The 72,089-nt window shown below is 44.0% G+C and overlaps 1 protein-coding gene across 3 annotated transcripts; it reads right to left on the minus strand.

Annotated features, from left to right (window-relative positions):
- Positions 1-10,959: 10,959 nt before the first annotated feature.
- gprc5c (G protein-coupled receptor, class C, group 5, member C) lies at positions 10,960-44,319 on the minus strand. 3 transcript variants are annotated; one of them, XM_073026275.1, is made up of 5 exons: positions 44,254-44,319; positions 33,914-34,976; positions 26,101-26,204; positions 19,432-19,623; positions 10,960-16,451 (listed from the first exon to the last, which is right to left on the minus strand). In XM_073026275.1, the coding sequence occupies exons 2-4, from the start codon at positions 34,923-34,925 to the stop codon at positions 19,468-19,470; spliced, it is 1,272 nt and encodes a 423-aa protein (XP_072882376.1). In that variant the 5' UTR covers positions 34,926-34,976; positions 44,254-44,319; the 3' UTR covers positions 10,960-16,451; positions 19,432-19,467. The 3 variants fall into 3 exon arrangements, with proteins under 3 accessions (XP_072882376.1, XP_072882377.1, XP_072882375.1); XM_073026276.1 differs by lacking the exon at positions 44,254-44,319 and adding an exon at positions 44,107-44,242; XM_073026274.1 differs by lacking the exon at positions 44,254-44,319 and adding an exon at positions 43,773-44,242.
- Between the last annotated feature and the right edge of the window lie 27,770 nt (positions 44,320-72,089).

Raw genomic sequence — 72,089 nt, forward strand, 5'->3', positions numbered from 1 at the left:
GCTTCTCTACTCCTCACCTGCCCATCACCTTCTTCTGGTACCTCTCATCCTTCCCTTTCTCTCATGGTCCGCTCCTCTCCCATCGAGTTCCTTCTTCAGCCCTTTCACTTTTCCACCTATCACCTCCCAGATTCTCACTTCATCCCCCTCCCCCACCCACCTACCCCCCCTCCTCACTTGGTCTCACCTATCACCTGACAGCTTGTACTCCTTTTCTCCTCTCCCCTCCTCCTTCCCTTCCAGTCCTGATGAAGAGTCTTGGCTTGGAAGTTCAACTGTTTATTCCCTTCCATAGATGCTGCCTGACCTGGTGAGTTCCTCCAGCATCTGCAGAATGCCTTGCGTTTATAGTTCCAAATCAGTCTGGGTTGAATGCAGCTCTCAAGAAGCTTGACACCATCTGTTGTGATCAAACAAAGTCACCGGGGAGAGGCATTGGTGGATATAGAAATCTTAAATCAGCAAGACAAGCAGGCATCATAGTGGAGACACCCTTACAAGAAGAGGCTCCCTGATCCAATATTATATGACATTTTTATATGCTAAAGATCAAAGGTACTGGCAGGACAGTTCTATAGTTACAACGTACCTATTCTGCTTCCTTTGAATTACATATAATTTTTCAACAACCTAGATCTTCACACCAACATTCCAGACACCCAAAATGAATGCTAATCACCATTGTCTCTTAGCTGCTTCATGCATATGCAGAACTCTCAAGTCAATGAGTGTTTCTTGGTTTGCAATCGACCCCAGTCTGCACCACTGTTCTGAGCTGCAATCCACATTCAGATCCGAAGACTGGTTGCTGTTGAAATTAATATAATTTCCAGAATACGCCCGAACAGTCATTCCAAGACAAAACAGCCATCTTGATTGACACCCCATCCACCAACCAAAATCTCACTCACTCCAATACTAGTACACAGTGGCTGCAGTCTGTACGATCTACGAAGTACACTGCAATTGCTCACCCAACTTGGCCACGGCAGCGGCTGCCAAGCGCACAATCTCCACTAGCAAGAAGGGCATGTCCAGCAGGGCATCCTCATCGAGGGATCGAAGTGGAAAGGGTGAGTTCCTGGGTGTCGACATCTCTGGAGATCTATCTTGCCCAGCGTATCGATCCAGTTACAAAGGAATGACAGCGGCTATATTACATTAGGAGCTTGAGGAGATTTGATATGTCACCAAAGATACTTGCAAATTTCTACAGATGTACCATGGAGAGCTTTCTAACTGGCTGCCGTTTATTGGGGGTGGGGGGTGGGGGAACACTACACAGGATTGAAATAAGCTTCAGAAGGTTGTAAACTCAATCAACTCCGTCATTTGCACTAGCCTCCCCAGCATCCAGGACATCCATCATTAAGGACCCCCATCACCCAGGACATACCCTCCTCGTATTGCTACCATCAGAGACGAGGTACAGGAGCCTGAAGGCACACACTCAACAATTCAGGAATAGCTTCTTCCCCTCTGCCATCAGATTTCCGAATGGACATTGAACCCATGAACACAACCGCCTACCTTCTTTTTCAATACTTATTTAATATTTCACTACTTTTTGCACTATTTAATTAATTTAACTTTTTAAGTATATGTACATATACTTACTGTAATTTACAGTTTTTGTTATTATGTATTGTAATGTGCTGCTGCCCCATAACAACAGATTTCACGACATATGCCAGTGATATTAAGCCTGATTCTGAATATGAAATTAGCGAGGATACGTCTCAATGAATAGAATATTCGCTTGGTTCAATTCCTGCTGCTGTCTGTGGAGAGTTTGTACGTTCTCCCTGTTATTGCATGAGTTTCCTTTGGGTGCTCCGGTTTCCTTCCCACATTCCAAAGGCTGCTAGGTTAATTGGTCCCATAGGTGTAAATAGTCCGCACAAGCTCACTGGGGCTTGTTAGACTATTAGACTATGTCTAATTGAAATAAAATAAAATAAATCAGTATAACCTCACCTAGAGTATTCTGTACAGTATTGGTCTCCTTATAAGATCATAGCTTGAGGAGTAGGAGCAGGAGTCAGCCATCTGGTCCACTGAGCCTGCTCCAGCACTCAATAAACCCATGGACTCAGCTCCACTACCTGCCTCTCCCATTAATTCCCCTGCTAGGCAAAAATATATCTAACTGTGCCTTAAATATATTTAATGAGGTAACCTCTACCGCTTCCATAGGCAGAGAATTCCACAGATACATTACTCTCTAGGAAAAAGTTTCTCCTAATCTCTGTCCTAAATCTACAGTATTTTCCCAAATCATGAAGTTATGTCCTCTAGTTCTCGTCTCACTTAACAGTGAAAACAACTTTCCTGCCCCTAGCAACACACACAAATTGCTGGAGGAACTCAGCAGGTCAAGCAGAATCTATGGGAATGAATAAGCATTGGGCGCTTTGGGCAGGGTGCTTCTATCTTATCTATCTCTTTCACAATTTTATGAGTTTCTGTAAGATCCTCTCACATTCTTCTGAATTGCAGTAAGGTTTGTCCCAGGCAACTCAATCTCTCCTCCTTCACCTCCAGAGTCGATCTGGTGAACCTCCTCCAAAATCAGAATATCTCTCCTCAAGATCTAGCATGCAAATACAACTGTGAAGAAGACATGGCAGCACCTCTACTTCCTTAGGAGTCTGTGGAAGTTCAGCATGACATCAAAAACTTCGGCAAACTTCTATAGATGTGTAGTAGAGACTGGCTGCATCACGGCCTTGTATGGAAACACCAGTGCCTTTGAATGCAAAATCCCACATAAGGTAGTGGATTCGGCCCAGTACCTCATGGGTAAAGCCCACCCAACCATTGAGCACATCTACGTGAAACGCTGTCGTAGGAAAGCAGCATCCATCATCAGAGATCCTCACCACCCAGGCCGTGCTCTTTTCTCTCTGCTGCCATCAGGTAGAAGGTACAGGAGCCTCAGGACTTGCACCACCAGGTTGAAGAACAGTTACTACCCCACAACAATCAGGCTCTTGACCAAAAGGGGATAACTACACTAGCTTGCCCATTCTTTGAGATGTTCCCACAACCAATTATCTCACTTTAAGGACTCTTTATCTTGTTATTTTATGCTCTTGTTATTTATTGCTATTTATTTGAATTTGCATTTGCACAATTTGTTGTCTTTTGCACTCTGGTTGGTCTTTCATTGATCCTGTTATAGTTACTATTCTATAGATTTGCTGAGCATGCTCGCAGGAAAATGAACCTCAGGGTTGCACTTGAATCTGAGGGGGACCAGTATTCTGGGGCCACGTTTCCTAGAACTGTTGGGAGTTGTTTAAACTAATATGGCAGGGATATGGGAACCAGTATGATAGAGCTGAGAATGAGCCAGAGGGTTTACAAGTAGATGATGGATGTAAGGAAGGACAAGCCAATGAAGGGTAAGAGAATGTTGAATCTTTGTGGATGGAGTTAAGAAACTGCAGGGGTAAAAAAAAGCCATTATGGGAATCATATATAGGCCTCCAAATGGTAGTCAAGATGGGGGTTGAGATTGCAAAGGGAGCTGGAAAAGGCATGTAATAAGAGTAATGACACAATTGTATTGGGGAACCAAGGGGATTGGGAAAGTCAGATTGGTGTCATATTGCAAGAGAGGGTATCTGTTGAGTGCATACGAGATGGCTTTTTAGAGTAGCTTGTGCTTGAGCCTACGCAGAGAAAGGCTATCTTAGATTGGGTGTTGTGTAATAACCCTTATTAGGGAGCTTATTGTAAAGGAACCCTTGAGGAGGCAGTGATCATAATCTGATTGAATTCATACTGCAGTTTGAGAGGGAGAAGCATAACTCACATGTATCAGTACCGCGATGGAATAAAGGGAATTACAGAGGCATGAGAGAGGAGCTTGCCCAGGTGAACTGGAGGAGGATACTGGCGGGGATGACAGCGGAGCAAAGATGACTGAAGTTCCTGGGAATATTTCACAAGGCACAGGATAAATTTGTCCCACCAAGGAAGAAGTTCTCAGATGGCAGGGGTAGGTAACCATGGCTGACAAGGGAAGTTAAGGACCGCATAAAAGCCAAGGAAAAGACATTTAAGGTAGGAAATGTGAGTGGAAAGTTGAATAATTGGGAGGCTTTAAAATTCCAAAAAAAAGCAACTGAACAAAGCTATAAGAAGGAAAAAGATGAAATACGAGGGTAATTTAGCCAATAATATAAAGCAGGATAACAAAAGATTTTTCAGTGATTTAAAGAGTAAAAGGGAAGTGAGAGATGATATTGGACCACTGGAAAATGATGCCAGTGAAGTAGTAATAGGAAAAAGAAATGGCAGATGAACCTAATGGGTACTTAGCATCTGTCTTCACTGTGGAAGACACTAGGAGACGTATGATAATGCATTTTGGTAAAAGGAACAATAGTGCAGACTATTATCTAAATGGGGAGAAGGTTCAAACATCAGAGGTGCAGAGGGACTTAGGAATCCTCATGCAAGACTCCCAGAAGGTTAATTTACAGCTTGAGTCTGTGGTATAGAAGGCAAATACAATGTTGGCACTTATTTCCAGGGGAATAGAATATAAATACAAGGAGTTAATGCTGAGCCTTTATAAGACACTAGTCAAGCCGTACTTGGAGTATTTAGGCCCGATATCTCAGAAAGGATGTGTTGTCATTGGAGAGAGTCCAGAGGAGGTTCACAAGGATGATTCTGGGAATGAAGGGGTTAACATATGAAGAGCGTTTGGCAGCTTTGAGCCTGTACTCACTGGAGTTTAGAGGAATGCATGAGGGTCTCATTGAAACCTACTGAGTGTTGAAAGGACTAGATAGGGTGGATGTGGAGAGGATGCTCCCTATGGTGGGGGTATCCAGAACTAGAGGACACAGGCTCAAAACTGAGGGGTAACATTTTAGGTGAGGAGGAATTTTTTTAGCCAGAGTGGTGAATCTGTGGAATGCTCTGCTACAGACTGCAGTGGAGGCCAAGTCCGTGGGTAAATTTAAGACTGAAGTTGATCATTTCAGAGCATCAAAGGATATGGCGAGAAGGCAGATGTACAGAGTTGAGTGGAATCCAGGATCAGCCATAATAGAATGGTGGAGAAGACTCGATGGGCCGAATGTCCTAATTTTTCTCCTATGTCTTATGGTCTTATGGTTGTATATGGTGACAAACACAGTATGCATTCGATAATAAAACTTACTTTGAATCTTGAACATTGTATGGAGACCAGAACTGCGTGCAGTACTCCAGCTGTGACCTCATCCATACCCTGTACAGTTGGAGCATAGACTTCCTGCCAGTAAATTAAATTCCTTTAGTTAAGTTCCTTTTGCCTTCTTGGTAACCCATTGCACCTGCAAACTAACCTTTTATGATTCATGCACAAGCACTCCCGAGCTAAAGGAAAAGATGTTAATATAACGACAGTAACTCAGTAGAGGTTTATTTGACTAATTTGCTGATGACTCAACTGTTGTCAGCAGAATCTGAGATAGTGATGAGGAGGGCGTACAGGATCTGTCGGTTGAGTGGTGTCACAGCAGCAGCCTCACTCTCAGCCTCAGTAATACCAGAGAATTGATTGTGGGCTTCAGGAAGAGGAAGTTGAGTAAAAAACACCAGTCCTCAACAAGAGGTCAGCAGTGGAAATGATGGGCAGCTCTACGTCCTTGGGTGTCAACATCTCTGCAGATCTATCCTGGGCCCAACATACTGACCTAATTATGAGGAAGGCAGCCAGCGGCAAGATTTCAGCGGGAGACTGAGGATATTTGGTATATCACCAAACACACTAGCGATCTTTTACAGTTGTACCATGAAGTCATATAAAAGTACAGTGCGGAAACAGGCCCTTCAGCCCATCTAGTCTGCACCAAACCATTTAAACTGCCTACTCCCATTGACTTGCAACAGGACCATAGTCATCTATACTCCTACCATCCATGTACCAATCCAAACTTCTCTTAAACATTGAAATCGAGCTCGCATGAACCACTTGCGCTGGTAGCTCGATCCACTCTCTCATGACCCCATGAGTGAAGTTATTCCTTCTCGTATTCCCCTTAAACATTTCACCTTTCACCCTTAACCTATGATCTCCAGTTCCAGTCTCACCCAACCACAGTGGAAAAACCCTGCTTGCATTTACCCTATCTATAACCCTCATAATTTTGTATACTTCTATCAAATCTCCCCTCGAGCTTCTAAATTCCAAGGAATAAAGCCCTAATCTATTCAATTTTTCAATATAAGTCAGCTCCTCCAGACCCGACAACATCCTTGTAAATTGTCTCTGCGCTCTTTCAACCTTATTTACATCTTCCCTGTAGGTAGGTGACCAAACCTGCACACAATACAATAGACAATAGGTGCAGGAGGAGGCCATTCAGCCCTTCGAGCCAGCACCGCCATTCACTGTGATCATGGCTGATCATCCACCATTAGTACCCCCTTCCTGCCCTCTCCCCATATCCCTTGACTCAGCTATCTTTAAAAGTTCTATCTAACTCTTTCTTGAAAGCATCTAGAGAATTAGCCTCCACTGCCTTCTGGGGCAGATCATTCCACAGATCCACCACTCTCTGGGTGAAAAAGTTTTTCCTGAACTCCGTTCTAAATGGCCTACCCCTTATTCTTAAACTGTGTCCTCTGGTTCTGGACTCCCCCAACATCGGGAACATGTTTCCTGCCTCTAGCGTGTCCAATCCCTTAAAAATCTTATATGTTTCAATCAGATCCCCTCTCATCCTTCTAAATTCCAGTGCATACAAGCCCAGTCACTCCAATCTTTCAACGTATGACAGTACCACCATCCCGGGAATTAACTTCATGAACTTATGCTGCACTCCCTCAATAGCAAGAATATCCTTCCTCAAATTTGGAGACCAAAACTGCACACAGTACTCCAGGTGTGGTCTCACCAGGGCCCTGTACAGCCGCAGAAGGACCTCTTTACTCCTATACTCAATTCCTCTTGTTATAAAGGCCAGCATGCCATTAGCTTTCTTCACTGCCTGCTGTACCTGCATGCTTGCTTTCAGTGACTACACATTAGCCCTCACCAATGTCTTATACAACGTCAACATAACATCCCATCTCTCATCTACCATGGAGAACGTTCTGACCGTTTGCATCACCTTCTTGTATGGAGGGTAGTGGGCAGTGAAACCACCTTGTTAATGAGAGAGGTCAGAGGAGAATGGCCAGACGGGTTCAAGCTGACAGGAAGGCAACAGTAACTCAAATAACCACGTGTTACAACACTTGTGTGCAGTAGAGCATCTCTGAACACTCAACACGTCGAATCTTGAAGTGGATGGAGTACAGCAGTAGAAGACCACACCGGGTCCACTCCTGTACCTAATAAAGTGGCCACTTCTGAGGCCTCTGACAGTCAGGGTAAACCATGGATTTTATGGATTTTGGGTCCAAGTTGTCTAGATATGTAAGCCAGGGCAGTACAATACAGAGAGCAAGCTGTTGCCTATGTAGCAAGCTCCTCCTCTCCACGCATCTGAGAAACCCAAAGGAATGGTAGAGACCGGTATGGTTTGGCACCAGAAGCATCACAGGAGTTGCTAGTCAGCAGTGAACTCAATGTAGGACTGCCTTAGGAGCTCCAGCTCCACATTTTTCCCTCAGGATTTACTCCCGAAGCCTTCCCCATGAGTGGGTATAGCCAAAAGGCAGCAGAGGTTTGAGATCAGAGTTTTCCTTCTCCTAGATGAGTTTGACAAGCCCCATTTACCCGAAGTGACTGGTTTTAAGTCACCAGTAGTCTGCTTTTGCCCCTTCTCCTGTCAGTAGAGACAGCTCCCCCAGGCTTAGTAGCTAAGCCACGCGTGAAGGCCGAGAGCTGGACTTGGCTGTCAGAGGCTAATTAAGGTACATACCATTGGGAGCATTTAATAGGCAGTGCGAGCTTGTCCCTATCACCACCCCTGGCTATAACAACCTTAAGTGGCCACTAACTGTATATTTTGTATTATAATTCATAGTATCTTTTATGTATTGCACTGCACTGGTGCCACAAAACAACAAAATTCAAAAGATATATCAGTGATAATAAACCTGATTCTGATTTTAGTAGGGGTTGTATTATTAATATTTCATCATAGTAATTTGTTGCCACATTAACAGCAAGACTATCATTTAGACATTTCTCAGAACATCCTCTTCATCATTCCGATGCCTCGAATTGTGGCTTTGTTCATCCACCTCAGTTTTCCAGTTAGCTTCAACGTCAAAGGTCTTGCCATGATCCAGCACCTTTCCTAGTCCGTGAGCTTCTCAAAATGCTTTGAGGTTCAGGTGGTGGTTTTAAGGGCATTGCTGCCGATGTGAGCAAAGGTAACAGCCAACTTGCACTCAGCAAGATGCTAATAACAATAGTTAAACAATTGGCCAATTTTAGGTGTTGCTAAGGAATTGGTCAAGACTGCAATGTTAGCATTCATTTTGAAAGGACTGGAATGTAAAAGTAAGAATGTAAAGCTGAGGCTTTATAAAGCATTGGTCAGACCACACTTGGAGTCTGTGGTGGCCAGTGCTATCGTGTTTGCTGTAGTGTGCTGAGGCACAGGCTGAGGGTAGCAGACACCAACAGAATCAACAAACTCATTCGTAAGGCCAGTGATGTTGTGGGGGTGGAACTGGATTCTCTGACGGTGGTGTCTGAAAAGAGGATGCTGTCCAAGTTGCACGCCATTTTGGACAATGTCTCCCATCCACTCAATAATGTATTGGTTAGGCACAGGAGTACATTCAGCCAGAGACTCATTCCACCGAGATGTAACACTGAGCGGCATACTTCCAGCATCTGTTCATGATTGGTAACATCCTCCACAGAACTCAGATATTCACTAAACTATTTGCATGAGAGTCAATGACCCAAGAAACCGATTGATACAGGAAGCATAGTGGTTAGCACAACGCGTTACGGTACAGGTGACCCAGGTTCAATTCACGCCATTGCCTGTAAGGAGCTTGTACATTCTCCCCGTGACCGTGTGGGTTTCCTCCGCGTGCTACAGTTTTCTCTACTGTCCAAAGACATGCGAGTTGGTACATTAATTGGTCATTATAAATTGTCCCATGATTAAGCTGGGGTTAAATCGGGGGGGGAGGGGTGCTTCTGGGCAGTACGCCTTGAAGGGCCAACTCTGTGCTGCATTTCATCAAATAAACCAACCAATCCATTTTTCTGGGGGAAGAGAGAGAGGGTAAAAGAGCAAGGAAAAGACAGAATTGTTGAGATGGAACTCAGCACGGGTATGGACATCCATCTTGAATGACCCCAAGATTGCCAAGGACAAGGGCTGAGCGAATTCCGGCCTGCTGTTCGCGGTGGTGGCTGGCTCCTAGCGGTATTTGATCATTCTTCACCACACAATTTCTCCGAGACTGCTTGTCTGGTTCCCAGCTCACTGCTCCACAGGCTGTAGCATCTCCTTCACTTACCCTCGCTGCTCTCCTGACTGCTCACACGTTCGTCCGTCCTGTAGGGATTTACTCTGAATGCCCGCAAGAAAATGAATTTCAGGCTTGTACATGTTGCCATACGAGTAATTGAATAATAAATTTACTTTGAACCACTTAGCTCTCTCCATCATGCCCCCATCCTCCCCTTTTTGATGGTAATCATTCTTGGCACCTGCCTTATTAAATAAGTTCTGACAGTGCTTTGGGGAGGACCAGGAGATGTTTGACCATAAGAAAGCCAAATACCTGGAGCAGGTAGAGTAGTGCCAGAGACAGGGGTGGAGGGCACAACGTGAGCCTGTAGAGGTGGGGTGTAGAGGTTTTGCTGGCCTACTCTCTCCTTGGCATTACAGGGGCTGCAAAGGGGAGCCATCAGGACCGTCACAGAGGCTGCTGAGCGAACCTCCAGATGGCCGTGGAGCAAGAGGTGTGACATAACTTGGGGCTTGATCAACCCTGGCTGGGTTGGTTGGGTGAGGATGCCCGATGTTGAAAGACCCAAAACACCTGATGAGCCCGGGTTACATCACTCGTGTCTTAGCAGCTAGAATGTATCTCAGTGTCAATGAATGATACAGAAATAAGACCGTGGGAGTGCCAGCCAGTGGTGTAGGGCATCCGCACTGGATTTCGAAGCCAACGGTTGTGGGTTCAAATCCAGCCACTCCTTGCACCCTTTCCATTCATGCAGGGCTGATCATTGAGCTAGTAACTCAAGTCTTGTTAAAAAAAGACAAATACTAAAGAAACGGCAAGGTTGCCACGTGGAGAGGAACGATAACAGGACCACAGGAGTAGAATTAGGCCACTTAGCCCATTGGGTCTGTTCCGCCATTCAAGTGTGGCTGATATTTTTTTCCAAGGTTCAGATTTATTTATCTGTACATCTAACTAAACAGCGTGAAATGTGTCCCTTGTGTTAATGACCAACACACCTTGGGATCTGTTGGGGCAGTCCGCAAGTGTCAACAAGGCATGCCCACAAAGCTTGGCAGTACAACACAGAACACAACAAGCAACGACCAACAGCAAAACAAGCCCCTTTCCTTCCTCCCACCTACCCACACACTGAAAGTCCTCCAACTCCAGGACTCGCCTCCGAACTTCCATAGAAGTTGAAGCCCTACGGCCAAAGCTTTGAGCCGAGTCTTGGCACGAAACATCAAATGTTTAGTCCCCTTCATTTGATGCTGCCAGACCTGCCGAGCTCCTCCACCATTCTGTGCATGTTGCGGGAGTCAAAGAGATTCCAGCCTGCTGGTCTCCCAGTATCGAAGCTTCAGTCTTTGGTATCAGCCGATGACAGGACCCCAAATTCTGAACTCCAACCCCATTCTCCCCGTGCCTTAACTCCCTTACCGAATCGAGAATCTATAAACCACTCCCCTAAACACACCCAATGACTTGGCCTTCGCAGCCCTGTGGGAATAAATTCCACAGATTCATGAGGGTATGTTGCACTGCCAGGGAGCTCTGCAAAAGCAGCAAACTGGAGAATAATGTGCAAGCAAAGCTTTATTTAACAAAATTGTAGCTATAACACAGGAACGCCTCCTGTACAATGAACAGAGCCAGAGTAAATATCTTGCCTTTAATTATTAATCTTCATATTGTTCCATTACATCACCAATTTCTTTCATAACATTTTTCACAGTTATTTGTGTAGTAACTTCCTTCAAGAAGCATACAACGTAATAGATTAAATAAAAACCTACTGTTGATATTCAGTGTAGTAACGTCATAAATTAAAAAATTCTATGGATCATGTGGTTAAACAAACAAGTCTGCACGTCACTGCGCGTGGGATAAGCAGAAATAGTATTTGTGTTCGCAGGCATATGATGTACAAGAGAGTCTGCAGATGGTGATAAGTCCAGAATCAAACACACAAAATGCTGGAGGAACTCAGTGGGTCAGGCAGCATCTGCTGTATTGAGAGGAACGAACAGTTGCTTGCTCAGGCGATGGAGGGTCTCAGCCTGAAACATCGGCTGTTTATTCTGCCTAACCTGCTGAGTTCCTGATTCAGGTTCAGCAAATCCAGATAGAGATACTTCCAGAAAATGGACAATTGGTACTTCCAACAATCTTGATTAGAAAGCAACTCCTTAATGCAGGACCACTAGGTAAGTGGAGCTTTGATTGGGAGAACAGGACTGGACTTTTTGAAAGATCCAAATACTACAACATGCAAGTACCCATCTTCTCTGCCAACAGGCCTCAGTTTCCAGCTTGTGCTCCTTCCCCCCCCCCCCCCCCCCCCCACCACCACCACCATTTTTGCTCTGGCTCCTTCCCATCCAGTTCTGATGAAGGGTCTCAGCCCAAAGGTCAATTGTTTGTTCCCCTCCATAGATGCTGCCTGACCTGGTGAACTCCTCCACCATTTTGTGTGGTTGCAAGACACAAAATGGATTCCAGCCTGCTGTTCTTCCAGTATGCTGTCCTCCACCCCCCAACATCATAGCTATGGGGGGGGGGGGGGGGAGAGGGGAGGACTACTTCGATTTAGTTTTCCTCAAAAGGAGTTGAAAGAGAAGGGCCCTGATGACAGTGAACTGAGTGTCATTCCCCTCCAAAGCAGCTCAGTGTATAGACCGGTGAATTCACATTACAGTCGGTTTCTCTCAGTACAACGCTCCACCGTTCATGCTGTAAAAGTGAAGCCCCCCCCCCCCCACCCCCAACCACCATCACCAGCTGAACAGAAAATTAAAACTTCAGAAAGAAAATGCTTCAAAAACTCAGGTCAGGAAGTATCTGGGCAGAAAGAGACAGTCCATATCTCAAGTCAACAGCCTCTAATCGGGACTGGGGCAAGTCCAGCTTAGCTGATTCAGTCCATTGCCTGAAACTTTACCTCATTCGCCCTACCCCTACCCTTCCACACTGAGCACTTCTTGACCTGGTTTCTGATTTCCAGCATCTGCAATATTTTATTTTCAGAACCGCAGTCCCCTGCACAGATCAATCCCACTTGAAGTCAAACTTGTGTGCGATAACACTTGCAAAATAAATGCAAAAGAGCAGCAATGGGCTGTCTGGTTCAAGTCAACTATTCATGCATCTGAGTAAGATACAAATTGGTCTGATTTAAACAAATATACACAAGACACTCAGCTGCTATTTCAATATTGACATGTCATATATGCTGATTTACAACTAAATTTGTTGTCAAAAATAGTGACATTGCACAAAGGATAAAACATCTTCAAAATACGTAATATGCAATTCATCTGCTTCGAGGGTCCAGTCTTTGGCGAGCAGAGGACTTAATTACTGAAGCTCTTACAGCTTCCAATTAATAGACCAATTTCAGAAATTATGGAAAAGAAAAACAAGTAGTAATTGGCAAACTCCAGGCTTTAAAGAAAAACTACCAGGTATTCTCCTTCTTTGCAGAAAATGGTAAATCTAAATTACAACACAGAACATTACAGCACAGTGCAGACTCCTCAGGCCACAATACTGTGCCAACCTTCCCTCCTACATGGGCAAATGCACGATAGAAACGTGGAGGGCTCCCTAATGTATCTGCCTCTCACCGTCTCTGGCAGGGCACTTAGTACTCTTCTTGTGAAGAACTTGTCTCTGATATCCACCCCCCCCCCCCCCACTTTAATCATGTTAAAATTATGTCAACAGCTGTACAATTCTGTTCCTTAATGTGATGCCGGGGTTAAAAACCCCTCTCAACACATCTCTCCTGGTGCGACTTATATATTCCTTATATTAATTCTTGTTTAAATCACCCGGCCTGGAGTCACACGCAACTGGATGAATCTCTCCCCATCCCCATGACAACGGGGAGGACAATTAACCTCTTGACGTACATGGTCAATCACCATGTACTAATTTTCTGCTAGAGACCCAAGTGAAAGGTTGCCTGGTCAGAAAATGGAGGGCTTCAGGGACAGTAAAATTTAACACTCCTGAGTAGGTCAGGGAGGCAAAACCATAAACTGACATAATAGTCACTTTGGCAGGCTGGCGATTAACATTTGGGTTCCAGAATAAAGACTTTATCTGAAGTCTGATAATTCTGAACAGCAATTACACATGGGGATGAAAATACAAAAGACACTTTATAGGATTGACAGTGACATTAGTGCAGCAATTTCTAAAATTAATGAATGCTCTATTGCTTTCCTTAATGTGATAATGAATCAAAAAATAATAATACATTGGAGTGTTCAATGGCAAAGGGTCAAACACCAATGGAGAATTCTTTGGAGTCCAATAGCACTTCCATGCCAACAGTCCTTCCTCTACATGGAAGACAGGGAAACCAGGAGCTCTTTAGGGCAAAACCAGATGCTTGGATCGACTGGACATCCAGAGATTTCGTTAAAAAAATTGAATGGACATCCAAAGACACAATTTTAAGGTGATTGGAGGAAAATATAGGGAGAGGATGTCAGATGCAAGTTGTTTTTTAAAAAAAACAGAATTGAGGGTGCATGCCCCCCCCCCCCGGGCCAGGGGTGGTTGTACATACATTAATGACATTTAAGAGATTCTTACATAGGCACATGGATCATAGAAAAATAGAGGGCTGAGCAAGGGGGAAGGGTTGATCCCAGAGTAGGTTAAAAGGTCAGCACAGCATTGTGGGCTGAAGGGCCTGTACTGTGCTCTATTCTATGTTCTTATTTACCTCTACACAAGCAGGTGGTGAGACTGAAACCTAGACATGGTCACTAACCTGAACACAATGCTGGAAGTGTCAGGGTTCAGTAATTGATGAGTAAACCCCATTGTGTTCTGATCACAAACGGAGAGGGCCAAAGACAGCCATTTGGCCCATCAAGGCTGGTGTCAGGATGTTCTGAAACTCATCTAGGTAGAAATGTATCTCATGCATCTACTAGTCAGCGGCCAACTCTAGAGGAACCCAGGTCACAGGTTAACCCCTCTGGCCCGTTGTTTGCAAACACATGCATCGGGGGAGCCAAAAAGGGGAAAAAAAAACACAGAACAATCCTTTGTAATCTGTTCACAACAGGGGTACAAAGTTTAGCAGTTTACTGTACAGGCGGGGAGAAAAATAGGAACACCATAATTACAGATTTTAGATTCTGCAGGCTCAGCAGTCGTAGGCAGACTTATAGGCAGCTTGGTTCACTCGATCAACACTTGTCCCCATAATGGAAAGACGCTTCGTCTTTTATTTTTGCCGACAGAATTAAATGTTGCCTTTTCCAGTAAGCACTCTGGAAAAAGGAACATGGATTAATTTCGATTCCAACTCCTTGTGCAACAGTATATTTTGATATTGTGAATGGTTGTGCTTTAGTTCCACCTGTAAAAGGTATCAAACTGTGTACGTGCACAAAGGTACAGCATACCAGCATGACTTCAACACCGATCAACCTCCCACTGATATGGCACTGTTACTTTACAACATGTGTGATGTTCCAAAAAATGCCCTTTGGCCATTATCTTTAGGATGACTTAATATACATCATTTTATCTTGTAAGCAATGTGAGAGAACTCATAACCTACTACGTTCTGATAAAGTAGCTTATCGTAATCACTTTAAGATACCAAACAAATTGTGTGTATCTGGCCTTTGTGCTTCCCATTGTCGATTTAGGTTAAACTGGTTTAGTCTCTTGCAATGCTTTTCCAGTGCTCTTTGGCTGAGTATCTTCAGTTGGAGGGCATAATGAAAAGCTACCTTCAGCAAATGGACAAGGTGTAGTGCCAGGCAAGTAAAAGTCACCCTCACGCCCTTCACTTCACTTGAACATTTTTTGTAGGACACATTTATTAACCTTGCTCACAAAAACCCCCAAGAGGTGGAGTTGCTTCTCAGACCACAGTCTCCTGGTGGCCAGTGTCATGATGTAGCGAGTTGCACAGTTATGAAACCGAAATGAAAGAAACCAGGAAATGCAAGAAAGGTGTACATCTATATAGCACCTTCTTAAAAGCCCCAAGAGAATCCAAAGTGCTCTACAGCCAACAAACACCCTTTGGAGTGTAGCAAGGTAGAAAACACCGACTGTGTACAGCAAGCTCCCACCATTGTTGATCAGGTGACCAGTTTTTCCAGGTACTCTGATTAAGGAATTGGGTAGAGCACCCAGATTTTGCTCGCATGTTCTCTCAGGTACTCTGATTGAGGAATTGGGTAGAGCACCCAGATTTTGCTCGCATGTTCTCTCAGGTACTCTGATTGAGGAATTGGGTAGAGCACCCAGATTTTGCTCGCATGTTCTCTCAGGTACTCTGATTGAGGAATTGGGTAGAGCACCCAGATTTTGCTCGCATGTTCTCTCAGGTACTCTGATTGAGGAATTGGGCAGAGCACCCCGAGTTTGCTCGCATGTTCTCTCAGGTACTCTGATTGAGGAATTGGGCAGAGCACCCCGAGTTTGCTCTCATGTTCTCTCAGATACTCTGATTGAGGAATTGGGCAGAGCACCCCGAGTTTGCACTCATGTTCTTCTTTGAGACAGTGCCTTGAGATACTTCACATCCTTTGAGATGTTAAGCGAGTCAGAAAGTCTCAGCAACTAAGATGGCGAAGCTTTCCACAGAGTGTCAGACTAGAGTCTGGAGTGAGACTTGAACACACATTGTTTCAGAATCAAGTAGTCTACTGAATGAGTTCCACTTCCAGTGGAGATGCTGGTGTTCCACTGACTGCTTGATCACAGGCAGGTTGGATTTGGAAGCTTCCCGGACTGAATCCGTAAAGTGTCTTGAAGAGGGAACACACAGCAAAAGTTCCGCCCACTTGTCAGTCTACGGGAATTAACTTACTGCAAGTTTTTAAGGAAAGTGAAAATCATGCCGCTCATGGGTTCCCATCAGCCAGTTACAGTATCCAATCAGCTTGATCTTCAGGATAGGTCCTGTCCAATGGTTGCCAGTACAGCATGAAAAGAAAGGTAATCAGAAAAGGCCTGAAGCTTCAGTGTTTGGTTCTTGTCAACTGAGAGATTCCTTTCACCACAGATTTTCCAGATCGCAAATTGACCTGTTTACAAGAGAAAAGATGTTTTATGAACTCATCTGGACAAGTTTCTTAAACCCACCCCATTTGAACCTTCACAATGGCAGAAGCATCATCTCCAATGACAGTCTGGGGTGTGGGGGACAAAAAGAAATCAGACTCTCTTACACAAGCAGATTCTCCAAAATTGATCAAAGTTAAAGGACTTTAAGGATTAATTCTTTGAAAACTATGTCACAACAGATGCATGGTGTTGTAAAGAGAGCTTTTGGCATGTTACAGGAGTTGGGAGGAGTTGTATTAGATATTGGTGAGGCCTATTTTGGAGTATTGTATGCAACTCTGGTCAGCTACCCAACAGAGAATGTTTTTAATAAGATTGAAGGAGTACAGAGAAAATTTACAAGGATTTTGCTGGGACTTGAGGACCCGAGTTCATAGGGAAAGGTTGAATAGGTTAGGATTCTCATCCCTGGAAATGAGGAGAGATTTGATAGAGGTTTATAAAATTAGTTAAGGTATAGATAGGGCAAATGCAAGCAGGCTTTTGCCAGAGGCTGGGTGAGACTAGAAGTAGAGGTCATATAGAGTGAAAGGTGAAATATTCAAGGGGCACCTGAGGGGCAACTTCTTCACTCAAGAGGGTGGTGAGAGTGTGGAATGAGCAGCCAGCAGTGCTAGATGCTGGTTGGATTACAACATTTAAGAGCGGTCTGGTTAAGTACATGGATGAGAGAGGTATGGAGGACTTGCTCCAGGTAAGGGTCAATGGGACAAGGCAAAATAACAGATTGGCACAGACTAGATGGGCTGAAGGGCCCTGCTTCTGCACTGTAGTATTCTTAGTCTAAATAGCAACTACAGTTAAAATGGTATGTTAATTTTAACCTTTAAGTTCTTAAGTGAGAAACTTTTAAGTTCTTAACTGTCACTATGCATCCACTGGATGTACAGTGACAGATAACAAAGAACTTAAAGGTTCTCCCATCCACTTAAGGAGGGGCAGTGAGATTTCACTCCACAAATACAGTCTAATCTGCCAAGTGCTCCTTGTTTCACTTCAGAGTTCCAGCATTTGCAGCATTCCAGCCCCAGCCAATTCACTCACTCAGACACCAAAAGGCTAACCTGCCAATGCTTTTCAACCTGCACAAGAACATCCAATGATATCTCCACCTGTCCAGCTCACATCTACTTTTCATGTTTAGCTGGAAAAATGGTTTTGGTGAGCACATTTTCAAAAGTCATTCTAGGATTGAGGAGATATTTTACCAGGCACACATCTCTGCAGCAGAAGCCACTAGGCCCTGGGAATAAGTTGCAAGCCTCTGCACAAATATTGGGAAGTACTAACTTTGCTTTAAGATTATGGTTAAATGTTTGACTGGATAAATCAGAGGTGGACTTTGAATGCACATTTTGGATCAGATTGGCTCAGTTGAAAGACAAACCAAGACAAATTTAGGCACATTGGAAAAGATACTACTACAACATCACAAAATGTTAACAAATCTCTTTATTAAGCCTAAAATAAATATTATTTGAAAACACCTGTCAAGCTCACAAGAGCATGTTGTTCTCAGCAGTAGCCCAAGTTCAATGTCCAACACACTACTTGGAAACACCTGCAGAATCTAAGGACTAATCCAGAAATTTTAAAGGAACTCTTGAGGACAAAGACTAGTATTGAAATTGAACTGTGCAGCCTGCCCAGACCCCTCTTCTCATGATGCCTAGCTCCTGCTTCTGGTCTGCCGAACAAGTTGGTCGGTGTGGGAGCACCAGCGATTATATGGGTGCGTCCATGCTGGGCTTCAGGAGCAACGGCCAAACAGGCAGCATGGGAAGGTTGACGCAGATCTCTCAAATGCAACAGAGAGCAGACTGGGAAGCACACCACGATGTGTGGGAAACCCTCAGAACTACTGCAGATTCCCCAATACAAGGGCTTACATGTTATGGATAAACTGATACACCGAATCATACTTCACACAAATTCTTATCTTTTTTAAATGTTTTGAAGTTAGCAATAATAACAATAAGATTTATGGCATTCATTAATTGATGGAAAGACTATAGATATAAATCATTCAATTATGGGTGGTTTTAGGGTGAATATTTCATGTATTTAGAGATACAATATGAAAATCTATGAAATTTGAATATTTCTGACTTGTGGATAAATTCTCAGGATCAAACCAAACCTGCCTGTGTAATTGTTGCAGGTAATTAACTGATAAGAGGATGGGACATCTCATGGTACAATATGGAACCTTTGCATTTTTGTTTTAGCACACAGACTCCCTCTTCGACTCCCCACCCACAGGACATGACCTGGTCACAGGAAGCCAATTCTCATCTTCCAGCAGGTCTCAAAAAGGCAACTGGTGGGCCCTGGGGAGGTAGCGCCCATTTTAAGATAATGAATCCAGGTTTCATTCCCAGTATCACCCAGGCTAATAAGATTACAAGAGTAAATAGTGAGATTAGTTGACATTTAGCTTAGATTTTTATTAAGCTTGTAAAGTTGAAGAGTTGCTAGGGAGGAGAGTCACGGTTCCATAGTTTTATCATCTTTGGAACAGTGTCCAAAAAAACAGCTCAACCTATAAAAGGGAAAGGCAGCCAAGGACACTCAAAATGTAGGGGAGACCAAGCTGCAAGTTCTAGTCAAAGGAAAAACTGTGCTGACACCTGTGATTACAGCAGCTTAACTGTTCTCTCCAGTCAGTTAGTTGGACTCAACAAGCACCTTCAGTTATCCGTCGCACGGGCTACCTCGGTACAGCGGACACAAGAGACAGCAGATGCTGCAATCTGGAGCAATATAGAAAGCAGAGGGACTCAGCTGGTCAAGCCGCATCGGTGGAGGGAAGTCAGTGGTTGACACAAAAGAATGACAGACTGTTTCCCTCCACAGACGTGTCCTGATCCGCTGAGCTCCTCTAGCATTTTGCTGGTTGGTTATAAACACACAGACACACACAGAGAAAAAGTTGTATACTTTTTGTTGATCCCTCTGTGGCCAGGCGCGCAGACTTTAAAATGTCTGTCCACTGCTGCCCTCTTGCTGGGCTGTCTGACGATTCTCAGCTGTAAACGCATCCTCCGCACGGAGAGTGGAAGCATTACTGGAAAATGCCGACTGACTGATGGTGACCCTCGGGATGTAATGGTCATAGGGATTTTCCAATGGCTTGATGAATGAGAGAGAGAGAGAGAGAGAGAGAGAAAAAAAAATGAGTGAGAAAGCAATAAAACCAGCAGAAACCAAGGCTACAGTGCTAGCGACTGTAACGTACAATATAATGTCCAATTGATTCAACTATAAAACATCTACACAAACAATTGCACATGAAAATTCAGAACATTATGGATGCTAATGTATCTATATTAGCAATCATGGATATGTATCTGAAATGGCTTTATCTGTCAAAATTCCTGTACAAGCAGAGCTTGGTAAGGGGGGGGGGGGGGGGGAAGTTACTGCATACACTACCTACCCTGCAAGCTACCTTTTCCAAAAACTCCCCCTGGAAAGCGCTGCAGGGCTATTAAAACAAAAACTTCACTGTTGCCAAGTTTGCGGATGACACAAAGATTGGTGGAGGGGCAGGCAGTGTTGAGGAAACAGGTAGGCTGCAGAAGGACTTAGACAGATTAGGAGAATGAGCAAGAGAGTGGCAAATGAAATACCATGTTGGAAGATGCATCGCCATGCACTTTGGTAGTTGAAGTAAATGAGCAGACGATTTTCTAAACGGGGAGAAAATCCAAAAAATCTGAGATGCAAAGGGACTTGGGGATTCTTGTGCAGAACTCTCTAAAGACTAACTTGCAGATCGAGTTGGTGGTGAGGAAGGCAAATGCAATGTTAGCATTCATTTCAAGAGGTCTGGAATACAAGAGCAGGGACGTGATGTTGAAGCTTTATAAGGCACTAGTGAGGCCTCACCTTGAGTATTGTGAACAATTTTGGGCTCCTCATTTAAGAACAGATGTGTTGACATTGGAGAGGGTTCAGAGAAGGTTCACAAGGATGATTCCGGAAATGAAAGGGTTATCATATGCGGAACATTTGATGGCTCCGGGTCTGTAATTTTGTAAGCCTCTACAAATTTGGAGTTCAGAAGGATTGAGGGGAGATCTTATTGAAACCTTTCAAATGTTGAAAGGCCTCGACAGAGTAGATGTGGAAAGGACATTTCCCATGGTGGGGGAGTCTATGACAAGAGAGCATGGCCTCAAGATAGAGGTGCATCCATTTAAAACAGACATGTGGAGAAATTTCTTTAGCCAGAGGGTGGTGAATTTGTGGAATTTGTTACCACAGGCAGCTGTGGAGGTCAGGTCGTTGGGTGTACTTAAGGCAGAGATTGATAGGTTGTTGATTGGACACGACATAAAAGGTTATGGGGAGAAGGCCTGGGGGAGTGGGGCTGAAGAGGGGAAAAAGATCAGGAATGATTGAAGGTAGAGCAGACTCAACGGGCCAAATTCTGCTCCTATATCGTATAATGGTAAAGCTGAATGATGGAGATCTGCCTCTGCTGGGAGATTGCAGCTGCCTGGATCGGCAATCAATGGCCAGTGCACCTTCTTGCTGAAAGCAAAGGCAAGGGTCAATCGGGCAGCAGGGTGGGTGAAGTCACCCAGAGACACAGCCACATAGGAGCTGGCCACTCAGCTATCACCCCCCCAACCCCCCCCCATATACGAGCAGCAGGGCTAAAGCCCATTGCAGAGAGGTGTAGAGGCTTACAAAATGAAAAATGCCTTTATGTTGAAATTGGCCACCAGACACAAAACTCTCAGAGCCCGTTTACACTCTCCTTTCACAGTCTCTCTTTGTTTCCTGCCAGCAGATTTTGGCAGGGGCCATTAAGGGGGTGAAGGGTAAACAAGCAGAGAGAGGGAGAATCAGCACTTACAGTCACAGGGTGGGGGTGGAAAGGAAGCCTTCAGAGTCTGTCATCATTACACCAGGATCTGACTTTCCACTGTTGGAGAAAACAAGCAGGCCTTCTGGCTGAGCCCACGTGTTGACAGAGTCTTTCCTCATTCTGCCCGTTCGCTGCTTTGTCAAGTTTATTGCGGCATATGTCTATGGCTTGACCCCACTGTGCAGGACAAAAGGCTGCACTGTTTCAGAATACATCACAGTTTCACAGCCACCCTTGAAGGGCAGTGTTGTTTGCAAAGACTAAAATGCCAAAGTAAATAATTAAATTAGGCTTTCCCCATTGTATAAATAGATCACACTCGCTGGGGCAGATTGTGTTGGTCAGGTAGACAATGCAACTGGGCCACCCCCGACTCTAGAACCCAGAGGACCTACACAAGAGGGGAATTAGCCATTCAGCCCATCGAGTCTGCTCCATCATTCCATCGTGGCTGATTTATTATCCTTCTCCCCCCTTTTCCCCGTAACCTTTGACATCTTTACTAATCAAGAACCTCGTTTTAAAGATACCCAAAACTTGGCCTCCACAGCCATCCGTAGCAATGAATTCCACAGATTCACCACCCTTCAGCTAAACAAATTCCTGCTTATCTGTGTTCTAAAGGGACGTCCTGCTATTCTGAATCTGTGCCCTCTGGTCCTCGACTCCCCCACTATTAGATACATCCTCCCCACATCCACTATCTAAGCCTTTTAATATTCAATAGGTTTCAATGAGATCTCCCTCATTCTTCTAAACTCCAGTGAGTACTGGCCCAAAGCCATTAAATGCTCCTCATATGTTAACCCTTTCATTACCAGAATCATTCTCGTGAACCTCCTCTGGATCCTCTCCAATGCCAGATCATCCTTAAGGGGGCCCAAGACTCTTCACAATACTTCAAGTGAAGTCTTAGCAGTGCCTCATAAACCCTCAGCATTACAACCTTATATAACGATTATACAGTATATCCTATAAATGCGCTCCCACATTAACCACAATCCCACGAAGGGCACTCTTCAGAAAGGATTCCCACATCAAGTGTGCAGTGTTGGAGTGGCTTACAAATGGGTTCCAAAATTAACCTCCCACTAAAAATTTAAAGAACTACTTGCAAATATTTTTCCATTGATTGCATTTGCTTTAAATAATGCTGATTTACAAGGCAACTGCCCTGCGTTCTCAGGAGACTAATGTACCACAACAGTAATACCATTATGCCCAAATCACTAGGCTCAAGTTTCATGAACCTAGAGGCACCTGCTCAGGGATCTCAATGATAGCAATGTATTTATTTTATACTTTAAAAATTCAGCACGGTAACAATCCCTTCCAGCCCAAAGAGCTCATTCGGTCCATTAAACTCACGTGATCAATTATCCCACAAACCCATACAAAGTCTTTGGAATGTGGGAGGAAACCGGAGCACCCGGAGGAAACTCTCTCCTGACAGTCAGCCAGCTACCTGAGTCGTGCAACTTAGGGGCGACTACCTCCCTGTAGCTCCTATCTACCACCTCATTCTCCCATACAAGTTCAAGGTCACTGAACACAATCCTAATTCACTTCATGTGAATGCCAGTGCAAACAAATAAAGATTAGCTTTATTTGTCACGAGTACGGCGCATCGAAACGTCCTGTGAATTGTGTCAAATCAGGGAGAATTGTGCTGGGGGCAGCAGCCCACAAGTGTCGCTACACTTTCTGCGCCAACGTCACACAGCTCCCTAATCCTCCATCTTTGTTCTTTGCAGAGGAGGAGATTTACCAAGATGCTGCCTGGATTAGAGTACATGACTTGTGATAGGCTGAGCGAGCTATGATATTTCTCTTTGGAGTGAACGAGAATGAGAGATGATTTGACAAGAGCTGTACAAGATGATGGGGCATAGATAAGAGTGAACAGCCTGAGGCTTCTTCCTAGGAATATGTAATACCAGGGGGTATCATTTTAAGGTGACTGGAGGAAAATATGTGTGGGGGGGTATCAAAGGCGAGTTTGATTTTTTTCCTTTAAACAGAGCAGTGGGTGCATGGAGTGCAGTGGTGATAGAGTCAGATACATTAGGGGCATTTAAAAAAAATGGGCACACGGATGATAGAAAAATGTAGGAGGGAAGGGTTAGATTGATATTAAGGCACGTTAACAGATCGGCACAACACTGTGGGCCAATCGGCCTGTACTGTGATGTAGCGTTCCATGTTTGGAATTTCGGAGGAAACTAGAGCATCTGGAGGTAAAAGAGTTCTTTACGATTTCTAACTGAAAAAAAAAGCAAAGGGAAGTGCTAGCTGCAATTCCTTTCCTCAGTAATTCACCATCAATTTAGAACTGATAAAACATTGCATCTTTAAATGCAGTGCATCAAACTTAATAACCCACGCACACACTTCACCAGAGGTATCTGACAAACTGCTGACACACAGCAGTTGCACACCAGAGGAGGAGAGACCTGCCCCGTGGGTGATTGCCCATGATAAAGAGGAGAGAAATTCCTGCGTCTAAAGAAACACATTCTTGTGAAGCACGCGTGAGATTTCACAAAACCTTGCACATTCTGACCGAATGTTATAGTATAAATTACAGCTCTTCTCAAATGACAATCAAATCTGGATCAAAAGTAATGAAAAGCAACAAAAATAAAGTTGTACAAATTGTCTATGAGTTTAGCAGCTTGCCGGATGGAACCACATTCTTCACACGCAGAGGCAGTACAGCATTGGCGCTTGGCCAACGCAAGTGCAGTATATAATGGGTTCTTTTAGAGTGATTCAGCTATAGTCTCCTCCTTGGAAAAGGTACTGAGTGTGATTTACCAGTATACAGTGACATTTAAACTGTTGAAATACATATAAATTTTTAATCTATATAGTGTATAGATAGGGCAAGTGCAAGCAGGATTTCTCTGCTGTAGTTGGGCGTGACTGGAACCAGAGGGTCATGGGTTAAGGGTGAAAGGTGAAATATTTAAGGGAAACATGAGGATGAACTTCACTCAAGAGTATGAAATGAGCTGCCAGGGCAAGTGGTAGATGCGAGTTTGATTTCAACCTTTAAGGGAAATGTGGACAAGTACATGGATGGGAGGGTATAGAGAGCCATAGTCCAGGTGCAGGTCAAGGGACTGGACAGAATAATAGTTTGGTACACACTTAGATGGGCCATAGGGTCTGTTCCTGTGCTGTAGTGTTCTATGATTCTAAATTTTAACTTAAACATTTAAATCAATTTTTCTTTGCTAATTCTTTTTGCATTTTATGGCTCAAACGCCCCCCCACAAAATTTAGATTGACAGGAGAACAATCTCTACTGATCATTTGGTGAAAAACAAAGTGTGCTTTTCACACATTCGTCCAACCCAAGGCACTGCATTCAATGACTACAAAGGTCTGCTCCGGAATAAATGGTCCAGACTTGCAGGAAATAATATTCCCGTGGGCCCTACCTGTTCTCTTCCCACCGCTGCCATCGGGAAGGAGGTACGAGAACCCTGAGTCACACACCACCAGGTAGCGTCGCGGTTACCGCGATGATATTACAGCTCAGGGCGTTCTGGAGTTCAGGGTTCAATTCCAGTGCCACCCGTAAGGAAATTTGTATGTTCTCCCCACCAACTGTGTGTGTTTCCTCCGCGTGCTCCAGTTTCCTCCCATAGTCCAAAGCCATACCAGTTGGTAGGTTAATTGGTCATTATAAATTGTCGTGTGATTAGGCTACAATTGATAAGTGGATCACTGAACAGCACAGCTTGCTGGCCAGAAGAGACTGCTCTGTGCTGTATCTCTATAACTAAATGACCTTTCAACCATCAGGCTCCTGAACCAGCTTGGAGAACCTCACCTACCTCAACACTGGACTGACTCCACAAGCTATGGACTCACTTTCAGTGACTAATGTTCTCAATATTATTTATTGATTATCTTTTTATATTTGCACAGTTTGTCCTTGTTTGCACATTGTCTGTCTGTGTGTAGTTTATTCATTGACTCCACCATTTTGTTTTGTATTTACTGTGAACACCCACAAGAAAATAAATCTCTTACTTGGATATATATACTTAGATACAAGTATATAGTACTTGGAACTTCAATAATGTATTTTTAGAGTTTGAATGCTAGTTAAAGGTGGACTAAATCAGCTGTAAATTCAGAGATGACTTTCTTATATAAAAATATGATTTATAGTAACCAATCATGACCTCTTTAATAACTGCAAACATTTTTGATTTTGAACTCCAGACAGAGTTAAGGGCTAGCTGTCTAGAACAGAAACACTGCCAGTCCTGTAGTTATTCATCATCAATTGCCATGTCGTATGACATGGGTGATCGTGGTCTTGCCCATGATTGGTCTTAGCAAACTTTTCTACAGACATAGTTTGCCAGTGCATTCTTCTGGGCAGTGCCTTTACAAGAGGGGTGACCCCCAGCCATTATCAATGCTCTTCAGAGATTGTCTGCCTGGCGTCAGTGGTCACATAACCAGGAATTGTGATGTGCACCGGCTGCTCATACGACCATCCTCTACCTGCTCCCATGGCTTCATCTGACCCGATTCAGGGGCTAAGCAGGTACTACACCTTGCCCAAGGGCGACCTGCAGGCTAGCGGAGGGAAGGAGTGCATTACACCTCCTTAGGCAGGGACATACATCCACCCTGCCACCTTTGGTCATTTTAGCATAATAGTTATTAACTTTGTAGCTATCTGTAAACAAATTAAGACAACTTACACTGGGCTTGTTCATTAGCGCCATCTCAGTCGGTTGATAAACACTGTTGCGAAGCTGTCCATTGTAACCAGAGTAGCCGCTATAAGGAGACTTGGACTTGTTTGCTGGGAAAGTAAAGAGAAACTGATGTTATCTTTTTTTTAAATTTTTTTATTAGCTTTTCAAAACATTTTACAAAATTAAAAACCCCAAATCCCAATGAGGAGCATTAATACAGAGCAAAGTTAAGCATACAATAACAATATGCTACAAAGGAAGAGAATTTAACAAAAAAGCACCTAAATTAAAGACAAGTGAGCTTAGTGTCCTCCCCAAACCCCACAACACAAGAAAAAAACAACAACAACTCCAGACCAACCACCACACAATATAGAGAGTATAAGTCTGGACAGTCAAACTCCCAGACTGTGAATACACTTAGCAACAGAGGATAATAATGCCTACTACCAGAAAAAAAAGGGAGCTGAAAGCAAGGGACCGAAAAGAAAAAAAAAACCCTAGTCAAGAGGAAGGTTATGAAAGTACTCGATAAAAGGCCCCCAGATCTTATGGAACTTTAAATCCGAATTGAGAACTGAATAATGAATTTTTTCGAGGTCCAAGCAGGCCATAATGTCGTTAAGCCATTGCGCATGAGTGGGCGGGGCAACATCTCTCCATCTAAGGAGGATCAAGCGTCTCGCCAGGAGAGAGGCAAACGATAGTATTCGGCATTTGGTCGGACCCAGACATAAATCTGTCTCGCCCCAAAAACCGAACAGAGCAATTAAGGGGTTAGGTTCTAGGTAAACTGATGTTATCTTGAGAAAATAACAAGTAGCTTGACTTCCAAACTCACTGGGCTCTCAGCAAAACTATCCCTGGAGTAATTTCACCACAACTTTTCCACAAAGCTTAACTCCAGATGTGTGCCGAGTTCAGCTGGGGTCAGAGGTGATGGGGAATTGGCTTCTGTGCGTTCGAGGGGGAGAAAACGGGCTTGGGTTCCCTTCCAGATGGCTAATCAGCAATTAATTCAAATTAAAAAAAAAAAAATCTGTAGAGCTAGGAGTTCTTCACAAAAAACAAAAGATGTTGGAACATCTCAGCAGGTTGGGCATCATCGGTGGATGGAAACAGTTCAGGTGTTAGACCCTTTATTAGGTTTGCTGAAGTTGGTGGTACGTGGTTCGGCCAGGCAGCCAGAGCTCAGAAATAACCAGAGAATTGCAAGTTCAAGACTTCTGTGTGGAAGCTGGGAAGTGCTGAATGATAGACATTGCTGTCTATATCATGGCTTTCTGTCACTGCGAGAAAAATGGGATAACCCCATTTTTGTTGGGATTCTCCTTCAACAGGTTCCATGGAGTTTTTTTTGTTGCATGGCTGTCTGTGGGAAGACGAATCGTAGGGTCGTATACTACATACATATGCTGAATCTTTGAATTCCAGATGGGAATTATCAAGCTGCATTACGATGCAAAGTGGAAGAATAGTCCTTTAATGATTTTACACCAGTAAGATGTTCTGTTGTTTGTATTTAGACTTTTTCTCCCAATTGATTTTTAGTAGTCTTTCAGTAATATTGAAAGGCAGAGAGATTTAAAACCCCGAAGTATCTCACAGCCAGCAAAGCTCCAGCGGTACAGGTCTGATAGATTGTGGCAGGTTGCCCTAACATTTGGGATGAGCAGGGAGAAGGAAGCGAGAAAGGGTTCTCAGTATGCAGATACACTTGGGCCTCCCTCCGACGATTGTCACCTCGTGCTGGAGAGACTTCTGAATTCCTGAGACCCTGAGAGTGGTGATGTCTGAAGTTTAACCATTTGGTGCTCAGCTCCTGATAGGGGTCACCCACGACACTAAAGGTCGTGGAAGGTCCCAGAGAAAGAACGATCCATCAGCGGAGCTGGCGGAAGAGGCTGTGAAGAGTCCCCAGGCCTGTCACTGCACCCTGACCCAGATCTATCAAGGACTGTGCAGTGGCTGCCCATTCATCCTGCCTCACCACGTTAAACAATGCCATGCACAGACATTCTCCATTATGGAAATCCAGCCTAACACCCAGGATTATGTTCCATGCCAGAATGTGGACCTCAGATCAGCCTCTACAACCACCTGCAGGCCCACCACTGGAGAGCCCCTTAGAACATGGCACTACCCTTGGACCAGTGCACGGTCAGGTCCATCCAGCTGGGGACTGTCAGTACAGAGGCACCCACGTCCAGCCACGACCGGGCACTGGCACCATCTAGCACAATGGCTTTCAGGAGAACCTGCCACTCTGAGAAAGGAAGTGGGTCCAGGGAAAGGTTCCAGACAAAGAACCATCCGATCAAGACGTCCACAGTGGAGATGGTGCGGAAGAATTAGCTGCAGAACACAGTCACCACACAAATCAGCTTACAAAGCGCCGAACTGAGAACGACCCAACAGCCAGCCCTCTTGTACACATTTAGTGCCAATCATTAAAGGCGTTGTTTCTCCTCCCCCCCCCCCCCCCGATTACAATTCTTTCTCAGTCCTGAGCAACATGGGGCGTGGACCTTCCCCGTGAACAGCGAAGTGGGCAACCTCATGGTGAGCTATGAATCCAACACGTTGGTGGGGCAGGAGTCACACAGATGAGATCATATGTCCTTTTTAAGCTTTAATTGTCACATGTGCATCGAAATATACAATTAAGTTGTTTTTTTGCGTCAATGACCAATACAGATCAGGGATGTGCTCCCGGAGGCAGTTTGCAAGTGTCCCCATGCTTCTGGCACCAACGTAGCAGGCCCATAACTCACTAACCTTAATCTGTAGTTCTTTTAGGAACGTGGCAGGAACTAGGAGCACCCAGAGGAACCCACAGGGACAACATACAAACTCCGTATAGGCAGCGGCGGGAATTGAACCCTGGTCGCTGGCACTACAATCACGTTCCACTTCACCACTACACTACTATGCCGTCCAAACCTCAACGGAAATCAACTATTTTTTTTTGGTTTAAACAATGCAAAAGCTCTCTGGCTACACAATCTCTGTCCCATTGAAATTTTAAATTCCAGATTAAAAATGCAGGGACTACACCCAATATAGATAAATTAGTTAAGAGTAGAAAGTCATTCCAGCCCCTCTTGCCTGCACTAACATTTGACAAGATCATAACCAACTTGTTTGTAAACTCGACAGTAACCCAGCAACCCTTTACTTAACAAATATGCAAATACTCTGAAAGATATTTCCAAAGGCTCTTAGAGAAAACAGTTTCGATAATCTGTTTTACGCGGACAGCTCTCTATTTTTTTTAAAAGAGGGACATACGCCCAACTCCCCACCCAGTGCTAGATTCTGCCACACACAAAAAAAAACCCACTCCAAATCCACACTGCCAAATCCTTCACAACTCTGTGTTTCAGTCTGGTTCTCTCTCACACTAACATCTTCAACCGACAAAAGCCTATCCTGTTCACCTTTCTCAGCAAGGCCAACTTAAAAGATCAGCGTTTTTTGTCACACGTACGTCGAAACATACAGCAAAATGCGTCATTTGCACCGACCGCGCAAGGACGCGTCAAGGGGAGCCCGCAAGTGTGGCCACACAACACGTACAACACGCTGGAGGAACTCAGCGGGTCGGGCAGCATCCGCGGAAACGAGCAGTCAATGCTTCGGGCCGAGACCCTTCGTCAGGAATGAAGAAGGTGGGGGGGGGGGGAGGAGGGTGGGAAGGAGAAGGCGGGTGGGTGCCAGGTGAAAAACCAATCAGGGGAAAGATCAAGGGGTGGAGGTGGGGAAGCAGGGAGGGGATAGGCCGGAAAGGTGAAGAAGGGATGTAAGGGGAAAGCACTACGGGTAGTAGAAGACGACAGAATCATGAGAGGTGATAGGCAGCTGGAGGAGGAGGCAGAGTGAAATTGGGATGGGGAAGGGGAGAGGGAGGGAATTACCGGAAGTCGGAAAATTCAATGTTCATGCCAAAGAGTGGCCACGCATGCAGTGCCAAACTAGCACACCTACAACTTACCAACAAATGTCTTTGGAATGTGGGGGGAGGAAGAACCAGAGCACCCGGAGTCTGTCTATTCTCACCCAGGGAGAATAGACAGACTCCTTACAGACAGCTGCAGCAATTCAACTCTTATAATTGTTCCCGCACACTACTGTAGCACCCTTTGCCAGTACAAGCATGGCAAACCTCCAAACTGTTTCCAATGCATTAAAATCCTTAAAAAGGGAGACTAACAAAGTAAACAATACCCCAGATAACATCTAACGTCCTCTGTAATGGAATCAAATTAATTCTCTTGCCTAGTCCAGCTTTAGACCCACGAACGGAATAATTAAGTCCCGTGGTGGGACCTCCCCACCAGGGAGTAACTGGGTATTTTTGGTATCGGTAACTCAAGCCTGAGAGACGTCTGCTCCTTGAACCTGGTCCCCAGCCCCCATCGAGAGCCCAAGAAGCGCGAGAGATTGAAAACAGACGTCAGGTCCTCTGCAGTTGGCCCACCCTTCGAGTCTTCTGCTCCAGTCTCCGCTAGTTTTGCCCAGTCTCGCTGTTAAAATGGATGAATTTTCAGCACTGAGCGACTGCCCAACCACACAAACTCGAAGTCCTATTCTTGGCCATTTTGATTAGTTTTCCCTCGTTCACATTAGGTAAACCTGCTTCCCCATACTGTTCAGTCCGAGGAAGGGGAGGACATGGTAACTGCGAGGAAGTAGTCAGGTGAAACTCTGACATCCCCCTCCTCACCCACTCTCACCTATCATCTGCCAGCTTATACTCCTTCCCTTCCCACCACCTTCTTACTCTGGCTTCATCCCCCTTCCTTTCCAGTCGTGATGAAGGGTCTCAGCCTGAAACATTGGCTCTTTAACTCCTCTCCACTGATTTTGCCTGATTGGCTAAGTTCCTCCAGCATGTTTGTGCACGTTTCTCTGGATTTCCAGCATCTGCAGAAACTCTTGTGCAAGGTGAAACTGTTTGCTTTCACAACACCTCGATTTAGGAGGGATTGAACCATCACTCCAGGCACTGAACCAGATGTTCTGCTTTATTTAACAGCCAAAACCAGTCCCACTCAACCATTTCTGACAAGAGACTCCAAGTCGTGGTGTCTTGGTGTCAAGAGACATCAAGTCCTTGGTGATATGACGCAAACACTGCATTTCACTGTACATTTTGATGCACATGTGACAAATGAAGCCACTCTTTAAATTTGCTTAGAGGCAAACGAACAAAACATCATAATTATTTTTAATATCACGGGGAAAAAATGGCCATGATTGGTTTACAGTCATTTACTTTAGTGGGTCAGATTTGCACCAACCAATATGTCTAGGGGGCATCTCAACACAATCTCACATCGGCCACAGCCATACGTTGCTCTGGCCGTAAGCTGAGAACCATTTCTGACAATGGAGGAAGTTCAAAGGTAACAGTGCAACTAAAACAACTTTAAAAAAAAACGAAATAGAAACTTCTGCAACACAGCTTTCTATTTTTCAATGCCAGTTAGATATCTCACCGCTGGACTCATCACCTCCAACCAGTACTGCCCCTTTTAAATGATCGTAGAATTTATTTAAAAGTCAGAGAAAGAAGATGGATAAGGCACTGGCCTCCTAAACCAGGGATCGTGGGTTCAAATCCTAGCTGGGATGATGTTAAATTTTCATTTTTATCTGGCTAATTTTTGTGGGCAGCATGGTAGACTAGCTGTTAGCTTAACACCGTTGAGCCGGTGACCCAGGCTCAATTCTCAGTGCTGTCTGTAAGGAGTTTATACATTCTCCCCGTGATTCAGTGGGTTTCTACTGGGTGCTCGGGTTTCCTCCCATAGTCCATGACGTGCCAGTCAGTAGATTAATTACGGTAGTCACGTGGGTGTAATTGGGTGTCACTGGACTGTTGGGCTGGAAGGGCCTGTTACTGTGCTGGGTCTCTAAATTACAATGACGACTGAATTCATTAAAAGGAATGAGGAACAACGACTGCCCATCGATCAGCAACATATACAAACTGCTGGAGGAACGCATCAGGTCAGGCGGCATTGACAGAAATGAATACAGTCAACATTTCGGGCTGAGACCCTTCAGGACTGGAAAGGAAGGGTGAAGACGTCAGAATAAAGGGGTGGGGGTGGGGGAAGGAGGACAAGCTAGAAGGGGATGGGTGAGGCTGGGAAAGATAAAAGGGCTGGAGGAGAAAAGGCCATGGGAGAAAGGGAAGGAGGGACACCACAGGGACGTTGATAGGCAGGTGAGAAGTGGCAAGAGGTCAGAGTGGGGAATAGAAGTTGAAGGAAGGAGAAAAGAACAAAAAGAAAAGTTACTGGAAGGAGAAATTGATGTTCACGCCATCAGGTTGGAGGCTACCTACAGGGAGTATGATGTGTTGCTCCTCCACCCCGAGCAAAGATGGAGGCCATGGACTGACACGCCAAAACAGAATTGGGGACAGGAATTAAAATGGTTGGCCACAAGGATGCTACACCTGAATAAAACTTCAGCAATTCAAAAAAAATGATTTGATACATTTTTATAGCAGAGGGAATTCAAACCCACTTAATTAATCAAAGAAAAAAAGTTTCTCTTCACTTGTGGCAAATGTGGAGAACAGTAATATACATGTTGATGTACTGCGATGATGAATCCAATATCAGGTGGGAGGAGCAACACCTCATATTCCATCTGGGCAGCCTCCAACCTGATAGCATGAATTTTTCTAACTTCCAGTAACTTTTCCCCCTCCCCTGCTCTAACCTCTTCGTCTCATCTGCCTATCACCTCCCCCTGGTGCCCCTCCTCCTTCCCTTTCATCTATGGTCCACTCTCCTCTTCTATTAGATTCCTACTTCAACCCTTAACCTCTTCCACCCATCACCTCATGCTTATTACTTCATCTCCCCCGCCCCACTTCACCTGGGGTCATTTATCACCTGACAAATCATACTCCTCCCCTCCCACATTTGTATTCTCTCTTCTGCTCCCCTTCCTTTCCAGTCCTGATGAACCGTTGACTGTTCATTCTGCTCCATAAACGCTGCCCGACTAACTAAGTTCCTCCAGCAGTTTGTGCGTTTCCAGATGTCCAGCATCTGCAGAATCTCTTGTCTTTATGATATACATTGTGGACACATTATTAGGTACATCTAATCATTAATGCAAATATCTGATTAGCCAATTTATGTGGCAGCAACTGAAGTATCCAGTCGTGGTCAAGAGGTTCAGTTAGTTGTTAGACCAAACACCAGATTGGGGAAGAAATGAGATCAATGTTACTTTGAAATGATTACTGGGGCCAGTTGGGGTGGTTTGAGTAGCTCAGAAACTGCTGATCCCCTGCGATTTTCACACACCGACAGTCTCTAGAGTTTACAGAGAATGGTATGAAAAACAAAAAACATCCAGAGAGCTGCAGTTCTGTGAGTGAAAACGCCTTATTAATGAGAGGTCAGGAGAATGATCAGACTGTCTGGAAGGTGACAGCAACTCAAATCACCACCTGTTACAACAGCGGTGTGCAGAAGGGCATCTCTGTGAACGCATAAAACGTTGAACCTTGAAGTGGATGGACTACAGCAGAGTTCCACAGCTGTGGCCACTTTATTGGGTGCACTCCTGTACCTAATAAAGTGTACATGTTGAAACCCACTTTCAAAATTTCTAATTCTAAGCGTTATCGTCATTTGTCACCTGTACATTGAAACATCTACTACCACTGAATCAATATATTTCAGTATTACCTGCCATTGGAAACATGCTACCACATGTACCAGGACAAGTTTCTACAAAATCATGTTACCAAAATACTCAAAAAGAAAAAAAAAAATGACCTAACCTGCGTTGGGTTCATCCATTGAGAAGGCCTTGTTTTCTATGTACATGTGCTGGGCTTGCTGCTCTTTCAAGATGGTCTCATAGCCCACGCCTCTTGTAGGATAGACCTCTTCGACATAATTCTGCTCCATGCTGGCCTTCGTCAGGTGGCAGATCTCGGGGATGATGTAAAGAAAGACAAACACCCAGGCATTGGCAACCAAAGCGATGGAGATGGTCGGGTCTTTCCAGCGCCGGCTTCCCACTCTCTCGTTCCCGTAAACGTACATCACAATCCAGGCAATCCAAATGGCGATGGACAAACTAATCGTGACGAGGATAAAAATGCCGTGTTTCTTCCAGTGTTTGAAATGACCACATTGAGAGGCCATAGCCAGGCCAAATGTGACCACCATTAGGAACATGATATAAATTAAAGCCATGACAAAGTCCATTTCAGCAATATTGCAAGGGTCTCCAAGTGGCACAGGGTGGGTGCTGTTGTTTCGTACAATGGTAATTATTAACCACTCAGTGTTAATTATCACTTCCACAAGGGCAAGAGAAAGAGCCAAGAGAAAGACATACCACGCTTTGGGACCGTCGTTTTTCCTGACGAGGAAATTAAGTCTGAAAGCATGTGCCAACAAGCATGAAAAACAGATGCCGAAGAGTACCCCAAATAGGAACCTTCTGGACGCGCAGGTTGCAAAGTCCTCGTGGACGATGAAATCAAAATCCAGGCAGAAGAGCCCAAAGGTGCCAAAAATGAAAAAAAGCTGGACGCCCACAGCACTCTTCTTCTTGCCGTCTTGAATGAAGGGTATGCTCGCTACCAAAACGAGCGCCAGCACGAAGCAACTCAGAATGCCGGCGCTGGCTACCGCCTGCAGCACGATCCCCCAGACAGCCGACAGGTCACAGAGGTTGAAGTAAAGGGGGTCGAGGGTGGCGGGGCAACCCGCTGGCACTGCGGCAGCAACCGTCACTGGAAGAAGAGCAACCACCAAAGCACACAGTGGCGAGATCAGCATCGTCTCCAGCTTGGGCTGTCGTTCGACCAGAGCTCAGGACTTGTCTCATACCTGGAAAAGTGAAGAACACAGACCGTCAGCTATCAAACTATGCTGAACTCAACTATTGGGTACTCATCGACATAATTCTACAGCAACGAGAAGCGAAAATGGATATCTCCGCTCAGTGCCACAATAAGCACTTGGTCAACTTCAAAATTAAGCATATAATTTCTAATTCAGGATAACAAATTCATCACTAAGAATATTCTTAAAAGCAATAATTTGCCATGTAAGATTTCTTTTTAAACAAAAGCACGTTGCCAAGAACTCCATTCAAGCAGTTTCAAGAACATGTGAACCCAATTAAGTTATTAAATAAGACTGCTAGCCTTTCATTTTTTTTAAAAAAAAAGAACTTTATATATTCCCCTGGCATATTACTTCCCACCATCACCTCTTGCCAACTTCCCCCAAGAATGCTCAGTCATTTCTAACGCAAAATCAAATGCCCCACCATTGTATGGGTACCGACCACACCAAGTGGCCAGAGTAGATCAAATATTAATCTGAGGGAAGAAATGGACATTTGACAGACTGGAAAAGATGGTGGGGGAGGGGGGGAGAAATAGGATGGTGTACTAGCTAGAAGCTGATAGTGAAGACAGATGAGGGGGGATAGGTGGGGATGAAGTGAGAAGCTGAGAGGTGATGGGTAGAAAAGTGAAGGGCTGAGGAAGGAATCTGCTAGGAGAGGAGAGTGGGCCATGGGAGAAAGGGAAAGAAGAGAGGCACTACAGTGAAGTGAAAAGAAGAGACCCTGTACATCAGGAGTTCCCAACCTGGGGTCCATGGCATTAAAAAAAAAAGGTTTGGATCTTTTAGATCTACTGCTCATTCCTTTTCAGAGAAGCTGCCTAGCCTGCTGAGTTCCTCCAGCATTTTGTTATTCTGGATTGTCAGCATCTGCAGAATCTTCTGTTAATCTGAGGTTGTAGACACATTCAAACTGCAAGAGTGGTACAATATTGACAATGCAAATATTATTAGATTTCTATAACTTACCAACATTACTTCATAAATAGGAAATACATTGTGAAAGGAAAGTGTACCCTGAAAACCCTGTGGCCATTCTCCAGTTAGTTTCTGTGAGGGGACACTGCCCTTTCACAAATTACAGTAAATTCCAGTTAATTAGGCTGTTGGTTAATCCGGGCAGCCCCTTATTTGGGACAAATCTTAAAGAGTAACTAGTTGAGAAAACAGCCAGGATTCCCTTCTTTTAGTTGGGACATCATGTCGCTTAATTGGGACAGAAGACTGTTGCTGAACAGTTTCCAACTAGTGTCAGACACATGCACTTGCATGACAGGCAGACACTAAACTGTGGCTACAAAGAAGAGAGAGATGAAGTGTTGCAGCCCAAAATGTCAACTATACCCTTTTCCATAAATGCTGCCTGGCCTGCAGGGTTACTCCAATGGGGGGTGGTGGGGGTGGTGGTGTGTGTGCGCGAGCGTGTATTACTTGTGCTTAGAGAATAGTTTTGAAATAACGTTAGTTTCATGTGTTTGTGTTTAGTGATTTTTTTTGTCATTGACAGTTGGCGAGAAATAAGCAGAAAGACAATTCAGAACTGTTTTGCTCACTGCAATTTCAAGATGCCAGACCTGGGACTGAAATCAAGATGATTTCACTGCTTCAACAAGTTAGGAACTAGAAAGAATTTGAAGGTATTGACAATCGTCTTGAATGTTAGAATGAAAATGAAGATTTTGGAGGATGCAATTGCTGTATATTGTATGAAGGCAGCACATTATCTACGATAGGTGTCTTGCAATTCTGTTTTGGATGATTTTATTTAGTCAGTCAAAAGAACACGATAGGGCAGTTCCTCCATCAGTAACTATAGGGGACTAATACGCAGTTTTATGTTCTCTCTGGTAGTTTTCTGACCTGATCTGTACACTCAGACCCCATTTAATGCTGAGGATGCATTCCTCAGAGGTGGAGCCTTAATTAAACCAGTTCTGCATGGGGCTATTGTAACATTATGCAAATGGATATGTGCGCCTGATTTATTATTTTTTTTAAAAATTCAAACCCGAGATATATGATGTATTATTTTAGGTATACACAGCAATTTGTGGAGTAACCAACTGTTACTAACCTAACCTGTACATCAGTGGAGCAGCAACACATCGCGTCAGCGGCAGAGGGAAGCGGGTGGTGGTTTTGATCATCAATGTAGTCAAAGAGGCCCCAACATCAACCTGACGCTCACCAGCTTCCTAATGTTATATCATTTGCAGTTTCATATCCACGCTGATGCTTCTCCTCAACATCTGAGATGTACTACCCTCACTGGAAAGTTGCAGGCAGTTTTCCAGACATTACAGGTGGGGGAAAAAGTCAAATAAATTGGTGAGGGAGCAAGAATGTTTGGGTGGTGAGGGAGAGCGTGAACTAATACATGATTGGCTGTGAGTGGCTCAGTGCACATGTAGCGTGTCCTCATTGGCTGACTGAATGTTTACTGTAATGGCGGCTGCTCGAGAAGTTGTAAGTGTTGCTTAGAATGAATTTTTATCATTTGTAAAAGTTTCAATAAAGAATTGAATAACCGCGTTGTAACTAATCAGCACTATACGGCATGACATTTAAAAACATTCTTTAGTTAATGAGTGAAATGGTAGTTTGGGAGACACACACACACACACACAGACACACACACCTTTTTAAACCATTTCCATGAAACCTTGGCAATGGCAAGTTGGGATAAACACTTATTTTGACCAAAATGTACTAGCCCCAGATGTGTCCCAATTAACTGGAATCCACTGTTTTTTCCCTTTAAGTAAAACAATCATTAGAAGTAATTTAAAAAGTCGTTGTGATTACACAGCAGGACAGGTTGTATCTGTGGATAAAGAATCAATTATTGTTTTAGGTAGAAGACTTTTCGTCAGAACTGATGAAGTTTTGATGACCCGTCTCCAACCTCAAATGTTACTGTCCACCTCTCCACAGATGCTGCCCGACCTTGCAACATTTTTGTTATGAATTCTGATTTCTAACATCTGCAGTCTTTGATTTTTGTCTTAAGTATTTTGGAAAAACAAAAACTGAGAAATGAATGTGTTTTATATTTACAGACGGGGACTAATGAGATTTGTCAGATTTTATGGTCAACTTAAGATCATAAGTTTGTAACTTATAAGGGTGTTGTTTATAACCCTAATTATCCAGCAAATGAAGTAATTCCTCTCCCAAGTGGCCAGCTGCAACCTCAGAGGCACAAACTTTTGCCCTGTCAGACTGGTTCAAAATACAAAATGCTGAGTCAATGTTTGTTGAGGAAAACAGGTTTTTAAAAAAATTACTTAAGAGATACAGGACAATAACAGGACCTTTTGCCCCGATGAACCTATGCTGCCCAATTAATCTACTAAATTATCTTGGTGGAACGTGGGAGGAAACCCACATGGTAACAGGGAGAACGTACAAACTCCTTACAGACAGCGGCAGGAATTGAACCCAGGTCACTGGTGCTGTAGTATCGTTAAGCTATACTACCGTGTCGTCTCTGTAGGTTTTGTCCCACACTGAGAAAGTGGGGGTGTAGAGCTGACTATCTACTTTATATCATGAAGTAGTCAAATAGGAAATGATAGAACTGTAAGTCACAATCATCTGTTTCACAGTATTGCACAGGTCAAGATCAAACCCATTCAACATTGAAGGAGGCTATTTGGCCCATCACAGGTGTGCTAACTACATTTCCTTGCTCTATCCCCCTCAAGCTTATAAACTTACCCTGCACAGCCAGCTCCTCAGAATCAGATTTAATATCACTGACATATGGTGTGAAACTTCTTGTTTTGTGGCAGCAGTACAGAGCAATAGATAGAAAAACTAAATTACAAAAACAAATTAAATTAAACAAGTAATACAAAAAGAACAGTGAGGTAGTGTTCATCGCACATTCAGAAATCTGATGGCGGGGGAAGAAGCTGTTCCTAAAACATTAGGTTTGTGCCTTCAGACTCCTGTACCTCCTTCCTGATGGCAGTAATGAGAACTCATGTCCTGGGTGATGGTTCCTTTTAAATAAATGTACTCACAAATGTCTTGCATCTAAAACTTTTAATTTTATTTTTGCAAGACAGAAGTTCAAATTGTTTCTTTTTAAAAAAATATTCAGAAATCTGCAAAGTAAACCCTGATGCCGTGGCAATTGGCTTAATGAATAATGTTAGTTCCACAGAAGTATGCCTCAGCTAGATATACACTCAGTGGCCACTTTATTAGGTACCCCTGCTCATCAAGGCAAATATCAAATCACCCAATCATACAGCAGCAGCTCAATGCATAAAAGCATGCAGATATGGTCAAGAGGCTCAGTTGTTCAGACCAAACATCAGAAAAAGGGAATAAATATGATTTAAGTGACTTTGATCACTTTATTAGGTGCACCTGCTCATCAAGGCAAATATCAAATCAACCAATCATGTAGCAGCAACTCAACGCATAGAAGGATGCAGATGTGGTCAAGAGTGGAATGAACATTGGTGCCAGATGGGGTGGTTTGAGTATCTCAGAAACTGCTGATTTCTTGGGATTTTCATGCACAAGTGATTAAGAGTTTACAAAGAATGGTGCGAAAAACAAAAGAAGAATCCAGTGAGCAGCTGTTCTGTGGATAAAAATGCCTTGTTAATAAGAGAGGTTAACAGAGAATGGCCAGACTGGTTCAAGCTGACGGGAAAGCATACTGAGATGGTACAAATGATTAAGTAGCCTTTGAATATAGATTTACACCTTTGTTACACTGATGGGTGTCCTAATGCAAAGATCAGTTGAATTCCACTGGCAAACATTTTGTTCTTCAGCTACTAATTAATCACAGGAACTTAATGTGTTACTAACTGGTTACACAGAAGGCTGCACTTTTATCTACCCCATCTACAGCAGTTTTTTTTTGTGTCTCTGATAAAACGTGAAAGTGTCAAATATCATCAACAAGTAAAAGATGGTTAAATGAAAAGTTTATTTGCCCAAAATTGGTAAGTAGGAATACAACTAACTCAGATTCAGACTGAGGGAGAGGTATATTTCCAAGGGACCACGTGACACTATTTGGAAATCATTATGATTTATGTGGTATTTATTGCATGTGTAAGCAATATGAACAGGCCAGGCTTAGCTGTGCTAATTAAGTCGGACAACTTGTTCAGTGTCCAGTACAAGAGGCGACAGATTACTATTCACTCAGAAGGAACTTACTGCCTTTACACCACTGGCATTTCAGGCAGCAGTGAAGGTCCTCCATCCCTGTTTGTCCGTAAAGAAGATCGCTGTTTCTGTTACAATTTTTTTTTTTAAACCTGTCCCAATTGCTAGCCCTGAGCTGAACACCCAGACCTGGAGGACTGGTGGCCACTTGGTCTGGCTTCTACCCTTGGATCTGTTTTGTTTAGGTGACCCTACCAAGCACCAAAGCACAACACTCTGACTCCAGCCAACATACCTCTCCGGGTCATTGAGGCACACAAGCCTCCAAACCCTACAAGGTTGTTGTCCTCTTGGAGGATTTACTCAGAAGATGCCTCTTTAAAACGATCACCCAGGACTCTTATGACGGAGGGGTCAGCAGTGGAAAGGGTGCGCAGTTGCAAGTTCATGGGTATCAGCATCTCTATCCTGAACACGCTGATGCAATCACACAGGAGGCATGCCAGTGGCTACATTTCATTAGGAGTTTGAGGAGATTTGGCTTGTTACCAAAGACTAGCAAACTTCTACAGATACAGACGGCATTCTAACTGGCTGCATGGAGGGACAAATGCACGGGATCAGAAAAGGAGGCAGAGGGTTGTAAACTCAGCCACCTCCATCATGGGCACTCCCCAGCATCGAGAACGTCTTCAAAAGTCGATGCCTGAAAAAGGTGGCATCCATCATTAAAGACCCCCCACCACCTACAGCACGCCATCTTCTCATTGCTACCATCAAGGAGCCCGAAGATGCTCTCTTTTTGCACTACAGTACTTAATTTTTTAAAAAATATACATTTATTATAGTATATTTTGTGTATTGCAGAGTACCACTGCCACAAAACAACAAGCTTAATGACTAGATTCAACTAGAGGTGCAAGGAATGGGAACCAGAGTACCAGAACCGAGAGTGGAGAGGTTGTGTAGACAGATGTGTGTAAGACCTCAGACAAAGTCAGGAACCAAAAGTTTGAGCATGGTGCAGCTGATGTTCTAGACCATGTACATTTCAATGCAAGAAGTATTGTACGAAAGAATGATGAGCTCAGGACCTGGATCAGCACGTGGAATTATGTCATTCTGGCCATTAGAGAGACCTGGTTGCAGGAGGCAGGACTGGCAGCTCAATATTCCAGGGTTCCGTTGCTTTAGATGTGACGGAACAGGAGAGATCAAGGGAGAGGGCGGCATTACTAGTTAGGGAAATTGTTATGGCAGTGTTCAGTCAGGACAGACTAGAGAACTTGTGGGCTTTATGGGTGGATCTGAGGAGTAAGAATGGCGTGACCACATTAATGAGGTGATCTTATAGATCACCCAACAGTCTGCAGGATGTAGAGGAACAAATTTGTAGAGAGACATGATCCTGTGTCTCTCTTCTGCTGTGAGGCTTGAACACACAATCACGTGTTTGTTTTCAATTGTGCTTTCTCCTGGTGCAGAGGGAAAGGCAATTTGGAGCTTAAACTAAGAAGGTACCTCAAAGACAACAGGGAGGATCTCTCGTAGACAGAACACTACAGCACAGAAACAGGCCCTTTAGCCCATCTAGTGCATGCCATTGGCCCAACGACCTGCACCCAGACCATGGTCCTCCATAACGCTCCCATCTGCACACCTATCCAAATTTCTCTCAAGTGTTGAAATCGAACCCAAATCCACCACTTGCGCTGGCAGCTCGTTCCACACTCTCACCACCCTCCGAGTGAAGAAGTTCCCCCTCACATTCCTGTTAAGCCTCAATGGAAAAAGGCCTGCATTTACCCTATCTACACCCTCATCATTTGCTATCTGCAGTACCCAAACAACACCGTAACACAAGGTAGCTCATTCAGTGTAACCTTGGTCTATCATAGAACAGTACAGCAAAGAAACAGGACCTTTGGTACACAATACTGTGCCAAAAATAATTAAACCAGTAATTAATGCCCAACTAAACTAGTCCCTTTTTTCTACACAAAGCACAATTCCTCCATTCTCTGCATATCCATGTACCTATCTAAAAGTTACTTAATCATCTCTATTGAGATTGCCTCCACCAGGTCGCCTGACACCCATTACTCTAAAATAAATACCCACCTCACCGTAGAGTTCAGGCCCTCTACTATCAGACATTTAATCCTGGGAAGAAGTACGGACTGTCTACTCTGTCTATGCTTCTCAAAATCTTATAAACTTTTCAGGTCACCTCCTCTGCCAGATTCGAAGTTTGTCTTTTGCACATGTCCTCTCATCCTTCCTGGGAAACCTTTCTGCGCCCTCTCCAAACTCTACAGAACAGCCACTGGAACTCTGCAAATTCTGCGCTCCAAATGAAATAAAGAATTGGCATTTCTATCAAACAGCTTTCAATAAAGCCAGTGGGGTTTTAAAGGGAGAAAATACAGCTACCTTTTCTTTAATCATCTCCGGAGGATGAGACTTTCAAAGTTGTGGGAAACGTGGCCACAGTAACACAACACTGTCTGGGTACCTAACCAGTTTATTCGCTGAAAATAAATACTTGAGAGGAGAAGGCAACACGTTTCAAAGTAAAGTTCAAAATAAAGCAAATGTGTTATTAAGGTTAGTAAACGTCACTACATACTACCATTTCGTCAGCGTCCATCATCTTCTACAACGCAAGGAGGGGCAGGTGGAGTTTAAAGGCAGCATCTCCGACACTGCCAGACTACCAGATCAGTTACAGCCCAGTTTTAAGACGATAAGAGATTGGAATAGAGTGAAGCCATTTGGCCCATCGAGTCTACACCATAATTCCGTCATGGCTGTTCTATTATCCTTCTCAACCCCATTCTCCTGCCTTTCCCGTAACCTTTGACGTCCTGACTAAACAAGAACCTATCGCCCTCCGCTTTGTTCGGTGGTTATCTCTGGAGTAGAATCCAAACCATCAGACACAAGGGGAAACACTGAAAATAAATAAAAACAGACACCCCCCCCCCTCCCCCGAACCATCCACCAGAGAGAAGCGCTGAAGGCGAGGTTTCTAACTCCCCGGGGGAAATCGGACACCGGCGGACAATGGAAAGGCGTGGGGACGCGGCGAACACAATGGGACGGGAAGAGTTGGGACGATTCGAAATCTTTGCTTGGAGAGGGAGCTCGGGCACGGTTCCAGGAAAGCCCGAGGTAGCATCAACGGGCAGACAGCAGCAGCAGATAAAAGTAGGCTGCTACAACACAAAGCCTTCGCTCGAAAACTCCCCGCACGGACGCGGACTCGTGCTTCGGAGAGGCCATATACACTTCCCAACCTCCCAACTCCGGCGGAACCGCGGATACCGTCTGCAAATACATTTTGGAAACTATTAAGTTTTGCAAGTCCTTCACGTTTTCAGTCGACGCGCCCAGTAGATGCTGCCTGACCCACTGAGTTACTCTGCCGTGTGTTTGCTTTTTGTTACACGCGGGTCCCGGGTGCGCAGCCGGCGCCCAAGGGCACCTATTCCCCTCCACCACCCTCACACACAGATCCCAGAGCCCGGCCGGTCCCCTTCACGGGACCCAAACCCTAAAAGCAAAACTTATTAAGCAAGGCTTGCTTCGGAACACACACACACACAAAGAAGTCAATTTGCTTGCACTTACGATGCAGCGTGTACTGCCAATGCACTCGCTTCTGTCGACCCGCCGTGGAAAAGTACGCACGCAGAAACACGGGGCAGGGGAGCTTCGGCGACGAGGCGCATCCACACACTGAGCGGAGCTCCCGAACTCGCCGAGTCTGTGCACTGACATCAGCGTGACGTGACCCTGCCCAGCGCCGGGTTTAAAAGCCAGGGTGCCTCTCACACGCCTTGCTCAGGAATGGCGCGTCCTCCCCCCTTCCCCTTAAAGAGCGCTCGGCGGCAGTTTAAAGATTCTTTACGGAGTCATAACGTAGCAAGGCGGCGCGGACGTTTCATACCCCTCGGGGTATCACCTGCTCTGTAACTTGCTCCAGGGTGAGTTAGTTGTCAGGGAAGCTCCACGCATTAAATTGACTTATGTCGACCCTGAACGTTCAGTCCAGCTGATCGGAGTTTTCATCGACACAAGCCTTTCCCCGCCAATTTCGGTCTGAGTTTACCTGGACCATCCTGCCACAGAGGGCAGTGCTCGTCCGCACGGAGCTGAAGCTGACGGGGATTTGATTTCTCTGTGAGGGTGGGTACCTCTCCCCGCGATGGCTTCTCCTTTCTGAAATAAAATGTGCAGAAAGTACCCACCGGTTCAGTCGGCATCCACAGAGTAACAGGATTAACTCTGCACAAGAACCAACAGCTAATCTCATTGGCTCTACTGAAAGAAGGAAATGTAAAACAATTGAAATGCCGTTTGTTCCTTTAATCACAGATGCTGCCTGACGGTTGAGTATTTCCAGAATTTTCTGACTTTACTTTTGACTTCCAGCATCGTAATTGTTTCACATTTCCTTGTATAAGCATTTCCTGCTGCGATTCGAATCAGGTCAGATTCAATGTCACTGGCGTATGTTCTGAAATGTGTTGTTATGTAGCAGCGGTACATTGCGATACATAATAATAAAAGCTGTAAATTACAATAGGAAATATATATACTGTATTTAAATTAAATAAGTAGTGCAAAAAAGAGGGGGAAATGCTGAGTAAGTGTTCATGGGTTCATTGTACATTTAGAAATCGGATGGCAGAGGGGAAGAAGCTGTTCCTGAATTGTTGAGTGTGTGCCTTCAGGTTCCTGTACCTGGTCTCTGATGGTAGCAATATGAAGAGGGCATGTCCTGGGTGATGGGGGTCCTTAACAATGGATGTCCTGGATGCTGGGGGAGGCTAGTGCAAATGACGGAGTTGACTAAGTTTATCTTTTTTCCAATCCTGTGCAGTGACACCCCCCCCCCCCCATACCAGACGGTGATGCAACCAGTTAGAATGCTCTCCACCGTACATCTGTAGAAATTTTCGAGTGTCTTTGGTGACCTACCAAATCTCCTCAAATTCCTCATGAAATATAGCCGCTGTTACAATTTCTTGTAATTGCATCAGTATGTTGGATCCAGGATAGATCCCCTAAGATGCTGACACCCAGGAACTTGAAACTGCTCACCCTTTCCACCGCTGATCTCTTGCTGAGGGTTGCTGTGTGTTCCCTTGACTTCCCCTTCCTGAAGTCCACTATCAATTCCTTGGCCTAACGGACATTGAGTGCCAGCTTGTTGTCGCAGCACCACTCAACCAGCTGATCTAGCTCAGTCCTGTACGCCTCCTTGTCACCATCTGAAATGTTGCAAATAACAGCTGTGTTTCAGTAAATTTGTAGATGGTTTTTGAGTGTGCCTAGCCGCACAGTCATGGGGGTAGAGACAACAGAGTGGTGGGCTAAGCATGCATCCTTGATTGTTAGCGAGGAGGTGATCCACATTGACTGGGTCTCCCAGTGAAGAAGGCTATGAATGTATTGAACACTGAGCTGTAACCATAGAGAGCAGCCTGACGTAGGCATTGCTTTATCCAGATAATCCAAAAGGTAGAGAGGAGAACCAATGAGATTGCACCTGCTGTTGACCTATTGTGGCGATAGGCAAATTGCAGTGGGTCCAGGTCCTTGTTCAGGCAGGAGTTGTTTCTAGCCATGACCAACCTCTCAAATCACTTCGTCACAATAGATCTGAGTGCACTGGGTGGTAGTTGCTGAGGCATTTCACGCTGTCTTGGGAATTGGTATGATTTTCACCCTTTGGTAGCAGGTGGCAACCTCCGACGGCAGCAGTGAGAGATTGAAGGTGTCCTTGAACACTCCCGCCAGTTGGTGGGCACAGCTTTTCAGTGGCCTGCCAGGTACATGGTCAGGGCCTGATGCTTTGCAAGGGTTCACCCTCCTGAAAGATGTTCTGACGCTGGCCTCCGAGAGAGAGCTCACAATGTCACCAGATGCTGCAGAGTAGTTTTATTTTCCCTTTGAAGGCACTGAGCTCATCTGGAAGTGAAGCATCACTGCTATTCAGGATATTAAGTTTTGCTTTTTAGGAAGTAATGGCCTGCAAACTCTGCCAGAGCAGATGTGCATCCGATTCTGTCTCTAACCTCAGTCAGAATTGTTTCTCACCCTTAAGCCGGCAGGAAAAGTAGATCTTCATCTCTGATGAAGATGTCTGGTGACTCTGGTCATGTCTATATTCTGATGGAAGTGTTCTGATAGCTGATATCTGTGAGGGGAAGAAATGTAAATGTAACCGGAAATTAAAAGTTTTGTTATGCTGAGCAAAAAGAAAATTAAACAAAAGATTAAAAAACACACTAAGATAAAGAACACAATTATAAAAATAATTTGAAAACACAATAAATATTAATACATAAGATTGGCTCATATCCACAGATTAATTGTATGTACATAAAGTGATGCTTAAGTGACACATATATTTACTGTATGTACTTAGTGTGTGTGTGTGTGTGTATACTGCGTATTTCTTATTGTAATTTATAGCTTTTTTTAAGTATTGCTCTGTGCCGCTGCCCCCCAAAACAACAAATTTCGTGACATCTGTCAGTGATAATAAACCTGATTCTCTTTCTGTTACGTTTGGAGTGATCTCAGTTAATGGGTTGGAGTTTATAAGGCAGGCCTGTAAATGTTGAATGATGTGAAAAATTCCCAAATGATCTTGCACATGAGCACACACAAGTGGAAATCTGGTAATAATTGTGATAAATGGAGACAGACGATGTAATTGGCATCAAGATGTTTTCAGTGACTGTTTTACTATACAAGGAAATCACTGATCATAGGGTTCGGGCAGGACAGTGGAGTTGAGGCCGGAATCCATCCAGCCAGAGTCCTTGTTGAATGGTGAAGCAGACTGTATGACTTATCTATGTTCATAATTGTTATGGTCTACTATTGTCTGGCTTTATAGGTTAATTATTTCGAGTTCTAATTTTTTTAACCTACGTCGAGATAGTTTGGATGCTGTAAAGACCCAGTACAGTAACACTATTATTCCGCCTGTGACACTGCTGTCTGTAAGGAGTTCGTATCTTCTCCCTGTGACTGTGTGGGCTTCCTCTGGGTTCCCCCGATCTCCTCCCATGCTCCAAAGTTGTGCAGGTTAGTAGGTTAATTGGTCACGTGGGTATAATTGGGTGTTGGGGGGGGGGGTTCATTGGGTCAGAAATGTCTGAACTGTATGTCTAAGTAAAAGTAAATGAAAAATAGAGCACAGTATCCTTTGGTCAAAAGTTGGCAGGCCATTAGAACAAGCTACCTTCACTCTGCCAGTATGAAATACCTCGGCAACTGGAATCGGTCACTGAGATACAGTAAAAAGCTTGTCTTGCACACTGTTCCTACAGATCAATTCATTACACAGTGCATTGAGGTAAAGCAATAAAGTGCTATAGCTTCATAGAAAGTGCAGTGCAGGTAGACAATAGACAATAAGGTGCAAGATCATAACAATGTCAATAGTGAGGTCATGTGTCCATCTTATTGTACGAGGGAACTATTCAGTAGTCTTATAACATCAGGATGGAAGCTGTACCTCATAGAGAAAGCTTTTGGCACGTTGGCCTTCATAAATCAGTGTATTGAGTACAGGAGGTGGGTCATTATGTTGAAGTTGTATAAGACATTGCTGAGGTCTAATTTGCAGCATTGTGTGCAGTTTTGGTCACCTACCTACAGGAAAGAATGTTAGCAAGGTTGAAAGAATGCAGAGAAGGGCTTGGAGAATCTGAGCTATAAAGAAAGATTGAATATGTTTGAACTGTACTACTTAGAACGTAGAAAATTGAGAGGAGATTTGATAGAGGTATACTAAATTATGAGGGGTATAGATAGGGTTGATGCAAGCAGGCTTTTTCTGCTGAGGTTGGATGGGACTACAACCAGAGGTCATGGATTAAGGTTAAAATTAAAGTCTGTCCCGAGCCTCATAGGCTCATCAGGTCAGTGCTTATGCTGGTTTCTGTGGTGCGAAGCGACTGAGACTCCCTCCTCCCCCCCGCTACTCCCCGGATAGGACGCCAGTCTATCGCAAGGTTAAACCCAGCATTTTGCCAGTACCCATTTTCAGCTGGGTGGACTGGAGACGAGTGTGGTTAAGTGCCTTGCTCAAGGACACAACACGCTGCCCCGGCCGGGGCTCGAACTCACGGCCTTCAGATCACTAGTCCAACGCCTTAACCACTTGGCCATGCACCACACATGGATTAAGGGTGAAAGGTGAAAAGTTTAAACGGAACATGAGGGGAAACTACTTCATTCAGCGGGTCTTGAGAGTTTGGAATGAGCTGCCAGCACAAGTGGTGTATGCAAGCTCGATTTCAACACAAGACAATTTAGATAGGTACATGGATAGTAGGGGTATGGTCCTGCTGCAGGTCAATGGGAGTAGGCAGAATTTTAAAGGTTTCAGCATGGACTAGATGGACCGAAGGGTCTGCTTCTATGCTGTACTTCTCTATGACTGTAATTCATGTTCTCAGTGTTATTTATTTATTTGCTCATTAATAGCTTTTACTTGAATTTGCACAGTTTGTCTTCTTGTGCACATTGATTGTTTGTCGGTCTTTGTTTTTGTGTAGTTTTTCATTGATTCTATTGTGTTTCTCTGTTCTGCTATAAATGCTTGCAAGAAAATTAATCTCAGGGTATTGACACATAGTTACTTTGATAATAAATTATAACAGTTATTCCCCCTCAGCCATCAGGCCCTTGAACCTGGTCTTAGGGGACAACTTCACTCAACTTCACTTGCCCCATCATTGAAATGTTCCCACAACCTATGGACTCACTTTCAAGGACTCTTCATCTCATAGTCTCAATATTTATTGCTTATTTGTTGACTTCTAATTATTTCTTCCTTTTTGTTTTTGCACAGTTTGTTGTCTTTTGTAAACTGGTTGAAGGCCCAAGTTGGTGCGATCTTTCATTGATTCTATTATGGATTTATTGAGTATGCCTGCAAGGCTGAATCTCAGGGTTAATTACAGTGAGATATATGCACTTTAATAATAAATTTACTTTGAAATTTGCTTTACTGATTCACTGGATACTGGGCTCCCAGCAGAATTCACTCCTAGTTCAGCATCAGGTTCATAGGCTCACCAAGGAAAACCCCTAGTATGACTTGCACAGTAAGTACAAAATATCCCAGCAGTTAATCTATGCTGATCTGAGATTGGGCTTACAAGTTCAAAGTAAATTTATTATCAAAGTACATATATGTCATGTGCACAACCCTGCGATTCATTTTTTTGTGGGCATTCACAGTAAATTTAAAGAAACACAATGGAATCAACGAAAAAGTGCACACAAACAAAGATGGACAAACAACCAATGTACAGAAGACAACAAATTGTACAAATACAAAAAAAAAAGCAAAATAATAAGAAGAATGATAATAATATTACATATGTATTGCCTTGGTTCATATTTTTACTGTTACGTTGTATGTATTTCATTTTCTGCTGTTCCGAGAGCTGCTTGTTCTCAGCTTATGTTTGTATTTTTGTTGAAGATAAGAGATGAGGAGAATTGTGCGCCATCCAACTAGGATGGTCGGATTAAGGGGAGGTTTCTGTGGTGAGGGACACTAAGGTTGGACTTGGGGCTTTTGCTCGAGAGGAGATGAAGAGAGAACATACAGCATAACAGTAAAAAATATGAACCAGGGCATTACACATACATATATACATAAATAAATATTAAGAATATGAGTTGTAGAATCCTTGAAAGTGGGTCCAAAGATTGCAGAATCTGTTCAGTGTTCAGGTGAGTGACTTTAAACACACTGGTTCAGGAACCTGATGGGTGAAAGGAGATAACTGTTCCTGAAGCTGGTGATGTGAGACTTAAGGCTCCAGTACCTTCTTTCTGATGGCTTCAGTGAGAAGAGAGCCTGGCCTGGATGGTGGGGTCCTTGATGATGGATGCTACTTTCTTGCATCAGCGCTCCTTGTAGGTGTGCTCAGTGGTGGGGAGGGCTTTACCTGTGATGGACTGGGATGTGTCGAGGGACCAGAAGTGGAGAGAGTCGTCATTTTTAAATTTCTTGGTGTTATCATTTCAGAGGATCTGTCCTGTGTCCAGCACGTAAGTGTCAGTACAGGGAAAGCACGACAACGCCTCTACTTTCTTAAAAGTTTGTGAAGTGTTGGCATGTCATCAGGCTGCTAACTCCAAGAAATCAAGGAAATTTTACTTCACATCTGATGCACCATCAATAACTCTCGGAGACGTGAGGCGAGAGATTGGCTTTTATTAGCTGGAAGAGAAAGCACTATCAGCAGCAAGAGACCATCGCACAACATCCTGGAGACTGAGGGAGGAGCAGTGCCTCCAATCGCCTTTATACAGGGGTCTGTGGGAGGAGCCACAGGAGCAGTCAGCGGGGGGGGGGGGGGGGGGGCGTGTCCAGACAGGTATATGTAGTTCACCACAACATCTATACATCATTCTTTGCTGATATTGGGTAAAAATACTGTTTAACGTCATGAGAGTAATATCTTTTATCTTCAGTGAATGATACATTAAAAAATAGAGTTACGGGTTTCAAAAAATAGCAAGGGAGTGCTCCATCTGGGAGCCAGCACAGTGAAGCAACAGCAGATTATTCCCGAGCTACACACGGATTTGCCAGATCTTTTCGATGTCCAGAAAATCACCCTTAGATGGCCAGTAAGTATAAAAGTTAATGCCAAAGTCATTAATAGTTGAAATAAGTAAATGCTGAGACATCTGCAGGTCATGCAGCAAGACTGGTGGTAACAGAATTAATCAGGTAGTGTCAGAATTAATCGTTCCCTTTAGAGAGGGAATTCGATAGGCAGGAGAGAATAATTTGCAGGGCTGTGGGGAAGGAGCAGGGGAAGAGTGTTGATAGACAGTAGTGCTATCACTATCACATGCATTGCACAGAGTCGACTGTACTTCCTAAGAAGGTTGGCGTCATTCAATGTCTGTAGTGAGATGCTGAAGATGTTCTATAGGTCAGTTGTGGAGAGCGCCCTCTTCTTTGTGGTGGCGTGTTGGGGAGGAAGCATTAAGAAGAGGGACGCCTCACGTCTTAATAAGCTGGTAAGGAAGGCGGGCTCTGTCGTAGGCAAAGTACTGGAGAGTTTAACATCGGTAGCTGAGCGAAGGGTGCTGAGTAGACTACGGTCAATTATGGATAACTCTGAACATCCTCTACATAGCACCATCCAGAGACAGAAAAGCAGTTTCAGCGACAGGTTACTATCGATGCAATGCTCCTCAGACAGGATGAAGAGGTCAATACTCCCCAATGCCATTAGGCTTTACAATTCAACCGCCAGGACTTAAGAACTTTTTAAAAGCTATTATTAATGCTTTTTGAGATAGTGATTTAGATGCATATCATATTTTTTTTACTGAGTTAAGTATTGTATGTAATTAGTTTTGCTACAACAAGTGTATGGGACATTGGAAAAAAGTTGAATTTCCCCATGGGGATGAATAAAGTATCTATCTATCTATCTATCTATCTATCACTGGAGCCGAGCGTGATGTTCCCCTGAGGGATTGTCTATTGGTGGGTCCGCAGGTGGTTGTAGTCTGTTCCAGGATGTACGTATTCAGGTGCAGTGTAGGCGACCGCACGTGGTGGCTGTGATTAGTGGGTGCTCAGGCTCCCCTTTCCCCTCGCAGCTGGCATGGTCAAATGCCATTGTTCTGTGCTGTTACACTGCTGGGATTCTAAGGTAGCATTAACGCTGGCAAGGAAGAATTAACCTTCCTCCAGATTCCCTTTAGCTTTTACATTCTATTAGCAGCTGGTGCTGCCTCATTAATTCAAGAATCACAGAACTGGGGTAGCATAGGACAAGCCTATTCAGCCCATTGGCGCTGTGCTGGCCCTTTCACTCTTATTAAAATACTTTAAGATTTATCCCTTGCTATTTTCTGATTCAGCAGCAAGAGGTATCCATAAAGGTTATAAGAAATTACTGTATTAGAGTTATTTACTTACTTGTTTATTGAGCTGCAACACGGAGTAGGCCTTTCTGTCCCTTTGAGCTGTGCTGCCCATCTATCTCTTGATTTTACCCCAGCCTAATTGTACCCCATGGTACAATTTACAATGACCAATTAACCTACTAACTGGTACGTTTTTGGACTGTGGGAAGACACCAGAGCCCCCGATTGAAACCCACGCGGTCACAGGGAGAACGTACAAACTCCTTACAGGCAGTGACGGGAATTGAACCAGTGTTGTTGGTACTGTGAAGTGTTGTGCTAACCACTATACTACCATGATGCCTATAAATTATGATGTAAAGAAGAAAATACCAAACAAATGAAAACAATACACTGCCGGGAGGAAACCACAGATGCCCAACAAACTTTTCCATTCTCTCTCTCTCTCTCTCTCTCTCTCTCTCTCTCTCTCTCTCTCTCTCTCTCTCTCTCCCCCCCCCCCACTGTCTCTCTCTGTCTGTTTCTCTCTCTCTCACCCTCTCACTGTCTCTATCTCTGTCTGTTTCTCTCTCTCTCACCCCCCTCACTGTCTCTATCTCTCTGTCTGTTTCTCTCTCTCTCACCCCTTCACTGTCTCTGTCCCTCTGTCTGTTTCTCTCTCTCTCCCTCCCTCTCACTGTTTCTGTCTGTCTGTCTGTCCGTCTCTCTCTCTCTGTTTCCTCCCTCTCTCTCTCTGTCTGTCTCTCTCTTTCTCATCATGACCCAGCCTAAGTTAAGATTCCCACTTACACAAAGAAATTGCCTCTTCGTATACCCCCCCCCCCCCCCCCCAAGATCCTGTGCTCCAATACTTCCCCAAACAAACATGCTTTTCACCATTGTCAAGGGTGTAGACCACTGTTCGGGTGCTCATTTAAGCTTTAAAAACATATCTATGGACTGGTTCCCTTGTGCTTTGTTAGAACATTCCTACATACCAGACTAAAACCATTGTAACTTCTATTTTCATACACTGAAGAGGAATCAGATTTAACTCTCTCCTGTACCTCCTTCTCTCTGTTTTTTCATTACAATCACTGAAACAGATTGTCTGGCTATTTAATAGATATGGGTGCAAATTAATTGCAAAATTTCTAGCAATACAACAGGAATTATACATCAGATATCAAATGCTTTGGAATGTCTTGATCAATGTTTATGATAGGCAAGTCTTGTGTTTCTTTCTGGGAAGATATTCCAGCATAGTTAAAGATAATTGCAGATATTACTAAGGAAAGGAAGTACCACCCTAGAGATTATAATTAACATTTGTTTTGTTGTTTGTCTGGTACGAAAAAAATCTATTTTTTCCCCACCCACAATTAGTTCATAAAACTGCAGAACAAGCTAACATTTAAAGCAGCCTAGAGAGAAAAGAACTGAATTAAAGATTAGAAAAGAAAAATTATTACACAGCAGAAAATGAACAAAATACATTAAATCCCAAAAGAAAATCCCTAGTTGACTGGAAAAGAATGGTGTAATTAATCTTAATTCTTTATAAATTTTTAAGAAGTTTTTTTAACAAGGGAAAGCTTGCTTTACTACGGTATATACTTCCCCCTTGTAACCAGATAATTTGATGCAATGGCACTCGTTATTTTGATTTCAGAACTTGTTCCCTTGGAGCCAATTAACTCCCACCCCAAGGAGAGATGAAGCTGTGACCTTTACCTATCATAAAAACAAATAGAAGTTTGAATTTGCAATGCACGTAGAATACAAAAGCTGTCTTAAAATGAGAGCTGGGGTGGAGGGGGGAATGCATAGTTACAACACCTCAGTAGATCTTTGTCCAGTTTTTCAGTTAAGAGACAATGAAACAACTCGTCCTACTCTCATAAGACGTCACCACAGCAGTTTAGCAGTCAGCGTGATGATATTGCAACCCAGGGCGTTCTGGAGTTCAAAGTTCAATTCCAGCGCCATATGTAAGGGGTCTGCATGTTCTCCCCCTGAGCACAGTTCAAAGACCTATCTAGCAGGGTAATTGATCATTGTAAGTTGCCCAGTGATTAGGATGGTGTTAAAGTAGGTGGGTTGTAGAGCACTGTGGCCCGTTGGAGCAGAAGGGCCTGTTCCACATCGTATTTCTGAATAAACAAACAAACATGATTGAGAAATCTTTCATTAATTGAACTTCAGAGAGTGCACGTTTGTCACCATACATGGGGGAATTGCTCCGTAGTGCTGTGAACCTTTATTCACTATTATCCCCAAAAGCCTCATACTTGGGTTAAACCATGTCTAAGCATACTTTAAAGATCACCCACATCATATGGCACGGCATATAATGAACAAAGTATACTTTAATGGTAAACTTATCAAGCAGCAGAATAAAACTCGGACCTTATCAAGGATTGAGGACCAAGTTTATTCACCAAATACATTCAAATGTATTCGGAATGTGCTGTGCTGTGCTGACACAACAGGCAACAAACAAATTACAACATTTAACAATTATGCAGAATAAAACATTAGATAAAAAATGTTAGAAGTGCAGATATGAAACAAAATGTGCATAAATATATAAATACCGGAATGTATTTACAGTGTAAACAGTGTTATAAAAAGTAGCTTAAAGTGTTTACAGTGCAGTGATGGGAGTAAGAAATAGAGGGGGCTGGGGTGGGGGGGTTAAGTAGAATGGTCGATCAGATTAACTGCCTGAGGGAGGAAACTTTTGAAGTAGAGTGAAGTTTTTGCTTTAATAGGTCTATAGCGCCCTCCAGGAGGAAGCTTTTGGAAAAGGCATTTTCCTGGGTTGTCTTCTTCTGTTGCCCATTAGAGCGCTGGCATTTAGAATTAGAATTAGAATTTATTTAAGTCTTACATCCATCCCACAATGTTAGGGAGTAAAAATCTTAGCGTTATGACTCCATGGCAACGGTGGGCAGCATTAGTTTAGGGAAGACCGTCTCTGAGGTGCAAAGCCTCTTGTTTGTTGTGTGATCTGTTCCCCGTTACAAGTCAGTACCACAAAATAACAGTCAGTACACCATATGCAATTAAAAGATTTAGCTTTATAATTCTTAATTTGGCTGAAGGGTTCGTAAAGAAAAGAAAAGGGCCCATTTTAATGAAACAGCCTGAAGTGCACAAGTTGGAGCTCACCGTTTCCCTTCTGTTAGTCCTCCATCGATTTCCCCGGGCTTCACCGACTCCCGGCCCCACTCCAAGTCCACTCCATCCTGCTGGCTACGACCTCTCCTTTCAGGCATCTCCTCTCTTCATCTCTCACCGCACAGGTCACCCCATTCTCAGGCACACAACAAGAAAACAACCCTCCCTTCGATGGACGGCACACATTCCAAAGCTCCCATTATCTCTAGGTATCACCCAAACACTGCTGGCACAGAAAAACCATTACATTAGCAGTGAAACCTTTTCCAGGGTGTTACAGATGTGCATTTAAAAGACTAAAGGCTTGTAGAAAGAAGCTCTCCCGGAGCCTGTTGGTCCTGGCTTTAATGCTGCGGTACTGCTTGCCAGACGGAAGCAGCTGAAACCGTTTATGTTTGGGGTGACTGGTGTCCCTGATGATCATCCAGGCCTCCTTTATGCACCTGCTGTTATAAATGTCCTCAATGGAGGGAAGTTCGCATCCACAGATGTGCTGGGCCGTCCGTACCGCTCTCTGCAGTGCCCAGCGATCGAGGTTGGCGCAGTTCCCGTACCAGGCGGTGATACTGCCAGTCAGGATGCTCTCAATGGTGCCCCCCCCGTAGAAGGTCTTGAGGATCTGGGAGCTCATGCTGAACTTCTTCAGTCGCCCAAAGTGGAAGAGATGCTGTTGTGCTTTTTTTGTCATAAAGTCAGTGTGTAAAGTCCAGGTGAGATCATCAGTGATGTGCAATCCGAGGAAATTGAAACTGCACACCCTTTCAGCTGCAGAGCCATTGATGTTGATCGGGCCGAGCCTGTCTCCATTTCTCCTGTAATCCACAGTGAAGGCCCTGTGGTGAACTACGTATACCTGTCTGGACACGCCCCTCTGCTGACTGCTCCTGTGGTTCCTCCCACAGACCCCTGTATAAAGGCGATTGGAGGCACTGCTCCTCCCTCAGTCTCCAGGATGTTGTGTGGTGGTCTCTTACTACTAATCGTGGTCTCTTGCAGCTAATAAAAGCCTATCGTTTGCCTCCCGTCTCCGAGAGTTATTGATGGTGCATCAGGCCCTCCATCTCTGGTAGTGTTCATCTTGTCAGTAGCTTCCCCTCAGTGTACTGCCAGTCATGCAAGTCTCGGTGGAGACTCAGGAATACCGTCACACACAGATGTAGAAGGATTCTTCATTGCTGCTTCTATAACAGTTTTTTAATCCATTTAGGGTTGTTAGATCTAAGCTAGTGTTCCTCCCCAGTTCTTTGTCCCAGACACATCTTCTGAAGGTACTTAGTATTTTGTTCACAATTACTGTTTAAAATATGATGGATTTAGCAAAAATAAAAATAATTAATAATAGTTTATTTCAGTCTCTGTTTTACTGAGATCAAATATTTATTTAGTTCTCTTTAAAATGTGTGAAATTTTAGTTAAGATTTGCAATCTGGTTTGATTCCAGTGTGAATTCAGAAATGGATTATCCTCTGAACCAGTTTGATCGACTCACTACAGTTGGATGCCAGGGATCCCTCTGCACCGATATTCAACAACAGCAAGCATCAGAAAAGGGAAACGCAAGCCATCCTGCAGATGCTGGAGATCCCGAGAAACACAAAGTGCTGGAGGAACTCGGCAGGTCAGGCAGCTTCTGTGGAGAGGAATAAACAGTTGGCATTTTGAGCCAAGACCCTTCATCTGAACTGGGGGGGAAGAATCAGATCATGAAGGCAGGGGGAAGGGAAGGAATACAAGCTGGCAGGTGATAGGTAAAGCCAGGTGAGGGGGAAGGTGGGTGGGCTGAAGTGAGAAGCTTGGAGGTGATAGGTGGATGAGGTAATGGGCTAAACAAGAGTAAATCTGACTGGAGAGTGTAGCAGACCATAGAACAAAGGGGAGGAGGAGCATCAGAAGAAGGTGAGGGGCAGGTGAGGAGAAGAGAAGAGGTGGGAGGGGAGCCAGAATGGGGAATGAAAAAAGAGAAGGGGGGGAGGAAAAATTGCTGGAAGTTGGGGAAGTCGATGTTTATGCCATCAGGTTGGAGGCTAACCAGGCAGAAAAGGAGAAGTTCTGGTCATGCAAAGGATCACCAAATCTTTATGCAGAGCTTCCTTCAAGGTGAGCCAGAAAGACTACTGCTTGCAAATTCATTATTAGCATTAATACATTTACATGACATTTTATTTCAGTATTATTAACATCTTAGAGAGCAGCTGTAGTTTATACCAGCAGGTTTCTTTCACCAAACTAAATTGCATTTTATGTTTGCATTGTGGAGAGTAAAAAAACATATAATCACAGTTTCATTAACATGACAATTTACAAAGCCTGGTATTTTACAGATGAATGAATGAGGGGAAAGGTCATATTTACATTGTGGATGTCAGCTTGTATTTTATTGAGTTCGTCTGAGATTAGAGGTGCAGACTGGAATAAGGAGTTGAAAGGAACATTAAAATCAAAGTCAAAAAGTCAAAGTAAAATTTATTATCACCACATACAGCCCTGAGATTCTTCTCCCAGCGGGCATACTCAGCAAATCTGTAGAATAGTAACTGTAACAGGATCAGTGACAGATCAAGTAGAGCATAGAAGACAACAAACTGTGCCAACACAAATATAAATAAATAGCAATAAATAACGAGAGCATGAAATAACAAAATAAAGAGTCCTTAAAGTAGGATAACTTGTTGTGGGAACATCTCAATGGTTGAGTGTGGTTATCCCCTTTTGTTCAATAGCCTGATGGTTGAGGGGTGGTAACTGTTCTTGAACCTGGTGGCGCGAGTCCTGAGGTACTTGTGCCAGCAGCGAGAACCGAGCGCAGCCTGGACGGTGAGGATCTTTGACGATGGATGCTGCTTTCCTGTGACAGGGTTTGAAATTGGACACAGCCAGTAAACAGGTGAAGCCAAAGCCATTTTTCTTGATTGCACTGTCACCTCTCATCACTAGTGTCGCACCAGTAATCCTCATGTTTCAATAATTGATCAGCACATGTTCAGACAGCCGAATATTTCCGTTGCAGCTTTGCTTTGGCAAGAGTATGTTATGGGGCTTTGCTTAGGAGAACGCAATTTCTTACATTGGTAGAGATTTTTCCGTCCAGTGCTTCTGAGCATGAGAGAGAAGCTTGGTAAGTTAAACCTGCAGAACCATCCTCTCTATCTCCAGAGATTTTTTTTGGGAGAGATGTGAGTCTCTTGATGACAATTCACATTGGAAAATGGTTTGATCAAACAACTACTCAAATATTAAGACTTTTCTCATGGTACATTAAAGCAAAGTTCTCTCCAGGCACAGTATGAACAAAGGCAAGCAAGAGTCCCGGCCAATTTACCTGTTAGTTAATATCTACTCGCAATGACCACTTTACTAGGTCTTTCATGTGTCCACTAAAGTGGTCACTGAATGCATGTTCACGATCTTCTGCTGCTGCAGCCCATCCACTTCAAGATTCAACATGTTATGCATTCAGAGATGCTCTTCTGCACACTACTGTTACAACGCATGGCTACTTGAGTTACTGTCAGCTTCATGTCAGTTTCAATGAGTCTGGTCATTCTTATAGAACATAGAAAACCTACAGCACAATACAGGCCCTTTGGCCCACAAAGTTGTGCTGAACATGTCCCTACCTCAGAAATTACTAGGCATACCCATAGCCCTCTATTTTACTAAGCTCCATGTACCTATCCAAAAGTCTCTTAAAAGACCCTATTGTATCTGCCTCCACCACCATTGCCGGCAGCCCGTTCCATGCACTCACTACTCTCTGAGTAAAAAACTTACCCCTGATATCTCCTCTGTACCTACTCCCCAGCACCTTAACCCCGTGTCCTCCTGTGTCTTCTCTGACCTCTTACATTAACAAGCTGTTTTCACCCACAGAACTGCCACTCACTGGATGTATTTTTGTTTTTTGCACTGTTCTCCGTAAATTCTAGCACTGGGGTTCCAGAACAGGGGTCCACTGACCCCTTAATTACTGGTTTTGGTCCATAGCATAAAACAATTTTGGGAACCCCTGCCCTAGGGACTGTTGTGTATCAAAATCCGGGGAGATCAGCAGTATTTGAGATACTCAAGCCACCCCGTCTGGCACCAACAATTATTCACTGTTCAAAATCACTTAGATCACATTGCTTCCCCATTCTGATGTTTGGTCTGAACAACAACTGAACCTCTTGATCACGTCTGTATGCTTTTATGCATTGATTTGCTGCTACCTGATTGGCTGGTTTACAGCTGCACCTGATGAAGTGGCCACTGAGTGTATCATTTTCTGTCTTGCGTCACCTTGCCGGGTATACACTGCCTGTCGTCTTTCTCATATTACAATGATGACTGCACTTGGAAAACAATTTTATTGCCTCTATACCACTCCGGGATGTCTTATAGAAGGATGCCCCAGAAGATTTTCCCATCCCTCTATCACAGCAACAAAGAAAACAACCAGAGCAACACTCGCAAAATGCTGGAGGAACTCAGCAGGTCAGGCAGCATCTGTGGAGAGGAATAAACAGTTAACATAAGAACAGACCTTGCATCCATCCCCTCCCAGGTTCTCACTTCATCCCCTCTCTCTCCCCCACTCACCTTCCCTCTCATCTCATCTCACCTATCGCCTGCCAACTTGTACTCCTTCCTTCTCCCCCCACATTTTTATTCTGGCTTCTCCCCCCTTCCGTGCCAGTCCTGATGAAGCGACTCAGCTCCTCACCAGTTTATCTCAGTCCCATCAGGGAAGAGGCTTCATGGCATCCAGATTCCAAAAAAAAAGTTACTTTCCCCAAGCAGTGAGGCTGATTAACACCTCCACCCACCAATCCTTCCCTCCACACCCCCCCCCACCACCACTACTTAATCAGTTCCAGTCAGTCACATCATGTACAGACACTCCTGTAACTAGACTAGTGGAGTGGTGTCGCAGCAACAACCTGGCACTCAACGTCAGTAAGATGAAAGAGCTGATTGTGGACTTCAGGAAGGATAAGACAAAGGAACACACCCAATCCTCATAGAGGGATCAGAAGTGGAAAGAGTGAGCAGTTTCAAGTTCCTGGGTGTCAAGATCTCTGAGGGTCTAACCTGGTCCAAACATATTGATGCAGTTATAAAGAAGGTAAGACAGCGACTATACTTCATTAGGAGTTTGAAGAGATTTGGCATGTCAACAAATACACTCAAAAACTTCTATAGTTGTACCATGGAGAGCATTCTGACAGGCTGCATCACTGTCTGGTATGGAGGAGCTACTGCACAGGGCCGAAAGAAGCTGCAGAGGGTTGTAAATCTAGTCAGCTCCATCTTGGGTACTAGCGTACAAAGTACCCAGGACATCTTCAAGGAGCGGTGTCTCAGAAAGGCAGCGTCCATTATTAAGGATCTCCAGCACCCAGGGCATGTCCTTTTCTCATTGTTACCATCAGGGAGGAGGTACAGAAGCTTGAAGGCACACACTCAGCAATTCAGGAACAGCTTCTTCTCCTCTGCCATCCGATTCCTAAATGGACATTGAACCCATGAACACCACCTCACTTTTCAAATATATATTATTTCTGTTTTTTGCACGATACATATAATGTTATTTATTTATTTACTTACTTATTTATTGTTTATTGTTAATTTTTTTCCCTCTGCTATATTATGTATTGCATTGAACTGCTGCTGCTAAGTTAACAAATTTCACAACATATGCTGGTGATAAAGGACCTGATTCTGACTCTGATTCATCTTAAATACCTGTACATACAATCAGCTTTTTAATTATTATTGTATTCTTTATCTTATTGTGTTTTTTGTGCTTCATCAGACCCAGAGTAACAATTATTTCATTCTCCTTTACACTTCTGTACTGGAAATTACTTTAAGAAATCTCGAACTTGAAACATCAACTGTTTATCCATTTCCATCGATTCTGCCTGACCTGCTGAGTTCCTCCAGCATTTTCTGTGTGTTGCTCTGGACTTCCGGAATCTGCAGAACTTCTTGAGCTCATAAGACCACAGGGGATTGTGGACTGAATCAATTTGTTTTAGTGCATTCAAACAGAATTGTTCTGATGTATTGCTGCCCAGTTAGTGGTGGAAAAGGAATAAAACGAATCAATCAAATTCAATGTGTGAATAATTGAAAGTAGTGAGATCACAAACAAGAGAAAATCTGCAGATGCTGGAAATCTGAGCAACACACACAAAATGCTGGAGGAACTCAGCAGGTCAGGCAGCATCCATGAAAAAAAGCACGGTCGATGTTTCAGGCCCAGACCCTTTTTTAAAACCTTTTTTTTATTGAGTTTTCAAATGATTACAGAAAGAAAAAAATATATACCCTTCCCCCTTCCCCTTAGCCCCTCCCCCTAACATCCCTACAGAAAAAAAGAAAAAGAAAAAGAAAAAAAAAAGAAAGAGTGCCTGGATATCGGAAGATCCCCACATGCTCCACGGAGTTCGTAATAACTTTAGTATATATATTTCTTTCTTTCCTCAAATAACCAATTATTTTATCTTCGGAGCACCTATATATTTAATCCTGTCTTTTGTAAATAAGGGCGCCAAATTTTCAAAAATGTTTAGGCCCAGACCCTTTGGCAGGATTTAAAAGTAGTGGGTGAATGGAGGTAAGAATTAAATGGGGCTGCACAGTAGTGTAGTGGTTAGCACATCGCTTTGCAGTACAGGCGACCCAGGTTCAATTCCCACCGTGGACCGTAAGGAGTTCATACGTTCTCCTTGTGACCGCGTGGGTTTCCTCCAGGTGCTCCAGTTTCCTCCCACAGTCCAAGGACCTACTGGTTGGTAGGTTAATTGGTAAATTGCCTGTGATTAGGCTGGGGGTTAAATCAGAGGATTGCTGGGTGGCGTGCTTGGAAGGATCTATTCCGCGCTGTATCTCAATAAATAAATAAACCACAATAGAGTCTGACTAAAGAATTTATACTCACCAATTAACCTGCATATGATAGCAACAGGTGTGGGAGGAAAACTTATCAGGGAGAACATGCAAACTCCACACAGGACCAACTGCTGGAACTGAGAGGGAGAAGCTCTCCTTATGTGGGCTTATGTGATTCCAGATCCTACTGTCTGCACTATAATTGTACCTGTGTGTCTAGTGCATGTGAACACACACACACACACACACACACACACACACACACACACACACACACACACACACACACACACACACACACACACACACACACACTCTCTCTCTCTCTCTCTCTCTTTCTCTCTCTCACACACTCAAACCCCATTAGCTACATATACACCGACATACAAAGAGTATTAGATGTACATCCGTGTGGAACATCTCAGTACGTCAGATAATCTGCTTTAGAACTGGCAATGTATTGGCCAGTGGTGTAGTGCCATCAGCACCAGACTTGGAGGCGAGGGTTCGAATCCGGCCAGCTCCCTGCACGCTCTCCATCCGTGCCGGGTTGAGCATCGACCTAGCCACTCAGTCCCGTAAAAAACGGACAAGTGCTAAAGAAACGGTGAGGTGCCGCCCAATATGCGACAAGGCGCGGAGAGGAATTACACAGAACTGGTAATTGAGGACAAACATCTCCCTTTCTCTGCCACAACTTTGACAAGCACCTGGGAAACTTTCACAGTTCAGCACTTGCTTTCTCTAACGCAGGAGGTGATTCAGCCCATCAGATCTAGCCCTCAGGGAATTCTCAACACTCCCCTAGACAGGGGAGGACAAGAGAAAGGGTATGAGTGGAGTCAGAATGGGGAATGGAAAAGGAGGAGGGAGGAGAAATTTCTAGAAATTAGAGAAATTGCTGTTCATGCCATTAGACTGGAGGCTGCCCAGACAGAATATGAGATGTTGCTCCTCCAGCCTGAGAGTGGCCTCATTGTGGCAGCAGAGGAGGCCAAGGACCAACATGTTGGAATGGGAATGGGGATTGGAATTAAAATGGTTGGCCACTGGCAAATCCTCCCTGTTGTGGACAGAGCAAAGGTGCTCGATAGACTGGTCCCCCAATCTATGTCAGGACTCAGCAATGTTGAGGAGGCTACACCGGATATAGTAGATGGCCCTGACAGGGGTGAGTGAGAATGGAGGCTTGCAGGTGTAGTGTTGTCTCACATGAAAGGAGAGTTTGGGGCTCGGAATGGTGGTGAGCGAGGAGCGAGGAGCGGAATGGGCAGCTGTAGTGCGTGTTCTGCTTGCAGGGTTTAGCACCAGCAGCAGGGAGGATTTTCCAGAGGCTTACCAGTTTAATTCTGCTCCCCATTCCCACTCCGACATGTCAGTCCACTGTCACAATGAGGCCACACTCAGGCTGAAGGAGCAACACCTCACATTTCATCTGGGTAGCCTCCAACCTGATGGCATAAACATCGATTTCTTTGTTTCCATTCATTTTGCCCAAAACGTTGACTTCTTTATTCCCCTCCATAGCTTCTGTCTAAACTACTGAGTTTCTCCAGCATTTTGTGCCTGTTCCTCTGCATTTCCAGCATCTGCAGAATCTATTCTGTGTTTAGAACTGAAATAATGTCTACTCCTTCTCCTTTCCTTCCCACTCAACCTCCCTCCCCAACCCCAGGTGATAAACACCCCCTGGACAATGTCCTCAGACAGCTTCTCCCTCATAATGAATCCCAGAGTTAAAGGCCGGGGTTGAACCTGTGGCTGGTGGGTGCTCTGGTACAGGGCAGCTCTGCCCTCTGGTGGCCAAACCTCATCCGGCTGCTGCAATGAGTTCCACACGCAGATGGCAGCGTGGTGGCTGTTCGAGCCCCGGCTGGCTCCTGTTACCTGGGTCAGTCGCCATCACAGTCCCCTGACCTCCCTCCTCACAGGACCCACAGTTACCTTCGCGAAAGTAGGGTGGCACGAAGAATGGGCTTACTGTATGTCAGGCCGTAACTTAATTTTATTGACACAGTCCGAAGTAGGAAGTAAATTTATTATCCAAGTACATATAGGAAATGTCACCTTACACAACCCTGACCTTCATTTTCTTGCAGGCATTCACAGTAAATGCAAGAAACACAATAGAATTAATGAAAAGCCACCCCCAGCAGAATGGTCAAACAACCAGTGTGCAGAAGATAACAAACTGTGCAAATACAAAAAAGAAAAAACTGAAATAATAAATAAACAATCAAACAAATAAACAAATAAATAAATAAATAGGTAAGCATTAAATATTGAGAATGTGAGATGGGTGCTTGAAAGTGAGTCCATAGGTCGTAGGAACTGCTCAGTGATGAGACAAGTGAAGTTGAGTGAAGTTATCCCCTCTGGTTCAAGAGCAACGAAAGTCAATAAATTGCAGAAAATCTGAAGTAAAACCAAAAAATTGCTGGAAATAATTCAGCAGGTCAGTCAGCATCTGTGAAAAGAGAAACAAGCTAATAATTCAGAACTGAGATTGAGAGAAGACAAGTTAGTTTTCATTCCCAAAGAAAGTTGGGATGGGATGGTTAGAACAAAGGAAATACCTCTTTATAGGTGGAATCCATATGAATAAATATGGCAATTAAGTAGGCATTGGGGTCAGACTGTGCCTTCTTGTCTGTGTAACACACACAAAATGCTGAAGGAACCCAGCAGGTCAGGCAGCAAAAGAATAACCACTTGATGTTTCGGGCCGGAACCTTTCTTGTGTTGCTAGTTCAAAGGGCTTGTGGGGCCACATCCTGGACTTGGTCTTCCTTACGCCAGCGCATGGAGATGTCCGTGGAGGAACGCTGCTGACCGGCACGTTCCAGTCGGCAGGAGTACATGCTGAGGGATCCACTGAAGGATTCAGTGGGGAAGGACCACAGTATAGAGTCCTACGAGAGGGAGGGGCTGGGTGGATGAGGAAGCCCCTCAATTTCTGTAGTAACATACCACCCCAAGGGTCTACATGACAGGCAACAATGCTATTGGTTTTTAAGAAATGTATTGAATACTACTTATTGACTAAATGTAAGGAAAACAAGGCATTGCACAGTTAATTCTTGTCAATAGTTTTGAAATTCATGAATTTATGAAAGTTTGTTTTGATATATTAAAAAATTGATGTCTCACACTGATTGCTTGCACTGTTTCTAACAGCATTGTTCCCCTGCACAGTTTTCGGGAATTATTACTGAAAGTTTGCCATTTAAGTGTGTGCTTTAAGTGCAGAAGTTTTGTTCCTACCAGAATCATTACACTGATGACGTTGGACAGGGATATTCACATCCATATATAATACCAACATATACAATGATGCTAAAATGAGGGAAGGCAAGGGCGGGTACCTGGAGATCTGAAGCATTTGCTGCCACCTAGTGGCCACATCTGGAAATGAACAGAGTCGGCATCAGAATCAGAGCTAAGGCTGGAGAACTCAGCAGGTCAGGCAGCATCCATGAAGGGGAATAAATGGTTGAAGTTTCAGGCTGAGACCCGTATGCTACTTTGGATTTCCGGCAAGTGCAGAATGTTCTGTATTTAAAATCAGAATCAGGTTTATTATCACTGACAAATGTGAAATTTCGAACGAGAAAACCTGCAGATGCTGGAAATCCGACCAACACACACAAAATGCTGGAGGAGCTCAGCAGGCCAGGCAGCACCTATGGGAAAGAGTACAGTCAGCATTTCAGGCCGAGACCCTTCACCAGGAGATCTTCCGGAGGTGGTTAAGGACCCCCACCATCCAGGACATGTCTTCTCAGTACTACCATTACGGGAGAGGTACAGGAACCCAAAGATCTACATTCAATGTTTCAGAAACATCTTCTTGTGTCTTGATCATCAGGTTTGTGAATGGTCCAGGAACCTATGAACACTACCTTGTTATTCCCTTTTATTGCATTTTTTTTTAAATTTTGTAATTTATTGCAATTTCATGTCTTTGCATTGTACTATTGCTGCAAGAGAACACATTTCACATCATATAAACTTGATCCTCATTTTTGAGTAAATTGTTAGGTATCTGGCTTATTGTATTCAATTCTGGTTCCCAACTCCCCATGTACCCCACCATCATTATAGGAAGAAAGGAGTTTAGAAGAAGTTCAATGGAATTTTACCAGGGTACTACTGCATGAGAGGACAACTGTTGTATGGAGAAGATGGACAATCTCGGGTTGTTTTCTCTGGAGGTTGAGGGGATACCTGATGGAAGTTTATAAGATTATTGAGTAGACATCCAGTTTCTTTACCCGAGGGTCAAAATATCTAAGGTTAGAGGGCATGCATTTAAGGTGAGGGTTGAAGTTCAAAGGAAATATGAGGGGCAAGTGTTGGACACACAGAGTGGTGGGTGCCTGGGGGACGTGATGGAGACAGGTATGATGGAGCTGTTTAAGAGGCTCATGAATATACCGAGAATGGAAGAATAGGGATCATCTGCAGGCAGCATTCAGCATGTCTACAAGGAGCCCTGCCACTAGAAAAGCAGCACCCATCATCAAGAATCTCCCCCCCACCCCCCCGGCCCCATCCAGGCCATGCTCTCTTCTTGCTGCTGCCATTGGTAAGGAGGTATAGGAGTCTTAGGCCTCACACCACCGGGTTCAGAAACAGTTATTATGCTTCAACACCATGCTCCTGAACCAATGTGGACAACTCCACTCACCTCAACGCTGAAATGATTCCACTACCTATGGACTCACTTTCGTGCTCTTGGTATTTATATATTTACTGCGTTTACACATTTTGTTTTCTTTTGCACGCTGGTTGCTTTTCAGTCTTTGTGTGTCATTTTTCATTGATTTTTTTTTGTATTTGTTTGTTCATCCATGAAGCCTGCAATATGTATCTCAAGGTAGTGGTTGGTTGGTTGGCATCTGTCTGTCTCGAGGGACAATGGGTGATGATAATGATCATCACAAGCCTGGGCAGAAAGTATGGAGATCCTGAGATGCCCAGTCGTCAAGATCCTCCTCTCGGCCTCACCAGTGGAGTCCAAAGGAAAGCTTATGAAGCAATATGTTTGGCACCAGCTTGGCTGCGGGAGCGGAGCTGCCGGAAGAACGTTCAATGACATCCAACTGCCTTAGGGGCTCCACTCTGGATTTGCTGTCTGAGTTTACTCCCGTAGCCTTCAGCTCTCCTGAAGCTGTCCACAAGGCAATGGGGCTATTTACCCATAGCTGGGGAAGGCAGTGTATGGTGACATATACGTACTTTGATAATAAATTTACTTTGAACTTTGAAATGAACAGTTGACGTTTCGAGTGGGGTGGGGGGGACAAGTACAAGATGGTGGGTGAAGGGTCTCAGTCTGAAACGTTGACTGTTTATTCCCCTCCATAAAAGCTGCTGACTTACTGAGTTCCTCCAGCATTTTGTATGTGTGTGTGTGTGTGTGTGTGTGTGTGTGTGTGTGTGTGTGTGTGTGTGTGTGTGTGTGTGTGAGTGTGTGTGTCTGTGTGTGAGAGAGAGAGAGTGTGTGTGTGTGTGTGTGTGTGTGAGAGTGTGTGTGTCTGTGTGTGAGAGAGAGAGTGTGTGTGTGTGTGTGTGTGTGAGAGTGTGTGTGTCTGTGTGTGAGAGAGAGAGTGTGTGTGTATGTGTGTGTGTGTGTGTGAGAGTGTGTGTGTCTGTGTGTGAGAGAGAGTGTGTGTGTGTGTGTGTGTCTGTGTGTGAGAGAGAGAGTGTGTGTGTGTGTGTGTGTCTGTGTGTGTGTGTGTGTGTGTGTGAGAGAGTGTGTGTGTCTGTGTGTGAGAGAGAGAGTGTGTGTGTGTGTGAGAGTGTGTGTGTCTGTGTGTGAGAGAGAGTGTGTGTGTGTGAGAGTGTGTGTCTGTGTGTGTGTGTGAGTGTGTGTGTGTGTCTGTGTGTGAGAGAGAGAGTGTGTGTGTGTGTGTGAGAGTGTGTGTGTGTGAGTGAGTGTGTGTGAGTGTGTGTGTGTGTGTGTGTGTGTGTGTGTGGTGTTGCTCCAGACTTCCAGCATCTGCAATCTTTCTTACATCTCCTTAAACTTCTCACATCTTTCCTCCTCCTGTGAGGAGCAATTTAAAACTGGCCTCTTTGGCCAAGCTTAACGGATGCTCGATCAGCTAGGAGGAGGAAGGTTACACGGGTCATCAGGAATGCAGAGTCTGAGGCGACAATCTGATCAGCCTCGATCTTATGAAATGGAGAGCAGCTTCAAAAGGGCGTCCACTCTTATTTCTATTCATGTTTATATAAACACATTTTCAGTTTCCTGTTGTAATACTCATTTATGTGGCTTTTAACAATTTTCTTCTTATAGGAAGCAGATTGGGACTCTTAGGTATCATTAGTTTAATTAGTCTGGTACAACATAATGGACCAAGAGGTTTGTTCCTGTTTTGTACTGTGTTCAATGTTCTAGATTAAAGACAACCCCACTGCTTTCACCCAACCCTTGGCTACTCATGCTTAATATTAAACTCTGTTTTGTCTTGGGAGATTTTCCCTGTTAGAATAATACCATTAATGCAAGTTACTTTTCCTATGGGACACTGCTTAAATTCTCTTAATCCACTATATCTGTATAATTTTCCACAGAAACTGTTCCAAAACAAACTTATTATTCTTTTGACTACACTATCAAACTTGCTTGAAATGGAAATAAAACTCAGCCACCAATGACTGAAAGAAGGCACTTAAGAAATGGCTTTGAATGAGGGGAGACTTGATGTAGGTATGCAAGATGATGAGAGGTAAATGCAAGCAGGCTTTTTCCACTGAGGGGAACTAGAGGTTAAAGGTGAAGGATGAAAGGGGAATCTGAGGGTGTACTTCTTCATTCAAAGGGTGGTGAGATTGTGGGGTGAGCCGTAGGCGGAAGTGAAAACGGAGCTCTAAATGAATTATTTTGGTTTGTTCTATGAATCTAGACACGAGATAATTAACGAAGAAAGACAATAATTAAAGAGTTATGGAGTCATTGAGCAATACAGCACATAAAGAGGCTTTTTGGCCCATCTAGTCTGTACTGAAATGTTATTCTGCCTAGAGCTGAACCATAGCCCCCCCAAACCCCTCCCACCCACATTCCTGTCCAAACTTCTCTTAAGTGTGGAAGTCTAACTTGCATCCACCACTTCCGCGGATAGCTCGTTCCACATTCTCACCTCCCTCTGAATGAAGCAGTTCACCCTCAGATTCCCCTTAAACATTTCACCTTTCATCCTTAACCTATGACCTCTCATTCCCCTCAGTGGAAAAAAGCCTGCTTGCATTAAGCCCTCTCAATTTTGTATTCCTACATCAAATCTCCCCTTATTCTCCTATTCTCCAGGGAATTCATTTCCAACCTATTTAACCTTTCTCTATAACTCAGGTCCTAAAGTCCTGGAAACATTCTTGTAAATTTTCTCGGTACTCTTTCAATTTTATTGCTATCTTTCCTGTCAGTGGTGAACAGGACTGTGCACAATACTCATATTTGGCCTCACCAATGTCTCTTACAACTTCAACATAACATCCATCTCCTGGACTTAATACTTGTATTTATGCAGTACTTTGTGTAACCACAAGGTGGCCCACAAGAGTTTACAACCATAAAGCACTCTGTACAGTCTAATATTTACTTTATTAATTGTTTTATGGATGGATATAAACATAACAATTCAAATATTGTGATGTTTGTGTTTAAGAAACATTGGGCCAAAATTGATTGGGAAACTACTAATGATGGTTTAGAGAGCATCTTCACATCAGCCATGTATCCTCTCACAATTTACAGAAGCTACAGCAAATTGTCAGGTCAGCAGTAAAGGTCATTGGCTGCAACTCCCATCACTACAGGACCTGTGTGCATCCAGGGCAAGAGCAGTAAAATCATTGCGGACACTACCTACCCCGCAAACTACCTTTTCCAAAAGCACTGGAAGGCACTACAGAACCATCAGCAGAAAAAACTTTAAACCACCTTAAAAGTTTCTTCTCCCAGACAGTTAATCTGATCAACCATTCTAGTTTCTATGCTGTAGTGGTCCATGACTCCACGCATGAAACTAATTGACCAGTTTACCACACATGTCCTTTATCCGGCCAATCCCCTTCAACATCTCAACAACCTTAAATACTACCTAATTTTGTGATGGTATTGGGTTTGTGGATCGTGAAGTTCTAAACTCAAGTGAAGATCTTAACCCTTATCCAATTATAAATGGCCGTGAGTATCGTTACTAAAGGGAGATTATACTGTAACTACCCAATCTCCAAAGACTAATTCACTTCCCCATTTGTTCACCATGCGAGTTTAGCTATCAGTGTTTGAATGGCATGTCCCCCTCTCTACCAAGGAAGAGATACTTCCAGCTAACAAAGTAGTTTAAATACAGTTCACTTATCTTTATTGATACACGATTAAATTTAAACAACATTCTTAAAGCACATTTAAATCTCACAGTGGATTTCTATCTTCCCAAATTACATACCATTTCTCAAAGACTAAGGATTTCCAAAGCACAGGTACAATTCCTGTAAGCTAAAAAGCCATACCAATGAGTTGCAGACAAACAAATTGTCTGTCACAGAAATTGAAGGCAGAGGAATGGATTCAAGTTCCCTGGTTTTCTGTTATTCTTCTTCGTGTTTCTGGACCATTCCTAAAAATCCTGACTGCTCTCTACATTTATACCGTTTTTCACACGCATGTCATATTTTATCAGATACCATTTCACGCAGGTGATCTACAAGATTCTGGGGAGAGATTTCCCAGAAGCCACAATTAATGCTGTGAAACTGACTCTCTGAGCACACAAACTTTCCAACTATTAACAGATCAGTTATTTGATGTGCTAAGTTATAGTATCAATCTGTTCTGCAAGTTTCCTTGAACTAAATAACCTAGCCAGTTTTGCCTGGCTTGATGCAAGCCTGTTAACATAACTCTATTGTCTTATACTGCATCTACTGAGCAGCCAGCCCTGTTCGTCAGCCAGCATCCTGTGTCCTATAGGCAGTGCTGTTTGTTTATAAAGCTGCCCTTTTAACCTCAGACTGATTATTGCTTACAATTTACATTAAGAACTGAAGACTGGCTCCCGTTTATGCCAGTAAGCTGAACAAAGAATATTGATTGGAAGTTTAACTTACTGAAAAGCAACTCTTTGATCTTCAGCAACACATACAAAATGCTGGAGGGACTCAGCAGGTCAGGCAGCATCTATGGAAAGGAGTTGATGTTTTGGGCCGAGATTCTTCACCAGCACTGGGAAGGAAGGAGGAAGAAGCTGGAATAAGAAGGTGGGGAAGGGAGGGGAAGGAGAACAAGCTGGCAGGTGATAGGTAAAGCTAGGTGAGGGGGAAGGTAGGCAGAAGGGGGAGGGGGATGAAGTGAGAAGCTGAGAGTTGATGGCTGGAAAAGGTAAAGCAGCCTTTGGGAGAAAGGGAACAAGGGGACGGGGGAACCGGGGGGTGTGATAAGCAGGTGAGGAGGAGAGAAGAGGTAAAAGTGGGGAGCCAAATTGGGGAATGAAATAAAAGAGCACCTGCCCACCTTCTTATTCCAGCTTCTGCCCCCTCTCTTTCCAGTCCTGATGAAGAGTCAGCCTAGAAAATTGACTCTTTATAGATGCTGCCTGAACTGCTGAGTTCACCGATTATTTGTATGTGTAATACTGTGGATTTCCAGCATCTGTGTTAATAATCAGGGAGTTTGGAAGTTAGTAACCAGTGGTGAGCCACAGCCATTGGTGCTGAGAGCCTTGTTATTTACAACAATCTGGAAGTGAATGCAGAGCATAAAGTAGGGACATAGACTCAGTGGCCATCTACACCTGTACACCCACTTGTTAATGCAAATATCGAACTAGCCAGTCATGTGGCAGCAACCTAATGCATGAAGGCATGCAGACATGGTCAAGAGGTTCAGGTGTTGTTCAGACCAACTGTCAGAATCGGGAAGAAATGTGATCAAAGTGACTTTAACCATGGGATGAT

This window comes from Hemitrygon akajei, chromosome 22 (assembly GCF_048418815.1).
Source record: "Hemitrygon akajei chromosome 22, sHemAka1.3, whole genome shotgun sequence".
In the NCBI taxonomy this organism is placed as follows: Eukaryota; Metazoa; Chordata; class Chondrichthyes; order Myliobatiformes; family Dasyatidae; genus Hemitrygon; species Hemitrygon akajei.

What these genes read in the sequence shown, in the direction of transcription:
- gprc5c (XM_073026275.1), bottom strand. Translation starts at nt 34,925, where the DNA reads ATGCTGATCTCGCCACTGTGTGCTTTGGTGGTTGCTCTTCTTCCAGTG. An exon ending in AATGGATGAACCCAACGCAG is followed by an intron (nt 26,205 to 33,913) that starts GTTAGGTCATTT and finishes TTACTTTCCCAG; the next exon opens with CAAACAAGTCCAAGTCTCCT. An exon ending in CGCTAATGAACAAGCCCAGT is followed by an intron (nt 19,624 to 26,100) that starts GTAAGTTGTCTT and finishes TCATTCATCAAG; the next exon opens with CCATTGGAAAATCCCTATGA.